At 47.4% G+C, this 72089-nt stretch overlaps 1 long non-coding RNA gene across 2 annotated transcripts; it reads right to left on the bottom strand.

Annotated features, from left to right (window-relative positions):
* Positions 1-39346: 39346 nt before the first annotated feature.
* Positions 39347-51981, bottom strand: LOC142069676 (uncharacterized). Of its 2 annotated transcripts, none has more exons than XR_012665620.1 (2): positions 50437-51981; positions 39347-42646 (listed from the first exon to the last, which is right to left on the bottom strand). It is a non-coding gene; the product is annotated as an uncharacterized LOC142069676 (long non-coding RNA). The 2 variants fall into 2 exon arrangements; XR_012665619.1 differs by lacking the exon at positions 50437-51981 and adding an exon at positions 42775-43945.
* Positions 51982-72089: the final 20108 nt, after the last annotated feature.

Raw genomic sequence — 72089 nt, forward strand, 5'->3', positions numbered from 1 at the left:
CACAAGATTAACTGCTGTTGCTAGTTCTGGCCTCCAGATCATGAGCGATCCAGCTGGAGGTGCAAGCTCTAACCTATGCCCCTGAGTGAAGTACCTTAAGGATGGGAATGAGTGGAAGATCAGGTCTAGTGGAGCTCTTCTCCACCCCACTTGCCATCCCGCCCCAGTGCTCTCTCCCCTTGCTCTGGGAGTGAGTTGGGCATTGGGCACAGCTGTACACCTGTGGAGGATTCCCCTCTTCAGGGTGAATCCCCCACTGGCTTTCAATGGCGGCTTTAAAGCCATTCTGCTCTGCTTACGCAGCGCCAATGGCCTCGGAACCCATAGCATCCTGCCCCACAGTGTTTCTACGTGTGTTGTAAGAAGGCAGAGAGCAGCTGATTGTCTGTCTTCCTTCTCTTCTGGCCTTTCTCTGCAGCACTTAAGTGTATCCCTTTTGTGGGAATGATCCTGAAGGACATGATCTCCATGTTGGCGTTAGTCAAGGACAGCAGGATGAGACAAGCATTTTGCGGTGGTAAGTGCCAGCACTTCCTGTAGGTGCCCCAAATGGATATTTAGGGGGTCTTGGTACAGATTTAAGTGACTGACCAAGTTTGCAAACAGGCCCTGAACTGTGCTCCCTTCCCTGGATTGCACCAGGTGCTGCATTCCTTGGCTCCCGTAGCACTCAGTGAAGTTGAGAGTGCTCCTTCCTTTGCAGGAGGTGCTGAGCATTTGTAAGTTCAGGCCCTTTATGACTCACGCATATCGTTTAAAATAAACAGACACAAAGGCTGAAGCTGCCCCTCTGCCAGGAGGCTCCTGGGGGAGGAGGTGAAGGGAGCAGATTTCATTACTGTACATTTAAAAATCCCCTGTTTCCCACTCCTCCACCCATTCTCTCTCCTCAGTTTCTTCATCATCATCATCATCATCATCTCCTTTCACCCTCTTTCTCTGTCTACTCCACTTCTCTCTTCCTTTGCTTTTCAGGTGATGCTCAGTAAGGGGTTAATCCTGCGCCCTTGAGGGAAATGGGAATTTTGCCATCCACTTCATAGAGAACAGGATTGGGCCCTAATTCGTCTTAGCAAGGACACTAGATGCACCTACTTCTAGGGCAAAGTGCTCCCCACTACCTTCAAATCCCACTAAAGCCAATGGCAGTGAGGAGCACTGAACATCTTTCAGACAAACTGTAACTCAGGATGAAATCATACAGTGTTCGGGTTCAATAAACAATAACTGCAGGGGACGAGAGTCTTCTAATGATGGTAATTGAAAAAAGATGGAGAGATGTACAAAGAAAAAAGCCTTTTAAGAAACAAGAAATGGAATGGGGAAAAGAGAAATAGCTCCCAACTGAGATGGGATTTCAGCATCTAGTCCTGATAGTAGCTGCCATGGTACTGGAGTAAACGATAGGCCTGGGTGTCTTCTCTGAGAAAGCAACTTCTCCTCATTATTACTATGTCCTTTTCACATGGCCTGTCTTCTCTCCTTCTGTGCAGTTCTGGAAAAATGCTCAAGGGCAGTGAATGTATATTTTATGAACTGGGAAAAGTGCCCATTCCCCAGAATGGGTGAATCACAATTCTGCAAGAACATTCTTCCCTTATATAGTCATGTGACCAGCAACTGGCTGAGCTGTGAGGAGCTGGAGGTGAGAATTGCTGGCTTTCTAAACCTTTAGCGGAAATTGTGATGTTACATTCTGTGTGTCTGGCACTCTTTGTGATGATGGCATTTAATGGTAGGTCCTTTTGGATGGAACAGATTGTCATGTAAAACATCGAAAACCCATACGTTTCTAATGTCACCACATCATGGAAATTCGGTCTGTACCCAGTGTACATGGAGTCTAGTTTTGTGCACCTAATGTGCAGATGAACCCGGGATAGTGGGCTAAATTAATTCCTGGTCTAAGTCCATTCAGCCCCAGTGGAGTTACAGCAGGGATGAGTTGGCCTAGAATGCATACTAATCTGGGGAAATATTTTACCTGGTCTAGTTGTGAGGTGCATTAGAATATAATCCTGACACCAACCCTACGAGTCCTGGTTCTTTACCAGGAAATATTGGGATAGGACCGTTCCGACAGTGGAACAAGGGAAACTGCACTCATTAGAAGTAGGAAAGGTGTGCCTATTGGAAGATATTGAATGAATTCATAGGAACATAAATTCTGTGTCTCATCTATGCAGCTCAAGAAGGCCGTCATCAAAGCCCTTGGTCCCATGATGGGCATCCTGCTACACAAAAAGGAGCCGCAAAATCCAATATTTAAAGAGATCTCATGGCTCCTTGAGCAATATAAGGAGGAAATTGATGTTTTTCACGTCACCAAGGTGAGGTACCACTCATGAAGGTAACTGTCTCTGTGTGTGCCTGTATGACCTGCAGGAGGAATTTGCTGCCAGTGGGGTTTCCTGGTCTAGATAGTGACTTGTTAGATAATAAATATGCACACAAGTTCTGGGTTTATACACATGGTGACCCAGGCAACAAGATTTGTAGGTAACTGCCTCTTCTGAAAAGCATCCTCTGTTTCCTGGGGAGGAGGAGAAGGAGATAAAAAACAAAACACCTGCACAACAAGATACTCCCTCCTTGTGATTTACCAAAACATCCTGTCAACTCTGTGTCTCTCTTTTAGATCATAAGCTCCTCAGAGCAGGGGCTACCATATGTTGTCTCTGGTCGATACCAAGCCAACTGTCAACGGTTGAAAATTAATAATAAGGAGGCTTGAGGGTCATTGCTTTGCATTGCATAACTCAATAGATATAAAATCATTGCCTGTCTGTTTCATCTACCATTCTATGCAGTGCTGTTGTAGCCATGTTGGTCCAAGATATTGGAGCGACAAGGTGGGTGTGATAATCTAATTGAAGATATTGTCTCACTCACCTTGTCTCTCTATTTCATCCCCCCTCAGTACCACATGAGCAAGAAGTAAGGGGCCATATTCTGTCTTCAGTGGGGCTACACAGTTGTAAATGAAGTCATGAGACAGCTCTAACTTCTTGGTAGTGATATTTACTCACCGTCTATGTTGGTTGAAGCTTTCTAGTACGAAGTATGTGGTCACTTTGGGGGTTGAAATACCCATGATTTGGAGGGAACCAATGCATCATGGACTTCTTTGATAGCATCAGGGCACTACACAACTGTGTAAACATAGTAAAATATGTAGATGGCATCCGAGACATTCTGGAAGCTTCAAGCAGCAAAGGAGAAAAGTGTGTTAGATGCAGGAAGGAATTCGATTTTCATCTTTTTTTTAATCAATAACCTGGCAGAGGACATAAAATCATCACTGATAAAGTTGGCAGATGAGATAAAAATGGGGGAGTGGTAAATAATGGAGAGGAGAGCTCATGGATTCAGAGTGATCTAGATCACTTAGCAAACTGGGCGCAAAGAAACAATATGCCTTTAAATACGGCTGAATGTAAATGTATGTGTCTAGGCACAAGGGATTTAGGCCACACATACCTGATGGGGGATGCTGTCCTGGGAAGCAGTGACTCTGAAAAAGATTTTGGGGGTCATGGGGCATAATCAGCTGAACATGAACTCATGCTGTGGCCAAAAAAGCTAAAGCTGGGGTGCATCAAAAGGGGAATCTCAAGGAGGAGCACAGTGGTTATTTTACCTCTAAATCTGGCACTTGTCTGACGACTGTTGGAATCCTGTGTCCAGTTCTAGTGGCCACAATTCAAAAAGGGTGTTGATAAATTGACAGAAGAGCCACAGTGACGAAAGGATTAGAAAATGTGCCTTACAGAGGGAGAATCAAGGAAGTCAATCTCTTTAGTTTAATACACAGAAAGTAAAAGGCTGTGTGATGGGGTTTACCTACCCCGCATTGGTTCAGCAGGGGTTAATCCTGCTTTGTGGGCCGAGGAGGCCATGCCCCCTCATCTCTGCTCGGCATGCTTCAGCTGGACCCAGGATACAAAAGAGAGCCGCTCAGCTCAGGCTGGGATGGCTGCCGAAGGGAGCAGAGGCGCATTGCAGGCTCCTGCAGAGAGACTGCCAGTGCTCCAGGATTCAGAGGCCAGCTGGACTGTGGCTGCAGCTGACCCCCAGCCACCCAATGCCAGAGATGGAGGAGAGACCCCAGAATCCCTGAGAGTCCCAGCTGCGGAAGAACGGGTGGGAAGCAGCCTAGGTGGACGAAGCATTGATCCAGTTGAGGTAGCGGGCTTGACTCAGCATGCTTTGGAAGGATCCCCGCTGAGTTGGTGGCAGATACCCCTGCGCCCTGGGCTGGGACCCTGTGGAATAGGTAGGACCCAATGGAAAAGGGCTCACCACTAGGTAACACTTCCCTGCCACAAAAGGTGGTTCTATCGACTCTGGCCACTAGGCCGCATTGCCCTGCAGCCAAGGGTGGGTCTACTGACTTTGGCCACTAGGCCGCACTGCCATCCCTAGAAGGGCAGCCCAAGTGACTCAGGCTGTTGGGCCGCGGTCCCTCACCCAAGGGCTGCTGCACTGATCCCGACCATTAGGCGATGCTGCCCTAGGAGCCTGGACTGCTGTGGTGGCTAGGGAGACTAGGCCAGTTGGGCCACTCCAGATCTACTTCAATTCCTCCTCAACCTGATACCACCCTGATGGGGTGGACCTATCCTGTGACAGGGTGACTTAATTACAGTCTATAATATCTTACATGAGGGACTCCTATTATCTAATGGGCTCTTCTGTCTAGCAGAGAAAGGTGTCACTTGATCCAATGGCTAGAAACTGAAGCTAGACACTTTCAGACTGGAAATACGGCGTACATTTTTAATGGTGAGATAATTAACCATTAGAGCCATTTATCAAGGGCCGAGGCGGATTCTGACGATTTTTCAATCAGGATTGGTATGTTTTTCTAAAAGCTCTGCTCTGGGAATGATTCTGGGCAAGGTCTATGGCCTGTGTCATACCGACCGGAGGTCAGACTAGATGATGGCAAGAATCCGGTCCGGCCTTGGAATCTAGGAATCCCCTGAATCTGCTTCAGTCACTACATATGGCTCCTTTGTGTGCCCACCATCTGACTTTCGCCCTCTGTTGCAGAGTCTGAGCCAGCTCTTGGAGGTCTCTGGTGAATATAAGATCCCTCTACCTAAAGCGAAGTTTCAAGCCATCTGCAGAGCTCTGCACAACCAGGTGAGGGGTGGTTTTGCTTGGATCCCTTGAGCTTAGGCACAGCAGATCTGAAGCATATTAACACTGAAAAATCGATGGAATGATCGTGGAGAGCCTGGGGACCTCCTCATGCCTTACTGATTTCTGCAGGCTCAAGAGTAAGCAGGGAGCGCTCTCATTTTCTTAGCTACTATCCAGCTCAGTTTGTAAAGCAATTTCACCATAAGCCGATTACCAGGGGGAGTCAGAGTTGTAAAGTAAAAACTGTGGCTGTGTCTTGATTAGGTCAGCTCTGCTGCTCAAAACACTTTAGCTTCTCTTATCTAATGTATTGGTCATTGTCTTTGAGTCTTGCTGTGCATGCAGGACCATCTCCCTGGGGTTCAGACTTCTAGTTGGACAAGCAGGAAGCGGAAGCTTAGAAATTCATTGAACATTTTTCTTTTCCATTGCTTGTGATTAGTTTTTCTTTGTCCATTTCCCTTCTTCCCACAGATCTGTTCTCCAGCTAAGCAGCTCAGCATAGAAAACCACAAAGAGCTGTTCCATTGTGTACTTCTGCTAGGTAAGGGGAAGAGACTCTGAGTGACACTGTGGTTTCTTTGTAACTTCCTTACCTTTGTGAGGTACGGTAAGAAGAAGAGTTCTGCAGGCAGTGAGGACGTGATTTCTTCCCTTGCAGCCCGTTCTTCTCCTGATGACATGCTAGCATTTCTACACAAGCAGCAGGAGATTGAGCATGAGGCCGTTCGTGTGATGTCTTTAGAGCTCCTGAGGGCTATTGTTGGGGCTGACTGTAAGTAACACAGGAGCAACTGTGCCAGCTGCCCTCTTGGCCGACATGCTGAGGGTTGAGCTGAGGACATCCAGAGCTAAAAGCTTGAGCTACTAGAGATTGAGCTAAAGAACCAAGGCTGTGTAGGCCCGGCAGGGCTGCAACAGACTCATCACCTCTGCAACTGGGGCACAGAGGCTCTAGAACACACAGTCACCAGTGGTTTGGAGATCCCCTAAGGGACCAAATGCTGCCCTAAGTTACCCCCATATGGCCCCATATGGAAATCAACAGGTTCAACTAAGTGCTGAATGTAGCCCAAGATATTTGTCAAGGTCTTTTTCAACTTCAAATACAGAAGTTAACTTGGGGCTAATGCACGTTAACAATAATCAGATAAAAATAGAATAATACTCCTGACTCGAGAATCCTAAGTATTATACACTCTAGACTAGATTCTGAGTCCTGTTATGCCGGTGTAAACACAGATTAACTTCAGGTTTCAGAGTAACAGCCGTGTTAGTCTGTATTTGCAAAAAGAAAAGGAGCACGAAAGCTCATGCTCAAATAAATTGGTTAGTCTCTAAGGTGCCACAAGTACTCCTTTTCTTTTTGCAGATTAACTTCAGTCACCTCAGTCTATCAAACTCCTTTATAATATTTCCATCATGGTAGTAGGATGGCACTATTTAGAGAAATGGAATTACTTTAGATTTACACTGGTGCAACTGAGACCAGAATCTGGTCCTATGTTTTCCCCACTGATTCTGTAGAGGAGAGAAGCTTGGTACTATTCTTAACTAGGGCCCTTTGAAATCCAGGATTAATTCCAGTGTGGAAAGTGAGTGTGTGTGGAACAAAGAAGTACTGTACACCTCTCCTTATCTTTCAGTGCCTGAGACAAGAGTTAAAAAGCTTCTGATTGTGAAATCCACTCTCAGTGATCAGAATGCTACGGTAAGATTGTGTGTGGAACAGTGAACTATTTCAATTTTTTCAGTGTTATGGGATGAATGGATATCTGGGTGGAGCTTTCATTCAGATCCAGATGGGAGACTGCAGAATAGAGAAGGCATGTCATTCTCCTGCCGGTGTTAAATGTATCCATGTTTCTAATCCAAGGAGACAAAATCAAAAGCATAATGGCCCAACTTGACTATCATACACATTGTAAGGAGAGTGATCCCTTTAGATAAGCTATTACCAGCAGGAGAGTGGGATGGGAGGAGGTATTGTTTCATGGTCTCTGTGTATATAATGTCTTCTGCAGTTTCCACAGTATGCATCTGATGAAGTGAGCTGTAGCTCACGAAAGCTTATGCTCAAATAAATTGGTTAGTCTCTAAGGTGCCACAAGTACTCCTTTTCTTTTTGTCTTGATACAGTGGAAGTGCCTCTCGTTAAGTTATTATGGGTCATACACAGGTTGCCTGGTCTGCCAGTGTCACAAATGCATTCTTGGTTCTTATGCTCCCAGGGTGGTAAAGGAAAATTTCTATTTAACCAGCTAAGAACATAAAACATAAGAATGGCTAACCTGCCTCCCGCAAAAGAATGGTTCATCTGGTCCAGTATCCTGGCTTCTGACTGCATTGTGTGAAGAAATGCTTCCTTTGGTTTGTTTTAAACCTGCTGCCTATTAATTTCATTGGGGGACCCCTTGGTCTTGTGTTAGGTGAAGGGCTAAATAACACTTCCTTATTGACTTTCTCTACACCAGTCATGATTTTATAGACCTCTAGCATATTCCCTCTTCGTCGTCTCTTTTCTAAGCTGAAACGTCGCTCTTTTTTTAATCTCCCTTGGGTGAGAAGTTATCCCATAGGCCTAATTTGTGTTGCACTTCTCCGTATTTCTTCCCGTTCTAACACATCTTTTTTGAGATGAGATGACCAAAACTGCATGCAGTATTCAAGGTGTGGGGGTCCTGTAGATTCATATCGTGGCATAATGATAGTTGCTGTCTTCTTATCGATCCTTTTCCTAAGGGTTCCTAACATGTTGTTAACTTTTTTGACTGCATGTTGAGCGGATGCTTTCAGAGAACTGTACACAATGACTCTGAGGTCTCTTTCTTGAGTGATAACAGCTAATTTAGACCCCATCCATTTGTATGTACAATTGGGATTATCTTTTCCAAAGTGCATTACCCAGTACAGTACAGGAATCAGGGGCACAATGTTACCAGATGTGCCTGTTACTTTGGGGTAGGCTCATTGATTAGGGTTACTCTTCTTGGGGGAGGGGGGGAGGGTCTGTAATTCTATTAATGTGCTGCTTATGTCACTTGTGTGGAGCTCTCCTCCTTCCTTCTGCAAGTCCCCTCCCAGTGGAGCTACCCTGCAGGACCTCGGTTCCCCAGGGCTGGGTCCCTCCAGCCTAGAACGAGATGAACACGCACGCATGCACGCTCACACTAGCAGAGCAAGTCTGAGCGGACCAGGTCCATCAGCCCTCTCCAGCTGATCCTCTCATATGGCCCTGTACTCAATGGGCTGGGTTAAGCAGCACTTTCAGCTGCTCCCCTCTGACGTGCCCCAAGTTTAACACATCCCTGTCCCACTTTCACGTTACAATTGTACTGGTCGTAACCCACTTCATGAGCAAACCCCACAGTATTTTTCGGCACTACCGGGATCTTTAGCTTAGGTAAAAGAAGGGTTGCTGCAGAGTAAATGGGGGAAGCGGAAAATACAGAGTAAAATTGGGAGGGAGGGAGGGAGGGAGGGAGGGAGGGAGAGAGAGAGAGAGAGAGAGAGAGAGAGAGAGAGAGAAGCAACCAGCTGAACCATAAAAGTTATTTGTTGAATAATAGTGATAACTACACAAGGAGGGCTAAACAAACATAATGGTTACATTTGAAAGGTTAATACCTGAGGAAGAAAAGAAAATGAAGGGGCGGGGGTGGGGGGGATATCTCACCCACTCCATGAGGCTTGAACTGGTTGGGGTTCCCAGGTGGTGGTGGTAGCTCAGGGTCCTGAGTGCTGGAGACAGGAAGAGCCCCCCGCACGGTCAGTCAGGAGATGGAATCCCAGTGGAACTGAAGCAGAGGTTGGGTCTATACATCAGAACCCTTACTTGGGCATAGGTAGGGGGTTTTGTAGAGAAAATACAATGGTTCAAGGGAGAACACTAGATTTGTTTAAGGGTAAACTGATGGGTTTTCAAGGGTTTTCTTTAGGCTAGACAATAGGAGCTGATCACTCTTGGCTATGGGTGGTGGTTTTTTCCAGGGAGCTCACAAGGTAACGAGGCTGCTTCAGTATTTTAGGATAATAAAGATTTATTACTAGAATTGGTCTGATAATTGCTGAGCTAGGTGTGTGCAGGCGTAGGTTCATTAGCATCTGGAGCAGGGATTCCCATGATGCAGTGCATCCCTGCTTTTCTGGTCCCAGAGTTCAGTGCGGTTCTCTGTTCCTCATTCTTCATGCTAATTCCTATCCCATCTTTCATGCAGATGAGGCTAGGGGAGTTGTCTCTGTTCTTCATTTTGTATGCAAATGGAGATGTCTTAATCTTGTCACCCTTCTCAGGAGGGGTCTAGGTGTGACTCCCAACACTCTTCATTGTTCTCTGCAAGCCTTTTCTCTGATGGGTTTTGGTTCAAACAGAGACTGGTGGGGGCGGGGGGTGTCTTTCATGAGTCAGACAGGCTAGATACTGCGCCCTGGTTCCCCAAAAACACAGAGCTGACTGGTCTCAACAATAAGGATGGCAAGTGAAGTCTAGTCCAACTGGAGACCATTCATTCTTCCTTCTTCCTTCTTTTTTCATTAGACTCAGGGAACATTTGATCGGTTTGGATCTCTGATTGGACGAATAGCACCATACAGCTGTGATTCGCTGGCCACGTCCCGTCAGTGGGTGGTTGACTGTATCAGCTGCCTTCTCTGTATACAAGGTGAGGAGACCATTAGCAGGTATAAGGAATTCTTCACCTTCTTTCACTGTTGTAATGTCCATTTGTCTGCCTATCTAGTTCTTTCTGTCCTGTCTGTTGTCGCTTAGATAACAGAATGGTGGGCATCTTGTAAATAGCTCATTAGAAGAGAAGATTCTGACGTGTAAAGAGCCTAGCACACTTTTGGGAACTGTACAACTAATAAATGGTCTGCATACAGGTAGATAAGCACTAAATTCCTTAGGGCTTGTCTACACAGGGACACTAAGGAAAGTTAATCCAAATGAACTAAAAGTGTACATTTAAAGTGCATGAGGTAAATGGCATTAAACACATGTGTGGATGCTCGGATTCTGAATTAAAATGGGCCTTATTAATTGTAGTGAATTCCATGGATGAAACTAACCTGAATGAAGGCCACTTTAATTCTAAATAAGTGTGTCCCCATAGGTGTTTAATGAAGTTTAACTCATGCTTTTTGAAAATGAATGGGGATTAGCTTTCTTGAATATCTCCATGGAGACAAGCCCTTGGTACTAAACATTTTCATTCTCTTTACCCTGCCACTGGCTGTATTGGAGGGGTTTCCTGGAATAATTCTGTAAACAAAAAGTTCTTCCAGCAGCCCTCTGGCATGAGCCTTCAGAGCTATTGGAGTAAGTAGAGGCCATTTTTCCCCTTTGTGAAAGAGTAGGATATTCTTTTCACCTAAGGGTTAGATGATAAGGGATAGAGCTTGGTTATCGTTTAAGGCCATTTCCAATGAGGGTGACCAGACAGCAAATGTGAAACCTCGGGACAGGGGGTGGCGGGGAGTAGGAGTCTATATAAGAAAAAGACCCCCAAATGGGGACTGTCCCTATAAAATTGGGACCCCTGGTCACCCTATTTCCAATTATTATTAATCAGTCCTAAAAACAGTGTGGGTGATTCAGAAACAGAATAAGGGACTCCAGCCTTTGAATGTACGACATAGTAATCCTAGCATTGTTTAGAAGTGACTGATGAGCCTGGGTTTCTTGCCGAAGTTTTTTGTCTATCCCAGTCTCTTTTACAAGGAGAGTTTGGTGGAGGGATTCACCTCTAAACTGGAACCTCTGATCTACCTGCATGAGTTGTACTTGAATAGGAGCTTAGATGTAAATAGTGAGAGCAGAGAGACTACTGAAACCGGACACACACAGAAAGACTAGGGACCGAATGGCTAGGCAGCAGTTCTGCGGAAAAGGACCTTGGGGTGACAGTGGACGAGAAGCTGGATATGACCCAGCAGTGTGCCCTTGTTGCCAAGAAGGCCAATGGCATTTTGGGATGTATAAGTAGGGGCATAGCGAGCAGATCGAGGGACGTGATCATCCCCCTCTATTCGACATTGGTGAGGCCTCATCTGGAATACTGTGTCCAGTTTTGGGCCCCACACTACAAGAAAGATGTGGATAAATTGGAGAGAGTCCAGCGAAGGGCAACAAAAATGATTAAGGGTCTGGAACACATGAGTTATGAGGAGAGGCTGAGGGAACTGGGATTGTTTAGTCTGCAGAAGAGAAGAATGAGGGGGGATTTGATAGCTGCTTTCAACTACCTGAGAGGTAGTTCCAGAGAGGATGGTTCTAGACAATTCTCAGTGGTGGAAGAGGACAGGACAAGGAGTAATGGTCTCAAGTTGCAGTGGGGGAGGTTTAGGTTGGATATTAGGAAAAACTTTTTCACTAGGAGGGTGGTGAAACACTGGAATGCGTTACCTAGGGAGGTGGTAGAATCTCCTTCCGTAGAAGTTTTTAAGGTCAGGCTTGACAAAGCCCTGGCTGGGATGATTTAGTTGGGGATTGGTCCTGCTTTGAGCAGGGGGTTGGACTAGATGACCTCCTGAGGTCCCTTCCAACCCTGAGATTCTATGATTCTATGATAGCACATGGATCCTCCCATATGAAGATCCATGCAGTAGGGGTTCAGTTTCCTTAATCCTTACAGTACTTTTTCTCCTTTTCTCCACTCCAGGCCAGTCCATAAACCTGGGCTCAGCAGAGGAGGAGCTGAGATGTCTCCGTGAAGCACTAAGAGCTCCAGACCCCGAGGCTCTGTTTCAGGCATCTTCCAAAATGGCCAGGGTAACTGACTCAAAAAGCTTGTGCGGATGTGCGAGTCACCGGGCACCGTTCATTTGACATTTGCTCTTTCATGATGCCTTTCTGTACTCGGAGGGAGCTGTGGGAGCGGGGCGTTGGTTGCTAGTAACCAGCAAGATGCTTTTCATAGATGTGTGCTCTGAATGCCACGTAAAAACCAGATTCCACAGAATGTTGCACGCCCATGAAAATGCGCACGCGGATGCACACACATGTACCTATCCAGCAGGGCCGGCTCTTGCTTTTTCACTGATCCGGAGCGGTGAAGCACAAAAAATAATGAAATAAAAGACCCCCATGCCGCCCTAAGCTTGGCTGAAACACCGCCCCTTGCAATCTGCCGCCCCAAGCATGAGCTTCCTCGGCGGGTGCCTGGAGCCGGCCCTGCCATCCAGCCATCCAGGAGAAAAACTGTGTAAGTGGAATATCAAGCTGAGAAACCACCCAGGATTCATTCTGTCACCTTGTGGGTTTGCCTTCGCCGATATTTGTGTGCACGCCTCTCTTGACTGACTTCTGTGTGCTGTAAAAAGATGCAGTGTATGTCAGAGACTACAAACGGGAAACTTACCTCCTGCATATCCAGTACAATGTTGTGCTAACTGTGCAACAGAGTCTTTGCCTCTAACCTGATATCATTAGTGTAGAAGACAAAAATGTAGTCTATAGACTAGAGAGAGAATTGTAATCCCAAATGGCGAGCTAGACAGGAGGCTAATTCACCATTTGCTGATGCAGGTATATCTTTTTTTCCATTTTGAAAAGTGCTGGAGCCAAACATCATTGCGGTCTCTCCTGTTTTTGATTTGTTCCCAGGTTGTTAGTCAGTACTTTCCCTCGGAACAGGCCACAGACTTTATTGAGGCCACATTGGGTGGTCTGCTGTCTGCTAGCTCCACCTGTGCCACGGCAGCTGGACTGTGGATGAAGATCATCCTGAAGGAGTGTGGAGGTGCCATGCTGGACGAGGTAAAACTGGGAACTGGAGAGCTTTTCTGCCTGAACTCTAGACTTTTTGATCTTTGCCCTCATGTGTAAGGAAGAAAAATCTTGCTGTTTCTCCCCCTCGGACATAGAGTCGATTCCATCTCTGTTTCTTCCCTAAGATAGGCAATGGCAGAATCAATAGCAGTAGACCGAGATAATCCAAGGGAAAAGGAAGATGGTTGGTTGTTTATTGGTCTAGCTTGTTGCCAAAGTATTCAGCCAAGAAAGGCTTGAGAAAACAGACTCTGGGGAAAAGACAAGAAGACAGAATGACTGGCACTTGGAGGCCTCCAGGTATTAGGAGGCCTATGGTTAAGGGCTACATGGATTAAAAAGAGCACTGGGCTATTGCCAGCCTCTTGCCAGGTTTCTGAGCCTGGGCTCCAGCCCGAGCAGGAACAGCTCCACTTTTAGCCCCATGGTGCAAGCCCCACAGGCCCAGGTTGACCTGAGCTCTGAAACTCAGTGCTGTGGGATTTTTTTCCTGTGTAGACCTACCCTTTAAGAAGAGAAGGAGGGAGGGAGAAAACGCTAGTGTCTTTGGGATCCACTATTTATATGCCTTATTCTGGCGCCCAGTGCATTAGGGCTAGATGAAAGGAGCACTCCACAAATCTTCTAACAAGGCTGGTGAAAGGCCTCAGGACAGGGAACCCTCGCAGCAGAACTGCCATGTTTGCACAGTGTTTTGAAGATGTGAAGGGCTAGGAATGAATATGAGAGGTAGTCCCCTGTTCATAGTCCCAGGCATTTGCACACTGTCTTTAAAGCACTTGCATATTTTGTGCTTGTGGTTGTTGATGAGCTCTGCGTTCTTCTAGGCAAATGGTCAGATTTGGCTGCTTAAATCACACCTGCAAAATCTGGGCAAGCAAAGCCGCCTTTTGTGCATGTGAACTGGTTTATGTAATGCATAGCTGGGCACCACCACATTAAATTACCTGGTGTGTCTATGTGTGTGTCAGGGTTAATTTTTATAGCCGTGTGTGGTTAATTTGTGTGGGTTCAAGTTACGCAGACGTATTTGAACATTTGCTTCTTGAAGTGAGGCATTTCTAAAAAAGCAGCAAATGGCTAAATAAAGGTTTTGATTCTGTAGAGTGAATGGAGAGAAAGAAAAAGGGACATTTCTTTCTGGTTTTGTTCCTTCCAGGTGCCAGATATCCTGGCTATACTATATCGCCACATGCCTACGATCCAGGAGGGCAGCTTGAGGCAGTTCCTGGTGGAGGCAGTGTCCATTCTAGCTCACCATCACCAAGAGGCAGTGATCTCCAGCCTCCTCAGCAAACGTCTGCCGATGGACAGGTATATACCGCTACCTATTGCATTCATCTTGGTAAAACATGGATCCCACAGCTTTACTAGGAGATGTAGGGCTTCATTTAAGCAGCAGACAGTTTGGGATCATTCCTGAGGGTTAAGAGCCTGGCTCTTTCTGCAGGAAGGTCCAAGAACACGTTAAGGTGGGGTGCGGAGAGAAATTAAGTGTCATTCTGTTTCCATTCATGAATAGCTGCTTTGACATCCTAAAGACCTATCTTTACTGGTATAACTGGAGTGTACTGTTGGAAACATCTACCTCTCTAGACGCCTGAATTGAGCTCACTCTGGAAATGAGCAGTGGCTGTTGGTTTCCTGGTAGCATGACAGCTTCAGGTGCAAATCCCTGGCTGATTGCAAAGACTAGGGCCAATATTATCATCAGACCTCTGCTTGGTATCAGTGAGGGTGGGGCTGCTAGAGCAGTGTTGCCATCCTTGGTACTTAAAAGTGGACTGGAAGCAGATCCATCATTTCGTTTAAAGATCCCTAACTGAGTTATCAGTGATCAGTGCTGGAATCTAAGACCATAAGAACAGCCATACTGGGTCAGACCAAAAGGCCATCTAGCCCAGTAGTCTGTCTTGCGACCGTGACCAGTGCCACATGCCCCAGAGGAAATGAACACAACAGGTCGTTCTCAAGTGATCCATCCCCTGTTGCCCAGTCCCAGCTTTTGGCAAACAGAGGGTAGGGACACCATTTGTGAAGGGGACATAGGATGGCCATGAATATTCATTCTCATAGTTGTATGTCCATCGAGTAGGAATCTGGCTGTTCTTTCATCCACTTGCCTTCCAAACCCTAGATCTTTGGGAGCCACATGCTCATGATTCCAAATTGACTGGGAAGTGGCGAAAACAGGAAGTGAGGTTGGCGCTCTGTGTCCTGTCCTTCTGAAGTCTAGTATTAATGGTTAGGCTGCAGGAAGACTAGGTCACTTAACTTAGTTCTGTACCTGGAAACTCCATATTTAAACACAAGGAGAGTTAAAGGAGGACAGGACTCCTAACTCTCTCATCATAGGCAAGGAGAACATTTGGTCTTTACTAAAATATGACGCATTCAGGGTGAGCCACAAAAGTGTCCAGGGCTCACCTGTAACTTCTGTTAAACTGCAGTGACACCGCTGAGCTGTGGAGATCTCTGGGGGGAGACCCCTTGCTGGCCACTCAAGTCCTACAAGCCCTAATAGAGAAGATAAAGACTCCAGCAAGAACAGAAGGCAGCATCACCTCAGAGACAGAAATTGACAGGCATTTGGCAGCTGCTGAACCTCTCTCAGTAAGTTAGATGACAGACACGTCTTTCAGGCTTTCCTGTGCCCTGTGACAATCCTGCTGATGGAAAGCGGGAAGTGTGGTATAATATTGCTGTGTGGGCACTTCTCCTCTGATGGACTGTTTCCCTGAGTCCGGCTCTGCTGTCTGTGGAACAAATACGGCAGTTTTAGCTACGTTACTGATTTCCTTAATACTGTCTGGCCATTAGAAAGTCTTTGGAGCAGGTTTCTCACAGTGCTTTGCAAATCTTCCTTTGGACTCACAGCATGCCTTGGGAGGTCATACACATTTATACAGATGTGGGAAAGTGAGCCACGAGTTAAGCAAGTTGCTCGCTGTCATTCAAGTTACTGGCCGAAGGGAGAATTTAGTACAGCAGATATCAGAAGGGGAGAGAGGGTGTGATGGTGTTGGGAAGAGATCTCCTTTTTTACCATGCTCTCCTTTCAGGCAACATGTGCCATCTTTGAGGTGGTGTCAGCCCTGCAGTCGAGCAAAGCTGTGCGGGAACTGCTCCCAGAGTTGTTTCCTGTTCTCCTGCAGCAGGTCAGCCAAACCCTCGGACAAAAGCTGCCTTTGCCAACAAGAAGCAGCCCGAGCGAAATCCGAAAAGGGCTACAACTTCCTGAGGGCAACCCTTGCCGGTAATTAGAAGGAAGGGAGAGAAACAAAGAGAATTCCAGGAGAGTTGTGTGACGCTCCCCAGGAGTTCCCAGGGTTACGAGGCACCTTACCACCACGTGCCCTTCGAGTGAGGAAGTCTTGTCTGTGCCTGCTGTGGGTCAGTTCCCTGAAACTACCAGGCTCTGGCAAAACAAACCCTGCCACCCAGGCCTCCTCAGACCTCAGTCTCTTTGTACAGCTTAATGACAGGCACCCACCCACCCCCGAGTCTTCTGACCATTCCGTATAGTGTCCAGCCCTTTATCCACTGAACTCCCACAGAATTGTCAGGCCTGCTGTTCCCAATGGAACAGTACACACCAGTTTATTACTTCTTCTTTAGACTCTGTACTCGATACTTATACTCTGTACTGCAAAACACACAGCACTTAGATGTATTTCTAGTGAAAAGAAGAACCGAGATTATCAAAGAACAGAGATTCCAGTGATCGTGAGTAAGAATGCAAGCAAAAAATGGTTACATTTCAAATGAAATCATAACCTGCTCCTAGAAACTAAACTTAACCAACAGGTTAACCTCCTGTCTCAAGATGTTTCTCACCCAAAGTTCTCAACCAAGCCTGATCGCGACCCCTCTTTCATGAAGCAAATTCACGGTCCATCTACTTCCTAAGTGAAAGATGTCCCCCAAATAGACTAGAGCAAACCTTTGATGTGTACCCCAAAATTGGGTCCCCACCCCCGTCTACTTCCTGCTACTTTTCTTTCTTTGAAGTTCTCACAGTCCTTCTCAACTGAATGTACATTAAGCATGTAGGGTTCACATGTAAACAAACAGATGGATAAACATTTCTTGCCTGAAAGAAAACCATTTTGTCACCTTTCCTGGTGACTAGTTCCGAGACACAGATCCTAAGAATGTAATTTTCAATGCATATCCATGACTCTTGACACAGCATCTGTACATGCGTTTCACAATGATATTGGTGACATGGGCTTTTATTTGAGACTCATGGGGCAATCTTTTAGTGAGCTAGAATGTATGTACCAGGCCCCTCGGCACCCACTCTGTGCCCCTCGCCAGTTAACACTAAGATTCCTGAGTCCTCAGTTGACTTCAGCTCTGGTAGCACATTAATGTACATTTCCCACCAATCTCGCAACATTATTAGTTTCTCTTCTTGTTTTGTTTCTTTATTCCATGCCAACAAGGTGCTCAAATTACAGACTTCATGGTTTTATAATGTCTCTGAATTTTCCTAGGAAACCAGGATCTCAGCTCTGTTCACGGATGGGCAGCAGGTATCAAATAAACATAAGGAAGTACTACTTCACACAACACACGGTCAACCTGTGGAACTCATTGCCAAGGGGTGTTGTGAAGGCCAAAAGTATAACTGGGTTTAAAAAAAAAAAGAATTAGATAAGTTCATGGAGAACAGGTCCATCAATGGCTATTAGGCAAGATGGTCAGGGATGCAACCCCAAGCTCTGGGTGTCCCTAGGCCTCTGACCGCCAGAAACTGAGACTGGACAACAGGGATTGGATCATTTCATGATTGCCCTGTTCTGTTCATTCCTGCTGAAGAAGCTGGCATTGACCACTGTTGGAAGACAGTGTACTGGACTAGATGGACCATTGGACTGAGCCAGTAAGGCTGATCTTATGTAGTGGCCACAGTGGGTCAGGTTTTCAAGATGGGTGCCTCAGTTCTGTCCACAAAACTTGAATTTGTTCAGATGGATGGGTACCTAGTTATGTGATTGCTGGCGCTGCAGACACGAGTATATATTCTGCTCATGCTGTTGGCCCATGTGCAGGCCCATTTTAGGTACCTATGTGACGGGGTGGTAGGCTGTGCCCCGGCCTCTTCCATGGACACAGACTGCTCTGAGTCCCTCCAAAGTGTTCTAGGGATGCCTGCTCCTGAGATCCTGGTGGTAAGGGCTCTGATGACTGTTTGACCCCACTGCATGATCTTAAGTCACCTTTACACTTGACCTTTGTTTTCTTTCTCCTCCCTCTTGTCTCTACTTTCGTGTCTAGGTTCCTCCAGCCCCTTTACATATATTTCCTCTTTACCTGGCCCTTCAGGTTTTATTTCCACCCTCCTGGGCCTCCATACCTGCCTTGGTGTCCCTGTTAGAAAGGGATTCCAGTCCATGCCCAGTAGAAGGCAGTGGGGCAATCCATCCACTACCCCTACATGTTTCTGCCTAAACTTCCCCTTAATTTTCAGAGTCACCTCTGCCATTGGGCAGAATTTATTGTCCCCATGGACCTGGTATTCAGTTTTGATCCTACCTCTGGGAAGTATCCAGTGGGGTTTCCCTAACTCCTGCCAGATTAGCAAACAGGATGAAGCTGTGTCCATTAGTCCCTTTGGTGGCTCCTCCCTACCCAGACCGATATGGTAGGTACTTTCTTTTTTCTTCCCTGCCTGGGAGTCTTGTCCCAACCACAAAACTGGGCAAACCCACAGTCCATTTTCGGACAGTCTCTTTTTAGATGTCCTTCAGGTCCATGTCGGAAGCACGCCGTAGGCCAAGCTCCCACTACAGTTCCTTGAGGCTCCTCCCTCTTCTTCTTGCTGCCCTTCCCAGCTGTAGGCACTCTGGTCCTTCTCAAATCTAGTCCCTTAAACCACTGACTCACTCTGGGAATGTCTGCCTCTGCAAATTCCTCTCACTTTAACTGTGGGGTCCAGATGAACTGGCTGGCGCCACAGAACCCATACTCGGGTATGCTCAGGGAGACTCTGAAGAAACTTCCAGAACCATGCAGTCCATGACCTCCCCCATGGTCTGAGTATCTGGCCTTACCAATGAGTGGCCCAATCTTTTAATTTCTGTCCAAATGCACAGAGGCATAATCCCTCAATCCATCTTTCAACTCTACATTTCTGGCAGTACTTTTCTGTGGACAGGCCCCACCTCGTCCAGCATGGCTGCCTTAATCATGTCATAATCTCTTGCCTGCTCATCACTAAAAGCCCTAGATGTGCTTCCCCGGTTAAATAGGGTGTCAGTTGAAGGGCCCACATTGTTCTGTCCCTAGGAGGTCTCACTGCTGCTCCTTGAAGAGTAACCAAAAACACATCGGGGTTGTTCACGGGTCCCATTTTACAGTCTGATCTCCTGTGCCTGGTTTCCATTTCCTGTCACGGGACTCACCAAACTTTGGGGGAGTTGTTGCTAGACCTGGGCTTGTTCCCATATAAATTCCTGCCGACTCTTTTGCTGTTAAACCTACCGGGCAAGGAAAGGCTGTTTTTCTGCCTGCTGGGATTGTTGGAAGGTCTGTCGGGTCTTCTACACCAGCGGTCTCCAAACTGGGGTGCACGGAATGATCCCTGCGAGGGCGTGGCAGGAGAAGCGCCACCGGACGGCACTGCGCCGTTTTTTTCCTTCGGCGGCAGCTCTGCACGTCCACGGCTGGTGCTCCCCTCTGGCGGCCCGCCTGCGGCAGGTCGGTGGCACGTCTGTGGCAGGTCACCCTGGGGGTGCGTGAGCCAAAATGTTTGGAGACCACTGTTCTACACCAGCCATTCTCAACCGGGCCGGTTTTAGGGGGTCTGCCAAGCAGGGTTGGCTTTAGACTAGCTGGGGCTCAGGGCAGAAAGCTGAAGCCTTGAGCCCAGCCCCTGCACTAAAGCCCCAAGCCCCTGCACCCTGTGGGGTTAAAATCTGGAGCCAGGAGCCCCAAACTCTGATGCCTGGCAGGGCAGAGGCCTGGAACTGGGCCATGGAGTATTTCTAGCATGTTGAGGGTGGGGGGAGGCTCAGAAACAGAAAGGTTGAGAACCCCTGTTCTACACTTCTCTTTGTTGCTTCATCACCCATTTCAGTGTTCCCTCCATCGCCTGGACTGCCAAACCTCTACACCGGCTTCTGCAACAGGCTCTCCATTTGCATAGATAACAGGGAAATCCCTGATGAGCTCCCGGCTGTGACAGAGAGGGGTGTTGCACCCCCACATCTTCCACAAACACAGACCGCGTTGAGACTTTTTTGCTTGTAAACACCAACGTATAGTCTATTTAATCCCCCTACCAATACATAGCACCTTTATATTGTATCTCAACTTTCTAAGCTCTTCTCCAAAAGTCAGGTGGGGGGTAAGGTGTTTCCACTCAGAGACCTCACTTTGTCAGGCTCTCCTAGCTTTTTGTCTTTCTGTTTCTCTTAGGGTGACCAGACAGCAAGTGTGAAAAATCAGGACGGGGGCGGGGGAGTGGGGATAGGCACCTGTATAAGATAAAGCCCCAAATATTGGGACATCTGGTCACCCAAGTTTCTTTCTCTGTCTGTTCCCCTCAAAGGGCTCCTGCCCATGTCCTTTTATACAGTTTCCCTGTTAATGGAATGATTGCTTCCTTGACTCACTAGCCCCAATCTGACCTCGTAATCAGGTACACCTCTATCCAATTAGGCCTTCTGTGAGGAACCGAATTAGTACGAATAGTGACCAGAGTGCTGACTCAAGTGCAAACCCTCAGCACTCTGTCACCTCATATCTGGAGATATGACCCCAAAATGTCCATTAGTGATCACCACACTCTATGCCCCCTGTTTCTGGGTCCTGATCACGTATCTTTTCCATATCACTGTACTCTGCTAGTGCCCATACTCCTTGCAGAAAGAGAAAAAGCCCTGTCTGGGATGATTTAATTGGGGATGGGTCCTGCTTTTGAGCAGGGGGTTGGACTAGATGACCTCCTGAGCTCCCTTCCAACCCTGATATTCTATGATTCTATGAAAAAGAACTGCAAAATTTTGTCCCTAGCAAAACTAGTCCTATGAGATGTATGAGACTGAAACTTACCTCCCAGCATCAAGTCCTTCCAGGGACACTGGTGTCCAGGACATTGCCAATGGGTGAACTGCCGACTGAACAGCAGACCTGAGAAGTAACCGGGGCTTCCTGACTCTCTGTTCAAGCTGCACCTTCCTCCTGATTGCTGCAGTTCTGTGCCTCTCTTTCCCCAGGCTTTCTATCAAAGCATTAGAATCTGTGCTTTTCAAGGGTGGGAATGAGAGACTGGTGAGAGCGCTCAGGAAGCAGAGGACTTGGACTCTTGTGGAAAACCCCAAGACACACCATGAGGGAGTGTGTCTGCTGGTGAGGTAAGAGATCTAGGAGGCATCATTTTATCCTTGGGAATGAGTAGCCAATAGAGTGGCTGAGAGAGAACCTCCCGTTTATAGCTTTGTGGGCGGGGGGTGCGGGGGTGTCCTGGGTGGAAACACACAGCTCCCACTCCTAGATATCAGAGCTGTATGCTCAGAGCAGCTGAGTTTTTGAAGTGTGCAATCTAGCCCATGAGCGGTTTCTTTTGTCTTCCAGGCCTCTGCTAAGATCTGGACTCATAACACCTGAGATCATACAGAGCCTCCTCCCCTGGGTGAATTCCCCCTCAGAAAACCACCGAGTCACAAGCACAGCTTTCCTTGCCCAGGTAAGACACAGGGCTCTGAAGAGCAGTTTCACCATTAGACTCTTGTCTGCCTTTCTTTCGGGAGTTGTACAGTTCAGTTCATAGGAGTAATTGTCATTTTAGACAGTAGAATAGGTCCTCCTTTATATGGAAACCTCACCAGGAACTTCACGATACCTTTCTGAGTCCTTCTCTCTCTCTCTGTGTTTTTTATTGCCGTCATTGCCTATACTAGCTACACAACCACAGGTGCTGGCTGAGAGAGATACGGACAGAGTTTGGATGACTGGACCTCTTCTGCCAAGTCCTAGTGCTGATCCTAACCAACAGCTCCTGATTTTGGTTTAGCTCAGCACATCTTCTGAATGAACCGAGTGTCCTAATACTACCCACCAAGCAACCTACAACTACATTAATGTCTATCTTAGGTTCTCATTACTCTAGTATCGGAGTACCTCTAAACTCTTTAATGTCTGTATCCCCACCACACTCCTGCGAGGTAGGGAAGCACTATGTTTCCTATTTTACAGGCAGGGAACTGATGCACAGAAGGGCTAAGTGACTTGCCCAAGGTCACACAGGAAGTCTTTGAGGGAGCAGGAAATGGAACCTGGGTCTCCTAAGTCCTAGGCTAGTGTGGGGATACCTGCTGGAGCATCCTCCCTTTCCACAGTCTTCCTCCAACATCTGCATCATATTTCCCACTTATGCTAAGCAACTATCTTCGGGGCTTATCTGGTTCTAAGAAAAACAACCTCTCTGTGCCTGTGATGGGCTGTACCTGGGTTTTAAGGCTCCTTACAAGAGGCCCCATGGTCCTACTACATCCTGCCCCAGGAAAAGAGCCCCCAGTCTGGGTCTGTCTAGAGAGGCCTCATGAAAGCAGCCAATCCGAGCTCATCAGTCTCGGCTAAAAGGAGCTGAAGGGCTTTAGCAGGTCAGTTCCTGGCAGGAACTGGAGGGGCAAGAAAGGGCGCTGCTCTCTGGCCACAGAAATTCAGGGGACAGCCAGAGTTTGATTCTGGCAGCCTTTACTTAAGCTGGGTTTTCAGGAAGAGAGTCCCGAAGAACTTTAACCCTGAGGTTAGGGTGAAGCTAAAAGTGGCCGGTAGGAAGAAGCGACAATGACCTGAAATCAAGCAGTGCCTAGCTCCTGTTTATAGGATCCATGGTTTGGAACCCAGAGTTAGGGGCAGGCCCAGGTTCCCCTACCACCAACAGTGGCATAAGCCCCATGGAGGGGACAATGCTAATGGAGAGCTTGAACAAAGGGCAGAATGTAAAGGACCCAGAGTTGGGGCTGGAGCCCCTAGTGAGGGCAATGGGACTGTTCTTGACTACCCCAGAAGGGGTTCATTTGGACTTTGGGACTCAGCCAGAGGCCTGAGCCACAGAAGACTCACTGAGGACGACTGGCAGGGTGCACCAGGGGTGAGAAAAGGACTGTGATACCATACCCAGCCACTAAGAGGCTCTCAAGAGGTGAGTGGATCCCTATTCTAGTGCCCAAAAGGAAAGCTCCATGTTTTGTAGACCTTTCTCATTTGTGTGGAATTTCTCATTTGTGTTACAGTGTATTATGTGCCAAGTATCAGAGGGGTAGCCATATTTGTCTGTATCCTCAAGACTGGGGCTGTAGGAGGACTCCTTGTTGTTTTTAGTGTATGACATGTCTGCTCAGATTCTATTCCCAATCTTAATGATCATATTGGGGCTAATGGACAGGTTGATTTTCTTTCAGCTAATGAGTGATCCCATGCTCAGGGAGAAGAAGTTCCTTAAGCCAGTCTTACACATCTTAGAAGAAAAGTCACATGATAGGAACAGCATTGTCCGGCAGATGGCTGTAAGAGGCCTGGGAAATTTAGTCTATGGGGCGCCTGAGAAGGTAAGAGAGAATACTGACTAGAATGCAGCATAACTAGAGAAACCAAGGAAAATAGTTGTTCGGAGTTTACAGAGGCTGCACACAATGCACTAGGCCAAATTCTGCTCTCTCACATACCCGAGTAACCTCTTTGCAGTCAATACAGAGCAAGCTAGATCCTTTGCTAAACTGGGCATAAGCAAACAATCTGTGCACTTTAATATGACCATGTGTAAATGTCTCCATCTAGGAACAAAAAAAAATGCAGGCCATACTTACAGGATGAGAGACTCTATCCCAAAAAGCAATGATGCTGAAAACCACTTGAGTCATGGCAGAGAATCAGTTGAACATAAGGTGTCCCAATGCGAAGTTGTGGCCAAAAGGGCTGAAATGATCCTTAGAGGCATAAAGAGAGGAAACTTGACTAAGAGTAAAGAAGTTCTTTTCCCTCTGAATATGACACTCATGTGAGCACTGCTGGAATGCTGTGTCCAGATCAGGTGTCCACAATTCAAGAAGGATGCTGATAAATTAGAGAGGATTCAGAGAAGAGTCCCAAGAATTCTCAAAGGATTGGCAAAGATACCGCTAGTGATAGACTCAAGGAGCTCAATCTATTTAGCTGTACAAAAAGAAGGTTAAGGAGTGACTTGAGGACAGTCTAGAACTACTCACATGGGGAACACATTTTGAGAATGGGTTCTTCCCATTAGCAAACAAAGGTATAAGAAGATTCAATGGGGGAAAATGAAGCTAGACTAATTCAGACTGGTAATAAGCCATTGATTTTTAATGGTAATTTTAATTAACCATTGGAACAATTTATCAAGGGTTGTAGTGGATTCTCTGTCACTAGCAATTTTAAAATCAAGATTGAACGTTTTTCTAAAAGATACACTCTAGTTCCAACAGAGACTATTTCGGGGAAGTTCAATGTTATGCAGGAGGTCAGACTGGATAATCACAAGGGTTTCTTTTGGCCTTGGAATCTAAGTAACTAGGAATCTAATAATAGGATGACACAGGTGTATTATGGCACCAAGTTTGGCTCATTGTAGCTCGAACCTGGTCTGAAATATAGCTATAGGTCTCCGGGGAGGGGGATCGGGGGGTGGGAGGGGGAGATGAAATTCCCACAGCTTCATAACTGCTTAAGAAAATGTATTAGAAGTGTGATCAGTGATCAGTGTTCTTTAATGTCGTATGTTTGTCCAGCTGAAAAAGCACAAGAAGTTTCTTATGGTCATCCTGATTAGGGCCTTAAGTGACCCTTTCAGTTCTGAAGTCATTGGCGAGAGCATGAAAGCAGTGGCCAAAGTCCTGAAGGAGCTGAAAGAGAAGGACATAGGTTCTTCCTTCAGAGACCTCACCCAAGAGATCCGGACCTACTTTGACAACGTATGTGACCCGAACTCTCCAGCCCCAGTTCAAGCGATCTTGATTAGACTCCATTTACTCCCTGGGCATTGCTCATGTCAGAGTGAAGAGATGTTTCGGCCCCAGGGAAGAGAGGTGTTTTACGGAGGAGGAGAACATAAGGAGGATGGGGATGACATCCCTGCTCCCACAGTCTCCCCCTTCTGTTCTTCTTTCTTGCCACTGAGAACCTCAAAGAAAGTCTGAATACTAGATTAGGTAGCTAGATAACCATGAAAAGGGGGTTCCAAGGTACAATAGAGAGCGTTGGGCCTGCTCTCTACCATTTTTACGTGAGAGGGTTGGAATGATTCCGTTTTGCAGAGAATTTTGAGATGTCAAATTTTGGTTTTGTTCCTATTTGTGGCAATTCCTCTCCCCAAACTTCAAAACTCTTTGTGAAACAGAATTCCTCTTCTTAGCCGAGCTCTATTGAAAGCCTTGGGTCCGGGCAGTCTGCTCTCAGACTATCCCGGTGCTGGGAACCCAGGAAACTGTGGGAGCTAGAAGTGCCAGGGAGTTGCAAATTTGAGAGCCAGGGTCCCAGACGCTGGGGGTTTGGAAGCCCACGATCCCAGTCAGCCTGCTAGATCAGCTTCCAGGGAGCTGAATGGGTGCACTGGCAAGACAGCAGGCAGGTTTCTAAGGACCCCTGCCTGGCTTCTGGAGGAATTTCATCAAAATGGAACTGTCGCTCAAATAGTTTAATGAATCAGCAAATTCGAAACAAAAATTAGTTCATGAAAGTGTTCCCGACTAGCTGTAGTTGGAATCCCTCGACTTTAGCGTAGAAGAGATGGCTGTGCGAGGTTCGTGATGTGATTGTCCCTTAGTTACTAACTTGTGGGGCTTTCTTGGCTGTAGGAGGATGATGCTCTTCGTTTATGGTCCTTTGTCCTATTTGGCATCCTGGCCCGCCTGACCAAAAGAAAATGGAAGGGCTATTTCGCTGAGCAGGTTCGACAGAGCTGGGTCACACTTCTGCTGCACCTGCAAGACCCGAACCCCAGGGTTTCAGTGGTAAGACCGAGAGTGACTTATTTACTAAGCCAAAGGAATCTTCCTCCCAATGACAGGGGAGCTCTGCTATTCCTGCCTGCTCTGGAGGCCCAAATTCCCCCCTCAGTTCATTGCCCTCCTGCTGAGTCAGTTCCCGCCAGGTTGGTCCATGGCTGCCTCACCAGAATCCAGGATAGGTCATGGGTCTGAGCCCGACAGCTCTCTATTCCTGTGTGTCTCTGCACCCCAGGCCCCTGCCTCCCCAGAACAGAAGAGAGACCTGGTGAAGCAGCTTTCGTAGGTAGATCTGTTCCAAAAAGACATTGATGCTACCTCCAGGTTGCAGTGGAAGCTCTCCCCTCTATTAGTCATTCCTGCATGTTTTCTGCCAATTACATCCAGATGAATCCCTTTTTATATTGGAATAGATGAGCAGTCAAGCAGATGAGTTCCCTTTGAATGACCAAAGCACTCAGTAGGGAACAATTAAATGGTGTGACACGCTTCCTTTTTTCAGGAATGCAGAACTACGTTTCACCTCTGTGTCCCGTTTTTGGGACTGAAGAGGCTCCAAACTGCCGTGAATGAACACCTTGATGGCACAGCCAAGCTGAAGCCTGAAGAGCTCCAGGTGGACATTTGCAGACACCTTGTGAGTGAGCTGTTGAAGTGTCTGAGATTCTTGACTGGAGTGGTATGTGGTGGTGTAGAGGTGTGGGGGGGATGTGTGATGGGTAATGGAAATAGCGGTCAGAGTGGGATATATGACTGAGGGTGATGGGAAATGTAAATCTGCCACAGATCCCCATTTTTCCCACGTCCACCCAGTCACCTGTTCTTTCTCTGATTTACCTGTGGCTCGTAAAAGCATGTGCTGGCAGTCAAAGGGCACTTCTAGCCAGAGAGAGCTCATGTGTCCCTGATTTCCTCTAGGCCAAAGAGAATGCCGAGCTGCTGGAGAACTTGTACAAAAGCACCATCATGTACTTCTTTAGCAGATGGGAAGAGATCCGGGCAGTTGCAGCCAAGTTAGCTGGTGAGAGATGATGCCCAGTGTCCCTTTTGGTATTCCCATTGAGGGAGAGAGAAAAAATCCCACTGTGCAGCACTGAGCTGCCATTAATCTCTCTATGCCTCAGCTTCCCATACATAAATGGGGATGTTAATATCCCTACCTCTCCAGTGTGGTGGTCGGAGGAAATCATGACTTGCTATAAAGTGCTTTGGGATTGTTGCAGGGAAAGCACGGTGCAGTCATTTAGTAGTAGAGGCTGGGACACTGTCTCATAGGGCATGTTTACACTTGGAGCTGGGGGGCTAATTCCCAGCTTGATGAAACATACCCGCACTAGCCCTGAGTGCTAAAAATAGAGAGTAGCTGCGATGGCAGGAGCAGGAGGAAGTTTAACCACCCCAAGTATGATCCCATCCAAACCCCAAAGTCGATTCTCAAGGTGGCTAGCTCCTCCCACTGCTCGTGCTGCTTTAGCTACATTCTAATTTTAGTATGCGAGCGCTGTCCGAGCTAGAGTGGGCCTGTCCCATTGAACTGGGAGTGATCCCCCTCGCTCAAAGTGCAGACCCACCCACAGTGTTGCTCAGTGCTCTTCACTACTACTTCATCATTGGGAGGCATGCAGCCCACCTGCCCTCAGCACCTGCTCTTTCAGGTTCCTGGCCACACCACCTTGTCAAGGAGGCAAAAGATTCCTCCGCTTTGGCCCTGTGCCCTCTTCTCCCAAGCATACCCAGGTGAGACAGGCAGGCATTGTGGCCTAAGTCCCACCTGTCAGTCACCTTGTGGGATCCCTGCTTAGAACTCACTTATTCCTGGCCCCAGTCCTTTGCTCAGACCACTAGACCAAGACACTAGCGTAGTATGTCTCCAATAACTGACAGCAGTGGCAAGAGGAACACAGACTCTTTAAAGCAAATGGGTTTTGTGTAAACATTCTTAAAAAAAAAGTCTTTCTCATTCTCTTCAGTGTGGACTCTAAACTGCACTAGCACCCTCTTGCCCACAGCTCACCCTTAGGTCCACAGTAGGAGAGGCCAAAGACCTGTCTAGGGACTGCTAATATCACTTTGCACTCAACAAGGGAAGGTTTTATTGTTGTTGTTTGTTTTCCATTGTGTATTTAGGCATCATCCTGGAACACACAGACAGGCAGCGTATGAAATGGCTGAACCTGGACCATCTGCTGATGTGTAAGTAATAAATACAGCTGAAGTTCTGCTCATCCGTGAGTTCTAAAGGAATTTAGCTGACAAGCAGCAGTAACCGATACCACTGGTGCAAAGTGCATCAGCCACACATCAAGGGACAAATTCAGTCTTGCCCAGTAGAAAGTCAGCTTTAATTTCCCCTGAAGGAGGCAGCTGCAGGGGGTGTGATATGAGTCCGTGCATCTCCTGGTTGTCCTGGCAAGGCCCCCTCCGCAGCCAGTGCTATCCACTCTTTGGGCTTTATTGGCTCTCTGTGGACTGCCCAGGTGAGGAGAAATTGGAGCCACTTTCTGCTCCCCCAAATTTCCCACCAGCAATTTTTCTTCCAGTAGGTGCCCTGCATCCTGCACAAACCAGCTTGGACCTGGTCTCTGTTCAATTCCAGGGTTATTGGAGCTCAGACCGTGGCTCCTGAATAGAGATGGAAAATAAACTTAAAAGTGGAAGCTATTAAAACAATGGACCTTCTTCCATTTACAGCAGAGTGGATGACTTTCTGATCAAGTCAGGGCCTCCCCACTTGTTGGGAGCATGGAAGGGGGCCAATGGAGGAACCTAAAGCTTTCTTTGTATTGGAGAGCTTCTGTAGCATGGTATTCAGAGATAGTAAGTCTCCAGCTATTTCAGGCACAGGTGACAATATGAAAAGTGAGGCATATTCATCTCTCGTGTATTTTCCATCCCAATAGAAGGACTGAGCCCAGTTTCACATTTTACAATGTGATCATTCAGCTCTGGTAGTTCAAGATTCTGTGATCACGCTTTGCTGTGATTTGACAGTCTGTACACTAACATGTTGTCCTCTGTCATTTCAGCTCTCCAGTTCCTCAAGAAAGACCCAAGTCCCTCTGTCCAGCTGGTGGCAACTGAGGTCCTAAATGACATCTGTCCTGGCCGAGTGCTTGGGGAATGAAGCGGGAGAGAAACAGAAGGCACTCCAGTAGTATAAGGGCCGTACCGTCAATCAAACGTTAACCCCACCCTTGGCCCTCGTAAGCCTTGCCCACCGGTCACTGGAAGTCCCAAGCCATGAGGTATTACTTCCAGGGTCAAGGCAGACAAATGACCGGAAGCAACGTGTGTCATGTGACCCCTCTAAGAACTCCTCCCATTGTCCTCTACCAATCGGGATGGGTTTTGCCCTGATAGGAACGCCCCAAGAGAAGATTTGACCAATCAGGGGGAGTTCCGGGGCAGGATGACCTGTCTGGAAGTGGTTCGTGTGACCCCTCTAAGAATACCTCCCACCACTGTCTACCAATCAGTAGGGGTTTGAGCCACTGGGGACCACCCCGAGAGGAGGTTTGACCAATCATGGGGAGTTCCGGGGCAGGATGACCTGTCTGGAAGTGGTTCGTGTGACCCCTCTAAGAATACCTCCCACCACCATCTACCAATCAGGAGGGGTTTGAGCCACTGGGAACCACCCCGAGAGGAGGTTTGACCAATCATGGGGAGTTCCGGGGTGGGGTGATCTGTCTGGAAGTGGTTTGTGTAACCCCTCTAAGAATTCCTCCCACCGCCCTCTACCAATCAGGAGGGGTTTCAGCCACTGGGGACCACCCTGAGAGGAGATTTGACCAACTGGGGGGAGTTCCAGGGTGGGGTGACCTGTCCGGAAGTGCTTCGTGTGACCCCTCTAAGAACTCCTCCCACCACCTTCTACCAATCGCGATGGGTTTCAGCTGCAGAGGACCACCCCGAGAAGAGATTTGACCAAAATGGGGCAGGTTCTCGGATTGGGTGAACCGTCCAGAAGAGGGTCATGTGACCCCTCTAAGAACTCCTCCCAACGCCCTCTGCCAATCAGAGTGCAGCACCATCACCCCATAAGTCCCAGCACTGGGCAGAGAAAGCCATCTCTCACCAAGAAGACATGTTTTAGAAATTGTGGAAAGGCTGAGAGGAAACATGGACTCCTTTACCACCCCCGTGAGACCTTCAGATTTTCTTTTAGCTCTGAGGACCTTTGGAGTTGTGTGGAGAAAGCGCTACGGCAGTGACAGTTCCGAGGAGGGCCCTTTGACTCGACCGTTGATGGAAACGTCGGAACCCGACCCCAAAATCCAAACCTTTGTGAGGCACCCCGATGAGTGTGACAGCCTCTCATTGTCCATGCCCTAAAGTTGGAAGGCGATTGTGGCTTGGGGGAGTCACAAGGTGAACGGGAAAGACGGCGCTCAGGTAAATGAATGATTAAGAAGTGACGGTCGATCATGGGGGTGTAATGGGGTTAGGAATCGACCTGGCATTGCATAAATGTAAATACAGGCAGTGGGGTGCTTACACTGTTTTTTGTCTGAAAATCTCTCAACAGCTCGACGATGCCTTTCTAGAGGCCTTTGAGAAGTTACACATCGGTAGCCCTGTGGGAGTAAATCCATCGCGCATCAGCTGTTTTTGCTCCTGTCTGAGACCCAGATCTCAAGAGGAAAATCCATAAAGGACAAAAATGGAAGAATGAACCAGCTCAGACTCCCTCATGGTAGGGATCATGGCCTCCTTTGTTTCAGGCGGCTGTAAAAGATGGTGTTAAACCAGGCGATTAATAAAACTTATTTAAATGTGCCAGAATGAACGTGTCCCCCTCCATACTTATGTTCGTAAAAGACGGTCCCAGGAACAGCCATGTCTCCACAGACGGCTCTGTTAAAGAAAATCTGTTAAACCCCCAGGAAAGCTGGGGGCTTTGACGGGGTCAATCTTCTTTTTCAAGTGGCCAAAAAGCATCCTAAAACTTTAAATAGAAGACAGGTAAGAGCTTGGCTTTCACACCAGGATGCTTACACTTTACACAAACCAGCTCAAATACGTTTTGAAAGAACCAGGACCGTTGTTTCAGATGTGGACGCGCAATGGCAGGCAGATTTGGTCCGTATGCACCGCTTCTCCAAACACAACAGCGGTTTTAAATACATCTTAACAGTGATAGACATTCTATCCAAATATGCCTGGGCCTTAGGCCTAAAAGACAAGATGAGCGGTGAGGAATCCAAGGCCTTGAAAGCTATTTTTAGCCAAGGTCGCGTGCCTCAAAAATGACAAACTAATCGGTGGAAAGAATTTTGAAACAAACCTTTTAGCAGATTGTTGAAACGGCACAGCGTTAACGCTTTTTGTCACTGATAATGAAGTCAAAGCAGGGGTTGTGGAGTGATTTTAACAGAACTTGAAAAAGATGTGGAGGATGTGGCGATATTTTACAGCCCATAACGCCTTTCGCCACATTGACCTGTTACCTGACTTTATGAAGAGTTACAACCAGAGCTTTTACAGAACTCTACGTACCAGACCTGCTGATGTTAACCCTTCCAATTCTCTGAAGATATGGAAACCGGTTGATAGAGACGGTTTTAAAATAAAACCGGTTGTTGCCCCTTTTAGAAAAGGCGACCACGTGAGACTATCTAAAACCAAAGGAGCTTTTGAAAAAGGTTGTGAACAGACGTTTACTAATGAGATATTTATAGTGGATGAAGCCTTAACCAGGAGCCCGAGACCTGTATACCGATTAAAAGATTACGAGGGTGAGACAGTTACTGGATCTTTTTACCCTGAAGATTTACAAAAAGTAAACCCCAAACAAGACAAGATTTTCAGGATTGAAAAAGTTCTAGCGGAGAAAGGAAAAGGGAGAAAAAAGCAGCTACTGGTGAAATGTTTGCGGGGGGCGGGGGATAAGTTTATCAGCTGGGTGGAAGCTTCTCAATTCTGACGTTTAGGCACAAACAAACAAAAAGATTCCTCCTGCAAAGACTGAGGGAGCGAAAAATGAGCGACGGCGGGTTTTACATGACTTTGCCCAGCAATGCCAGCTCTGCAGTTTTTCCTCAAAACACCAGCTCGAACTTTACAATACAGCTAATTAAGCCCTTGGATCTCCCGGGTGCCTGGGAGGTGGGGTTAGTGGAAATACAACACCCGCACAGCTGGAACGCTATCAACGAGGACACCCCTTTTGAAATCACCTTTGAAGATATGGCATAGAGTTTTATCCTACGACGAGGTTATTACTCGTCCATAGCCGAATGATTGGATCATATGAACAGTACCGTGGCTCGTCATCCCCCACCACCTGAGGTGGTCATGAACGATGACCCTGTGGGTAGAAAAGTTAGCCTTAAATCCGCTGATTTTACTTTTATGTTTTCTACCAGCAGGGAGCTAGCTTACATTCTAGGTTTGGGCCCCAAGCGCAGCGTCCAAAAATTCCCCTTCTGGGCAGATATCACAGGGGGAGTTAATTCCCTGTATCTGCAAACAGATATTGTAGAACACCAGTTTGTGAGGGACTTTTCTGTTCCCCTGTTACACTGTGTCCCTGTCTGAGGAAGGAACAATGAGTTTGTCACCATCACCTACGATAAACCTCATCACATTCCTGTCGGAAAACACCACATCGATACCATTACCATTGAAATAAAGACAGATCAGAACAGATACGTCTCATTTGTTGAACGGAGTGGATGTGAAAATTTAAACTGACGCGCAGATAAGACGCTTTCTGTTTAATGGGCAGTGCAGCCGAAGGCTTTAAATTGCACATTGTATCAGCATCGCTTTTTGTGAAGAAAGTACGGGTGGCCCTGAGCGTTCGTCTGGGGCACGCGGAGTCCCTGCTTACCACAAATGCTAAATATCCCGTGGACCGTGTGGGAATGAAAGTGTTTAGCATCCCCGTGGGCAGCAGGGTCAATAACCAGGAGAACCTGTTTTTTGGGACAGTTACCCAAAATGCTTGTCCTAGGGTTTGTCTTATGCCTTGAGTGGAAGTTACACTAAAAATCCCTTTCATTTTAAACATTATGATATTAATTTTGTGGCCTTGTATGTGGATGGTGAACAGATACCAACCAAGCCTCTGCAACCAGACTTCGAGGCAGGATGCTGCGTGAGAGAATACATGAATCTGGTAGAGACACTGGTAAACACATGACAGATCGTGAGGAGTTTCCACAGGGTTACACCTTGTTTGCCTTTGACCTGTCTCCCGACCAGGAATGCACCGATGACTATTCCCTGATTAAAACCGGGAACCTGAGAGCAGAAATACGTTTTGGGAAGGCTTTAACCATCACCATCAATCTGATCGTGCATGAGGTTTTTGACAACATCATAGAGAGAAATCAGAGGAGAGACGTTCTGCTTGACCGTATGTGAACATGGACACCGTGCAGCTCTCGTGTGTCTTATCAAGGTGCCTTACACAAAAAAGAATTTCTTAGATGCGTTCCCTTGTGATTTGGCTCCCTGGCGACAAGCTGTCTCAGAGACTCCTAGGTTTGTATCGCGCATCCACACAACCAACCTGGTGAACACTGGCTTGCCTTGTGTCTGGCGGAGCGTAACCGTGGAGAGTTTTTAGACTCATACGGGCACCCCCCGAAGAGCATGTTGTTTCCTAAAAGCATTATGAAATGTTTAAACAAAAATGCCACAGGCATTGTGTTTCACAGTAGACAATTACAAGACCCCCGCTCTGTCGCCTGCGGCTATCACTAAGTGTTTTTCTTACATCATCAGAGCAAGGGTTTATCTTTTGACCTGATTTTAAAATTGTATTCTAACGACTTAGTGCAAAACGACCGGATGGTGATGAATTTTCTAAAAAATACATTTAAATTCTTGGGCATGCCTAGCCTTCCTCAAAATGTGTTTCAACAAGCCCAGACATGTGTATCTTGCAATGCTTTTTATAGCCATGTTATCCAATATTCTCAGGCATAACAGACAATGTTTTGTTTGGCATTATCCAACACATTTTTTATAAAGTAACTTTTCCCACAGTTGCTAGGCCCCGCGAGAATTGCAGAAAAGGGGTGTTTCCACCTCGTATCCATTTTAAAATCCGTAGGGCAGGGTTTTAAAGCCTTCTCCTAGGACCCTCTTGTCGTAAATGACTTTCTGTGTTTTCTTAAGGGTTTTGGTCTCTATTTATCACTTTTTTTTTGCTCCTTACGATAGAGGGCTGCTGCACCTCTCTCTTTTTTGAGGCGTTTTCTCGCAGGCCCGTGCAATAGTCCAGGACTAGATCTTTCAAACTGTCAAAGTTGATCTTTTGACAGTTTGCCTAGTTCAGGGTAATACCTTTGACTTTCATACAGGCCTTTCCTCCCGACCTGTATACCGGTATGTTTTCGGGCCTGCCGACACAAACTCGGTGATGTGTTGATCTGGCGGGATCTCGCTCGTGAGGGAATTTAGAAAGAGTTTAGCGATTTGGCGTTTAGCGGGGTTAAACCTGATCTCGTGTTGGCACAAACGCACGCCTTCTTTCTGGTAGAAATCGTTCATGTACTTATTTTGTTTTTCTTCATCTGTGCACCAGCTGGGATACCCTGACGCCTCTTGTTTCTGGCGGAGGTGTCATTTGATGTACTCTGAAAAGAGTTCATCGGATTTTTCATTAAAAAGCCAGATTTCATATATTTTTGCCACCGCGTACCCCTTCGTTATGGCCGCGTTCAATTCCACCCTGCACCAAGTCCCCAGGATGGCCCTCTCCTTGTCAGTATGGATGCACATCTCCCGCTGCTCGGTTTCCGCACAGGTTTGGCATAGCGGGAACATAAGCTTGCCACCCACTCTGACAGGTAAGAATGGGAAAAAGAAGCCTTGTGTGGGGTACACTTTAAGTTTTGCAATTCCAAAATAATTTGCAAGGGGTCCCAATTTGTCATAAACTATATCGGGGTGTCCGATAGGGTATTCTTTGGTTTTCTTTACAAAAGGGTAGAAGCTGGTAAAATCATAATAGTGGATTTCTTCCCCGGAGTTAAGTTTGTAATATAGACAGATCGCGTTTGTCCTCCCCCCAAAAAGAGCATCCCTAGGCATGAGAGGCTAGGGCAACTGGGCTCATTTTAAATACCTGCAAGCTCCCTGTTTGTTTCTTTCATCACTTCCCACTCTTGCTCCCAAAGAGTCCTCACTACAAAACCAAGTTATTTCAGATAGTCGGTCTTGAGCTGCGTCTTGTAATAAGGAAATCCAAAAGTTGTCCCCATCATAGGGTTTTGTGCTTTTTCACAATGACAGGTAGCACAACTGTGGAAAAGAACACCCATTAAACTCTAAGGCTGTGTGTACCCTGTCAACACTGGCATAACCCTCTAAAGAGTAGGAGCCTACCTGTAGTTCCCCACCGTGTAAAGCATGCCCTATTTGTATAGTTTCTTGGTGAGAGGTATACAACAGCCACTGAATAGATGGGGTCGAATATCTTTTTCTGCCTGTGATCATTGTCTGGAGGGAGAAGAGCTACCGTGTTAGGCTCCAAAAACATAAACCTGTACATAGCCATGCAGGCAGATGCAGTGTTATGTACCAGAATGGATCTATACACAGTTTTATCTCAGTGAATTTACGAGGTTCTCTCTCTACTAGATCTCCCTTCTCCATCATTTTCATAATCTCTTTTCTGTATAGGATACAAAGCTGTCTCAAAATTTTGACATCCTGCTGACAGTAATACGCGAGCTCTTTCTGCAAGTCAAACGTCTCCTACCTGTGGGCCTGCTACCAGTCGAGAAACTCTGCTTTTTCCCTGGGCATCATGCTTTCTACACCATAGTGCTCCACACCGGGCATAGGCCCCACGTCATTTTGATTTTCTAAAGTGTTCAAAAAATGTGGAAAATACCCTTTGCACCCTTCAAACCCCATCACCTGCGGGAGCTAACCAAGCTTCATGGGCAAAAAGTTTAAAGAGTCTATAAAACAAATGCCCAGGGCCTTAACTTCCACACACATTAGTTTACTACCCTGAGTGATCAGTTCTAGGCACATCTTTTCCTTCAGTAACTGTCTAATGATGAAGTATGCATCGTAACCTTTGGAATTGTGCGCCTGGAACGTGTAGACCCGGAACTCTTTGCCAATAAAGGTCTGAACAAACATAGAAAGACACTCATCACCCTTAAATTCCCAGGACTTTTCCGGCTTGAGGGACATAGCAAAAATGTAATTGGGAGTGTGCAAGCCAGTCTCCTGTGTGTATTCGGAATCATAACAAATACACTTTTCTGAGGATTCGGGCTTTCTAAGGCTGTCCATAAAACCGAGGTGACCGTCTACATCACCAGCGATCAAACCCTGACCCTGCTTACAGCGCCTCCCTTTACGTCTGTGCCGCTTGTCCACGTAAGACTGACCCTTATCGCACAACGTTTTAGACAGGCATTCAGCTTGTTCTGTCGATGCCCAGTCGATGTGTCTGTCTAAACGCTCTCTGGACTGACAATACAGTCTACAGCGAGGACACCTCAGCTGCACGTCCACGCTGTCTGAGCAGGTTACGCTCAAGCAGAGGCAGCAGCTGTACCTGCGAGAGTGGCCGTGACTGTGCACCGTGGGGCAAAACTCACCATAATTTTTGCTCCGAACAACTTTTTCACAACCCCATAGTAATGCTCATCGTGCAACAGGATGAAATAAGTCTTGGGGTAAACTGCCCCCCCGCCTGTTTAAAAAAAGCCCCTTTCGCCGCATACAGCACCACCTGTGTGTTGACTCCTAAATGCTGTTCAGACATTGCTACGTCACTGAGCATAATCTTTTTTTCATCTGACCAGCCCAGTTTCTCATGCAACTTTCTCGCCCCCGCTAACGATTCCGTGTCCGTAGGTTTATGGTCGGACATGACGGCCAAGAGCCCACGCGCAAAACACAGATTGGTAGCCGTGTAAGTCAGGTCTACTAAACATTGTCTCTTTTTTATGGATGATTTGACTACTGAGGATAGAATTTAAAACTCTACGAGCGGCCCCCACCCCTGTTTTTTTAAAACTGTCCCAACGAGGTGCAATGTCCCATTGACATGCAACTCTATTGCTCTGTGGCAGCTTTGAGGTCTGATTGAAGAAATCCTCATCAGACAGCTCATCCCTAGTTCTTCAGACCGAAAACAACGGGTTAGTTCAATTAAGGCTCTCTAAATGTAACTGAACATAATCATCAGGGCCTACCCTACCATTAACGTCATCGAGAACTAACTGTATCCCCCTGTGTATGGCTTCAACAACCTGCTGAGCTGAATTTATTCGCTCAAGATTGACAAAATGAAATTCCTCACAATACACCAACCCCCCAAATCTAGGTAATTCACGTTGCCAACTTCTCACTCTCTCCATACACACCTCTGCATTTTCAGGGTTACTTGGGGATTCTTCTACGGGACCATCTACATCAGATGCTATTTGAGAGTCAGACTCTGAGGCGCCTCCGTGAGGGTCATCGGGAGGAAATGGGGACCCATCATTCTAGAGAGCCCTCTGGGGAATTTTCTAAACCAGACTCTGTGTGAGAGTCTGATTCCACCTCCCCATTTTCAGACATTCCAGTTTGAGAGCCTCCAGTCGAGGGCATCTCTTTTTGTCCCCCCTCCCCATTACCTCTTTAGCCCTTTTTAAAATTTTTACAGCGACCCTGGCCTGGAACTTTTTGGCAGCCATTTGTTTCTCCACCAAGCGCTGTCCCCCCTTTTGTTTACACCTGAGCTGATGTGTATCCTTGAGGGTGCCCCTTTTACCCAGGCCCCTTTCCACAACTAGTCACGCCTGCGCAGAGCCAAAAATTGAAGTATTTTTCAAAAAGTCACCCACCAAAGCTTTTGCTTTCTTGATGTGCTTTCCAGCCCTCCTTTCTTTTAGACCCCCTGAAGATACACCGTTCACCGGTATTCTGAACGAAGCATCATATTTTCCCCAAACCTTTTTAGAATGCCGTTCTTTTAGAACCCCCAAGGATACAGCCTCCCTCAGTCTTCTGAACGAAGCATCGTAGGTGGGCGTTTTCACTCACGGTTTTCTCAGGCCTTGGTGTGGAGGTGGCCGCTGAGGAACTGGAGTTGTGTCTGCGTGGTTGGTTTTTACCAGAGTCTTTTGTTTTGTCCTTGGCTTTGACGTATTTGAGGTTTGGACTGCCCTGATGCTTCATCTGCACTCTTGTGCTGTTTTGAGTTGTTAAAGGTCTCAAAGCAGATTTCTGGTTCTTTGGCTGGTCTGGTGGAGGTGTCCCTGTAGCTCTGACTACAGCATTGTCAGGAGAACTGCACATTCCCGATTAGGGGGGAAGGAACATATTACAAAACTTAACTTTACCATCTTTCTCACCCACACCGATGTATTTACTTAAAATACAAAACCTCATAACCTCCCAAACACAGTATATTTACTGGGCTTCATCCATCCATCTGGTGAATTTTTCTTTTCAGCTGTCTTTCACCATTATTATAAATCACATGAAACTGTCTTGTAAACTTAAAAATAAAATATTCATTAGGGTGTTTTTCTATTTAAAAAGTCAGAGCTTTAAAATAAAATAATCCATTTCAGGCTGTACAACAAACAGGAGTGTTGAGTTTATTTCTACCACTTTAAAACAAAAAACAACAAACCCGCAAACATTTTTTTAAATGCACCTCAGTTTGCAAAATAAAAACCAAACTGCTTTTAAAATCAACTTTTAAAATCCAGTTTAAAACACATTTTGCACATTAAAAAAGCACCCTGTTAATTTGAAACACACCATTACCATCAGTTTGCAGCCATATACTTAAAAAAAAAACCACCTATGTTTTTTTACACAGAGAGAGAGAGAGAGAGAGTGAGAATTTAAAACACAGTTTGCAACAAAATACTTTTCAATAAACCCACATGCATTTAAAAGCCAATTGCAGAAAGTTACGCCCCCCACCCCCACCCCACCCCCATATGTGTTTGGGCCTTTGGATTAAAGAACAAGCAAAAATGTTAGTTAGTATTACCCCCAAATCCCTATCCAACCTGTGTAATACCTGAAGTTATTAAGCAAAACTACAGTTAAACTGGTTTTTACCTTGGCCCGGTGATGAAATGCAGTTTAAAGTGACTGGTTCCATGCTAAACAGATCACACTGCAAGAAACATAGGCACCATTATTTACTAAGACAGCATGGCCAACGAGTGATATAATAGAATATATATTTTCAGAGTTAAAAACAGGGAGCATGGCTCCTTTTGCAGTCCAGCAGCCATTCAAGAGAGTTTCTGTTGAAAGAGTCTCCAAAATACATGAGGTTTTTACACCATCCTAAGCCTTTGTTTCAAACAGACTTCAAAATAGGAGCTAGCAGGTTGATTTGATCGCTACAACTCTCAAATAATAGCTACTTAAGGACGTTAGGCACCCCTCCCTAACATTCCCTTTTGTGATCTGGGGTGGGGGAATTTGTTATACCAATAAAATAAAAACCAGCAGGATCTTATTAAAAGGGAAAAGGCAAAATGCCACATTTATTGTGCATACAGAAAGAATCATAGTAAGCAGTTAGTTATAGCTATAACATTCCATTCAATTTCATATTTATTCACACATTCATTCATACACACACACACACACACACACACAGAGGTTCTGCAAGGTTGTTATCATAGTTACCAGCCTTAGAGTTGCTCATGCCAAGCCCCTGGCCAGGTGGCCTGGACACGGGGAGGGAGCAGGGCCTTGTCAGATGCACATCTGATGAGCCTGGAAGTTGGTTTGCAGAATCAGACCCCAAAGTTTTCCATTTCTAGAGTCCATTTTTATAGGAATTTATTCCTATGCCAGCCTATGGGAATTGCTTCATCATGCTGTTGCTGAATCAATCAGCAGATGACACATTCCTGACGGCTCCGTCTTGTTCTTCGGTTCTCCCATCCTTGAGGCTGTTGGGTGGATTCCAGTCTGCCCTCCGGGGGTCCTCTGGTTGACGCCTTCTTTGGCCGACGGACACTGGATTCTTAGGCTGCACCTCCCTGATCATTCAGTTATTATCCACACCAAGCATCCATCCACATACATCCTCTATTTCTATTTTAAAGCACAATTGTTAACAAAGCCAGATAAATACAACAAAAGGGCGGGGAGTCTCTGTGTGCTGTTTCTGTTGTTACAAAGTGTTGCTTTGAGAACAGACTCCGTCTAGGACGTACTAACACAATTAGCAGCTTGCAACTTTCACACGGAGAGGGAGAGAAACAGTACCAAAACCCAAGAGACCTCTTAATTAGTAATACCCTGGAATTTAAACTATGGGGAATCAAACTCATTTGTGATTTTAATACAGACCTTCTTTAGTATGATCCAACAAATTAAGCTGTCTGCACAACCGAGCTGCTTTTGGCCACATTTTTTTCCTTTTAGTTAAAATACATTTTTCTGTAGGGCCTTCTTAAAGTATTAAACAGTAAATCACCAATCCGTAATGTAACTGTACCCATTTCCAAGTGGGGACCCTTTGCAGATCTCAGTAAATGTCTTTGGGGCTTGTTTTTTAAACATGTTTCTTTCATGCTTAAAGTTTGGGGTGGGGGGTTGAAATAAAATGGTTGTATCACAACCATAATAAGCACCCACAGCTTTTAAAAATTTGTCTTTTGAGCAAATGATTGTTCTAAAGCATGGTGAAGATTTGTGAACCCTTCAAACATTTCAGTTTTGGGTTAGACCCGTGTGTGTGTGTGTGTGTGTGTGGTGGGATTTTTTGGTTGGTTGTTTTGGTTTTTTTGGGTAAATATAGTATTTTAAACTTTTAATGGCTTTGAATTGCTAGAAAGAGTGACCCATAGCATTCAAACAACTCCTGGGTCATATTTAAACTGTCCAGTAGAGTTCTGCCAGTTCCTGGGTCATTTTCACTGTCCAATAGTGCTCTACCAACTCCAGGGATTATATTTAAACTGCCCAATCGCATCTGCGAATTCCTGAGGTTTTATTTCATTTCATATTAATCCGAACTCACCCACCCACCTCCCTTACTATGGGTGCACACCCATCAAATTTATCCCTCTAGCAACAAGGGTAAGTAATCACAGTTACCTTCGCTAGTCAGTGGGGGTGTGGTTAAAACCATTCAGTTCAACAGGATGAGTCAACTCTATTGTACTCAAACACATGTCTGAACCATCCCTGTTTTGTTTTCGTGTTGTAAGCAGAGGCAGGATGAGCTCTACCCTGACATCTGGTGGTGAGTTGTGGAAAAGGACTTCAGGAGCTGATCTCGTTTGCACAGGACACTCACCCCACCTAGCCTGAGCCCACAGGAGCCCAAATGGTCACTTTGGAGGCTGTGGGATCCCCAGTTTCTCTGTTATTGGGGCAGGAAGAATAAAGTGCTGTTATCCTGATTATGTGAATCAAGGACAGTGGAACTGTCCTTGGCCTTTTATGACGGAGGGACTCGCCATCAACTAAGTAGCACTCGCTAGGCAAGGGACAAGGATTCCAAAACCCAGTGAATTGAGAGAGTTTGGAGGTTTGTGCCTAGTGGTGTGAGCTCCCTTCTGAGGGCCCCAAACACCAATTGCACTTTCTCTCCATGGTGTAATGTCAGAGGTAATTTTGATTCTATTAGGAGTTTGGTTACAGACTGCAGAGCTGACGTCACTTTGGGTTCATGGTGTCCCAGCTCTGAGGCCCCACTACTACTTAACACAGTATTCAGTGATTTCAACTTGTCATAGGGGAGCTTCAGTGCCCTGCTGGTGGGGGCTTGACCTGGTTTTGCATTGTGTTACTGGGAGGGAACTCCTAGATACTGAATCCAGCCCCTGTTGTGGCCAACTCTGATGGGCAGAAGGGTTACACTGTAAACACATTTTTAGGATTTGTTCCCCTCCCACTTCACAGCTTTTTGCTGTAAATGGGTCTCTTTTACACAAAGACACAAGACCTAGGTTCTCACAAACCATTTTTTTTCATTTCAAGTCATACAGCTTCTTGAAAACAAACCCAGATGCTCCATTCAAACTTTTAGCTCACTTAAGGGCCAGAGACCTTCTAACAGAAACACAGATAATCACAAAGCCCTTTTCATTCGATTTTTTTAAATGTACAGCGACCAAGTTTTATATTGCATGTTTGTCCCTTCATCATTCTCTCAATTAATCCTTTTAGATTTCTTACAAATAGACTTTTTCTTAAGCAGGGTTCTGTCACTTTTTGTGTGGACCAGACGGTCAATGTAACGCTGTAAGCAGGCATCTTCCAGTTTGGACATTTTCTTTAAAACATGGTCAGGGTCTCCACTGAATTGCACAGCATTTCTCAAGGTCACCCCTTGCGCTAAATGTTCTTGGGTTAGGCACAGACGTTGCATAACATAACCTATGGCAATAATAGTGTTCAATAAGCTTTCCAAACATAGCTCAGCACACAGGTCCCAGAGCTTGCAGTTTCTATCCATTGAAGTCCAATTCACACAGTCATGGTGCCATTGGGCTGGGGCATCTATCACACAGCCCTCACCATTTTCAAAAAGCTTTTCCCTAAGACAGTGATGAAGAACAGCATAAACAGCAACGTGTACAATAGTCCGCATAACATTTTTACGCTCGTGATGTGGCACTGGCTCAGCGAGTTCCATGCCAAGCCTCCTCCTAAACTCCTTGTAGCCGTCCTCCTCGGAGTCATCTTCAACAATTTCTAGCGGCGTTGAGCAAAAACAAGGCCGGCCTGGTTCACCTTCGCTGCTTGATGCAACGCCGTCCAGGGCCTCCGGGTCCTCTGGAAAGGCATCGTCAAGCTGTCGAGAGATTTTCAGACAAGAATCCAGCGTAAGTTCCCACTCCTTGTTTTTAGATTTACACAACCCCTGGTTCCTAACCTCATTACACCCAATCATCGACCGTCGCTTCTTAATCATTCATGTACCTGAGCTATGTCTTTTCCATTCACCTTGTCTGCCAGTGCCTCCCCCAAGCCATGATCGCCTTCCTCCTCCAGGGTGGCGGATGACGAGAGGCCACCATGCTCATCGGGGTGTCTCATGAGCTGTTGGGCTTCAGGTTCGGATACTGGCATATCCATCAATGGCTGGGCCAAAGGAATCCCCTTGGCTTCTCTCTCATCCTCTTCAGAACTGTCGCTGCTGTAGCGCTTTCTCCACACAACTCCAAAGGTCCTCGGGGCTAAAACAAAGTCTGAAGTTCTCACAGGGGTGGTAAAGGAGTCCACGTTTCCTCTCAGCCTTTCCACAATTTCTAAAACACGTCTTCTTGGTAAGAGATGGCCTCCTCTTCCCAGCGCTGGGACTTATGAGGTGATGGTTCTGCACTCTGATTGGCAGAGGACATTGGAAGGAGTCCTTAGAGGGGTCACATGACCCTCTTCTGGGTGGTTGAGCCCATCCCAGAACCCACCCTATTTTGGTCGAATCTCCTTTTGGGGCTGTCCTCTGTGGCCAAAACCCATCGCGATTGGTAGAGGGTGGTGGGAGGAGTTCTTAGAGGGGTCACACGAGCCACTTCCTGACGGGTCACCCTGCCCCAGAATTCCCCCCAATTGGGCAAATCTCCTCTCGGGGTGGTCCCCAGCGGCTGAAACCCCTGCTGATTGGTAGAGGGCAGTGGGATGAGTTCTTAGAGGGGTCACACAAACCCCGGAACTCCCCCTGATTGGTCAAATCTTCTCTCGAAGCGTTCCTGTGGGGGCAGAATCCATCCTGATCAGCAGAGGACAGTGGGAGGAGTTCTTACAGGGGTCACATGACACACCTTGCTTCCGGACATGTGTCCACCTTGACCCTGGAAGTAATACTCCCAAGAGGTGGGACTTCCAGTGACCTGTGTGCAGGGCTTACGGGATCAAGGGATGGGGTTAACGTTTGATTGATGGTAGGGCCCTTATACTACTCGCTCCCGCTACCCAAAATTGGAACAAAAGAGACGATAATACTGGAGAGACAGAAAGGAATGTTTGAAATGTTTTAAATTCTTGTATTGTGCTGTAAATTCTTTTCCCCAAATTAATTCAAAACATTAATTTGTATTTTTGATTTTTCTATGTTTTGTTCTTGTTTTATAACACAATACAGCAACTATAAAACTGGCCAGTATTATGCTTTTATAAATAGAATACAACAGCCATAACAGTGGCCCGTATGAGCCATTCTCCTACTGCTCAGATGCTGTAAGGGAGAGAAGGCTCAGGCCCTGTAAAGTAGGCTGGGTTGATTTTTTATGACTCCAAGTGTTTTTATTACACATCAGGACATCTAGTCATTCTGATGGACGTGCAGCCTCTGGACAAGCTCAGTGATAAGCATGTACATTACACTGCTTGCTCAGGGGTCATTACTATAGAAACAGCCAAGTACTGGCCCAGATCCTCAAATACACCTGAGCTTTAGACTCTGGGTTGTTCTAACTTATGCTGTCTTGTAACAGCCATTGCTGTACGGGAGATTGCTGTAGCACCGGGGTCGGCAACGTTTGGCATGCAGCCCCCCAGGGTAAGCCCCCTGGCGGGCCAGGCCAGTTTGTTTACCTGTCGCGTCCACAGCTTTGGCCGATCGCGGATCCCACTGGCCGCAGTTCCCCACTGCAGGCCAACGGGGGCTGCAGGAAGCCGTGGCCAGCACATCCCTCACCCCGCGCTGCTTCCCGCAGTAAAACAGAAGGTTTATTAGACGACAGGAACATGGTCTAATACAGAGCTTGTAGGTGTCGAGAACCGGACCCTTCAGCTGGGTCCATTTTGGGGGGCAGTGAGCCAGACAACCACGTCTACCCTTCACTCCATGTCCCAGCCAGCCCCAAACTGAAACTCCCTCCAGCCCCTCCTCCTCTGGGCTTTGTCCCTTTCCCCGGCCAGGAGGGCACCTGATTTCTTTGTTCTCCAACCCTTAGGTCTCACCTTGCAGGGGGGAAGGGCCCAGGCCACCAGTTGCCAGGAAACAGGGTGTCGGCCATTCTCTGTGTCCAGACCCCTGCACACACCTGCCCTCTAGGGATCTGCAACGATCATACATCCTTACCCCACCACCTAGATACTTAAGAACTGCCTAGGGGAAACCGAGGCACCCCCACACTATTCAGAGGAAACATTAAGAACAGTCCCACTTCGTCACACTGGGTATGAGATTTTGCTGTTTGTGCAGGGAGCTGGGAGCCCCAGGGCGCCCTGTTTAACCCTGGGACTTGGTGCCTCACCAAGAGGCCCTGCAATGAGTGTTGGGCTGAAACCCAGCCAGCTTGGTTTACATCCGGCCCACAACAGCGTCGGATGGAGCGAATAGGCCAAAGTGAAAGCAGAGCCTCTCCCCAAGCCTCTGGGAAAGACTGACCTGCCTTGCGGGGCGGGTGCGCAATTCCTAGCTTCTCCCTCCCTCCCGCCTGCTGTTAACGGAGGCAAACAGAGACGGCAATAAACCCCTCTGGTAGGAACGAGCCTGTGCCGCTGGGGAACGGAGCCACCTGGAGCGGATTAAAAGACCTAGTCCCAGAGCCAGGGCAAGCGCTCTCCTCTGGACAGCGGTTGGGGACGTCATACAGGGCGGCTTTAGGGCCCAGGGTTCTCATCCTGGCGCTTCAGCTGCTCGTTACCTGGGGCCTCCTGTTCTGCAGCACTGAGTCTCACAGCTGCACTGAAGTCACTGGGGCAGATCCACTGCTCGTGTCAGTGACCACGGCTCCAGGAACGGGGCTGGAGAATGTGCTGTGCCCCTGGACAGGGCTGGGACAAACTACCCCAGCTGAGGTCTGCCCCGATGGGAGCTATGGGGAGCCCAGCGTACTGGAAGCTGCTGCCGTCCCTGGGTTTGTGATGGAGAATGTGGGGTGATGGGGGGGGCAATTCAGCACAAACAGCTCCTTTCGATTTCCTCCCAGCCACCCCAGCATGCCTGGGGACTCCCCTCCCCAATCAATCAAAGCCCAAGACGGGGATCTGAAGCTCAATATGAAGTTAATCCTCCGCCAGCTGATGTAACCCACGCACCTTCTGGGTGTGGTGCTGTGTCCCATCGAGTGGCACCAGGACCATTCGAGAGAGAGAGATAAGATGAGTCTGCTCTGCAGCCGTCGCTAACAGCCAGGGGGCTTTTAGCTCATGCAATAGAGGCTCACTAAGCTCCAGAGGCCCCAGGTTTGATCTCCACCCGCCGACGACCAGGGTCTGTGGGAGTGACGCTGGCGTGGCTGGCAAGGGGCAGCAGGAAGGGTTTCCACTGAGCGTTAAGGGAAAGGAACTTGCTGGCTGTGGCACGGTGCAGCCGGCTGGTTGGCACACCGGGAAAGGAACAGGGAGAAGAGCTCCGGCCCTGGCTGGTTCCCAGCTCTTGTCTTGGCCTTGTAAAAGGCTGACAGACGTAGTGCGAGCTTTGAAAGCGAACACACCGTGTTCTGGGCCTGGAGCAGCGGCTGGGAAGCGTTCCCAATCAACAACCGCGCCGGGATCCCTGTAATCCGCACCAGAGTGCAGGGGGAGGGGAGGGAGCTGGAGGGCCTTTGAAAACACAGACAGCTTGATGCCAGCCTTCCCTGGCTGCATGAAGCTATCCTCCAGAACCATGCCACCAAGGACCCAGTCCTGCAGCAGGACAGCCGGAGGGTTGGTGTCGCTATCCTCCTGTTCTACAGAGGGGGAAACTGAGGCACAGAGCTGGGCCACGTCAGGGCGCGGCTGGGGATGGAGCCCGTCAGATCCTCACGAGCTGCTGTGCGGCACTAGCCCTTGTGTCTGCGCCAGGTATGAACCCAGGCCCCTTGTGCAGGCCCAGCTGTCCGTCCCCTGGCGGGCAGCAGGGCCCATGCGGGAGCCCCCACGCAGTCCCCCACCGCCCTCGGCTGCAAAGCAGCCCCAGCCCCACGGCAGGGTTACGTTCTCCTCCCCTGCCCTGTGTTCTGGCTCCTCCAGGACCCTTCACGAGGCTGGCAGGGGAGAGCTGAGCTTGCAGCCTGGCCAGGCTGGAGCTGGCCCAAAGGAAACACCTCCACGGTCTTTCCAGGTGCCACCCAGTCCCCCGGCGCCTGCAGGAAGGTTTGGGGTAATCACACACACCCTGGGTCTCCCAGCCACCAACGCTTTGCCCGGAGCCTGGCTCGGAGGGAAGCGCAGACGCAGTCCAGCCAGCCTTGACGTCCCTCTCCGCGGAGCTGGGAACGCGCCTGGAGCTGCCAGCCCAGTCCTGTCTACTCAGCGAACGGCTTGCTGCTGCTCTTTCCCGGGTCTCCTCCTCCCTCCCCAGCCCTGGAGCCAGACGAACACCCACACACAGGCCTACTGTGCCCATGGCTGTACAGCGGCTGCAGGGCTGCAGCCATTGCGTCCTGGACATATTCAAGGGGAGCCCGATGGGATTGGCCAGGCAAGGAGGGCATGAGCCCTGCCCAGCTAGGATGGGGCACCATCCCCACGCTGCTGCATCAAAGCCAGCCCTGGCTCGGAGCGATTCTGCAACCATCCGCCCGCTGGAGAAAGACATCAAGGTGAACTTGTCCCAGCTTGGAACTCCCTGAAGCCAATGGGATACATTTGGGTTAGGAAAAAGAAAAGGAGGACTTGTGGCACCTTAGAGACTAACCAATTTAGTTGAGCATAAGCTAAAGCTCACTTCATCGGATGCTTATGCTCAAATAAATTGGTTAGTTTCTAAGGTGCCACAAGTACGCTTTTTCTTTTTGCGAATACAGACTAACACGGCTGCTCCTCTGAAACCTGTCATGATTTGGGTTAGGGTGAATATATGTCAAGAAGACAAAACCACTCCTTGAGAGGGGCATGGCAGTGAGCTAGGCCCAGCCTGAGGGCCTCAGAGACCCCCTTGTCCCACCCTCTCTGCCTAGCTTCGGAACAGTCTAGGGGGTTCTCTGTGTGTGAAATTCCTCTCACTCTGCCTTCAGTACCGGGGCTGGAGGGGGGCTGGACTATTTAGCTGCATGCAGCACATTGGCTTCTTGGGGTGAAGTCCCATCACAGAGAGGTGCACACAGGGCTAGGGAATGGGCAGCTCCCTCAGACAGTCACAGTAGTCTACAAAACACGCCTAATACAAATCCGGGGAAGCGTGCTTTATGGGTCAGGTCCCAGGCAGGAGAGGGGAGAGCCGCACTGAGAAGGCCAGAGGTTGCCGTTCTCTGCAGCAGAATCACAGGGCACAGCAGGGGCTTAGCGCTCTCCTCGGCCTACAGGACTCAGACCGGGGGTCATGCTGGCGTGTCTGAGAGCTGACGATGATCAGGAGCCACATGGCTCAGAGAAGCACAGCGATCTCATGGACCAGTTTCCAACTGGCCAGGCTGCGCCTTCACTCTCAGAGCCATGAGCCAGGCCCACTGTGTCACTAAGGCAGGGTGGGCAAACTTTTTGGCCCGAGGGCCACATGGGGTTGTAAAACGGTATGGAGGGCCGGGTAGGGAAGACTGGGCCTCCCCAAATAGCATGGCTCCCACCCCATCCACCCCCTCCCACTTCCCGCCCCCCAACTGCCCCCCTCAGAATCCCCGACCCATCCAACCCCCTGCTCCCTGTCCCCTGACCGCCCCCTCCGGAGACCTCCGCACCCTAACTGCCCCCAGGACCCCAACCCCCCCCCCACTCCCTGTCCCGTATCCACACCCCGGGGGAGGGGAGGCAGCGGGGGAGGGGCTGGGGATTGGACAGGACGGTCCTGCGGGCCAGATGTCGTTTGCCCACGTCCTGTCCGGCCGCCTGAGCTCCCGGCCGGGGAGCGAACCCCGGTCCCTCCCCCGCAGCCGCTCGCCCTCTGCCCGCTGCTCCTGCCATGGAGCGTTGCAGCGGCGGGACCGGCTCCGGCGAGCGGGGGGCAGGATTGGATGAGGGGCAGGGGTTTGCGGAGAGAGTCAGGGAGCCAGGGGCGTTGGATGGGGCGGAGACGGGGGAGAGGGCGGTCGGGGGAGGGGCCGGGGCTCGCCTCCTTGGCCGGGAGATCAGGCGGGCCGGACAGGCCGGTCCCGCGGGCCCTAGTTTGCGCGTGTTGGTCGCAGGCCGGGACTCAGAAGTGAGGGTTCTGGGTGCAGGGGGAATGGGACTGTGCAGGGGGTCCAGATGAAGGTGGTTGGAGGTCAGCAGGGGAGGCTGGGTGCTGAGGACTCAGCATGGGGGTCCAGGTGCTGGGGGGTTCAGTGGGATGGGGGGCTCATTTGGGATAGTCCAGGTGCAGGGGGCTAGTCAGGGCACGGGTCTGGATGCAGGGAGGAGGAGCTCAGCACAGATCCAGACGCAGGGGGGGCTCTGTGGGGGTAGGTCTGGATGCAGGGGGTCTCCATCCCTGCTGAAGGCAGCACAGAAGTGAGGGTGTCAATCCTGCAATGCCCCTAGAGCAGCCTTGGAACACTCCCCCATCCCCTTTTGGGTTGGGGCCCCCACTATTACAACAGCCTGAAATTTCAGGGGTAAACTTCCGAAAATGTGAAATTGTCTTATTTTCAAATCCTAGGGCTGTGAAATTGACCAGAATGAACTGTGAATTTGGTAGGGCCCTAGTAATAACAGAAAGTTTATCACTGCTGTACTCAGTCTCATAGCGTGCTCCATCGCAAACGTGACAAAACCCAATACAAGAATACACCACCAATTATGGGTTTTGCTCACAAGAGTGAAACAAGCCTAATCGAGGAAAGCATACACTCATGCCCACACAGCAGTCTCAAATAGATAGATTACTCTGCGCTTCATCCCACATGTAGGGAAGGTTGACGGACATGTTCCATCCAAGGGCTGGCTGCAATTCAGCAAAGGATAAAATAATACCATGTGTAAAGCACTGAAATCCGTCTGGATAAAAGGCACCAGAGGATCATAAAGTGTTATCAATAGTCACAACCACACATCTAATAACCAGAGGACTAAACCTACTAACCAGAGTTTGCTTCAAATAATTCCTTTCCTACTCAGTGGAGTCCAAGGGCTGTGTTATGGTGGGAACGCCAAATCCCACCCCCTTTACTTCACTACTGATGGAGGAGAAGGGCTTCCTGCTCAGGAATTGTCCCTGAATGTTATTTGAGACTCATGCATTTTTCTGTTAGACTTGGCTACAAAGTGCCTCTTTAATTTGATGGTTTCCCAGTCTGCTGAGAAGAATGGAAACCGTCTTCTCTCCAAGACACAAACCCATCCCTGCTGTCTAGTTAGAGGGAACCAATACCATTCTCTCCATCCGTCCATCCCCATTCTCTCCCATCCCTGTCAGCTGCTTCTTCCCTTCTCTCTGAGTTTTCTTTTTCAGGCTATAGATACATTACAGCTTAGTGCAGATGGGCAGAGTCCCTGCGTGTTTCTGGAGAGGCTCAGCCCTGGCACTGTGTCAGGGTCGGGTGCAGCCTCACCTCTGAGTCCATGTCTCAGGGGAGGCGGGGGGCTTCAGGGTGATCTCCCACCTCCATACAGCCAGTGCGCGACTCTTGGCCCTGTTGCTGCACCCGCACTGCAAAAATGTGGGAATGACACAAGCAGCTGTGGGGAAGCCGTGGGAGCCTTGGCCAGGACTGCCATTTAGGGAGGGTGGAGGGGCACCCCCATCTCGAGTTCCATACCAGAGGTCTGTTCGTGGCACATAGTCAGAGCTCTTACCTGCTGCGCCATGCAGGTGCCCTCCTCCAGCTCCTGCGGTCTATTTCCTCCACTGCACTAGGGTGTCTGGGGGTGGGCAGGCAAGGAAGAGGTCAGATGCTGAAGGAGTGGGGATCAGTGAGTTTGATACAATTGTTGTTATTGGGTCTCTGCATGAGAATAAAATATATGCATAGACTGTAACCCAGTTCTTCCTCTCCTTGAACTTGAGCCTGCTATGGTGTCATTATCCTGCGTTTGTGGCATCACACTATGGTCATGGAAAAGCAAATGGAGTAAATTCAGCATTATTGTGTAATGGCAGCTTCTAGCAGGACTCCTGAGAGTTTTCTCAGTATTAAGTGACTTGCCTGAAATGTGTCAGGCTGTGTGTGCCCGCCTTTTCCCCCACGAGTACGACGGGATGACTTGTCTCACACCGGTGCTCTTGGGAATGCTTCTAAAGCACTCTGGAGACTGAAGCAGCTGTACTAGTGTTCCTAAAAAGGGTAAAGGAAATGGGATTTAATTCTAATCCTGCTGAGATCACTTTCCAGTGCACAAAGGGGGCCTTGTCAGAGAGCCGCTTTTCAATGAGACCTTTTCTGCGGTCGGGTAGTGGTAGAGGTACCGTGAACAGAGCTTAGCTGAATATTGGGGATAGAAGGCCTGTTTCTTGGTTGAGAAACTGTACCCTCTGCTATACGACAGACTACCCCTTGACTTCACCACACCTTTGTCGGGATCTCCTCTCAGACGAATTCTCCCAGGGCCTGTATTTCAGGCTTTGCTGAAGTTTCAAGGGAAGGCTGATAAGAACCAGTCTTCAGCAATTTTTGCTGGCAGAGTGGTGATTTGAAGAGAGCACTTTCCTTCTTTACAGGCAGAGGCGTAGCTAGGGCAGGGAAACTGGGCAGGCAATGATGGGGCGGTTGGGGATAGGGAGACCTGCCTCCCCCGCCATCTCTAGCCGTCCTTCACTGCTCAGCAGGCACCTGACCATGAGGCTCCCTGGGGGAGGGCGGGGGTGTACCTTGCAGGGGCAGGGCTGGAGACCAGGGCAGCAGCATGTGGCGCTGGCAGGAGCGGGACAGGGATGGACACCGACCCAGTGTTGGGAGTCCCAGCCTGTGGATTCGGGGGGCTCCAGCCCCGATCTGGGTGGGCCTGGATGCTAAGTGGGTGGGCCACAGCCCACTCAGGCCCACCCATGGCTACAGCCCTGTCAGGTGCTTGCTGACTCCTAATCTAACGCACAGATTAATGGTAAAGCTGCCCTGCATTAGGGTTTCATTGTGGGGGAATCTGCCAAGTTCTTCGAGTGCTTGCTCATGTCGATTCCAAGTAGGTGTGCGTATGCCGCGTGCACAGTCGTCGGAAGGTTTTTCCCCAAGCAGTACCCGTCGGGTCAGCTGTGGAGCCCCCGGAGCTGCGCCTTCATGGAGGTGTATATAGGTCCCTGCCGACCCGCCACCTCTTCAATTCGTTCTTACTGCCTCTGACGGTCGTTGGAGCTGTGTGTCTCTCTTGCCTCCGCAAGCAGTTTCCCCAGTGATTGGACTTTCTGTTAACCTGTAAATAGTTAATTAGTTAGGGTTAGTTTTCAGTAATTAGTTTGATAGAAGTGGGGGGTTCCCCCAAGCCCAGTTCCCTCCCCTCTTGGGGTTCGGCACATGCCTCCATCCCAAGAGTTTAAGCCGTGCGGGACCTGCTACAAGCTCATGTCAATGGGCGACCCCCATGACTCCTGCCTAAAGTGTCTGGGGGAGGCACATCAAACAGCTCGCTTCAAGATCTGCAAAGTTCTCCGCCCGAGAACAAAGAAAGAAAGGGACTTCAGGCTCAAAGAACTCCTTATGGAGGCAGCCCTCCGTCCCCTGCCGGCTCTGGCCTCTGTTAGAGAAACTACGGCTCGCACTCATCAATGCCACCTAAGCAGCACAAGAAGACGAATAGAGGGCGCTCACCCATGTTCAGAGCACTGAGTCTGACAGCATAAGCGGTCTGCGTCCTGCGCAGGGATCAGCACTGTCGACTTTGGGCCTGCAGAGGGATCCGTCAAGTCTGGTGCCACTGGACCCTCCTGCTAGAGATTGCCAGGTGGAGCAGCAGGAGCTTCCTTCCATCCTGGACACGTTTGAGGTGGCCAGGGACTTGATTGCCATGATGGCACCGCAGTTTCCCACCAGGCAAGATAGACCTCCGGCACCACAAGGCACGGCGCCGTCCAGAAGCAAGCCCATGATGATGAAGCTCTGCTCGCCTTCCCCACGGCACCATCCTCCGACACTGTCCTGCTTGGACCACCCTGCCAGATTGGCTGAAGAAGTTAGCTGTCTGGTTCTTAAACTCAGCAGCAGCAGTCGCTCGCTGGGTGCTCAGTGATTCTCTGCCTCCCTGGGCTCAGCTCTTGCCAAGCCCTGCTTCTGCTCTGTTCCTCCACAGCTTCAGCCCAGATCCTGTCCTACACCCAGCCTTGCTCCTGCCTCAGAACCAGCCCTGCTCCCTTCTTCCCTGCCCCCGGTGATCCGGTTCTGACCCTTGGCTCTGATTCCTGACTCCGACTCTCTCTTGATTCTAGAGTGACCAGATATCCCGATTTGATAGGAACAGTCCTGATCTGGGGGTCTTTTTCTTATATAGGTTCCTATTACCCCACCCCCATCCCAATTGTTCACATTTGCTGTCTGGTCACCCTACTTGATTCTTGGCTCTGGCATTTGGATTCTGACTCTAGTTCTAATCTTTGGACCTGCTTCTTGGTTTTGGCCCTGTCTCAATCCCTGCTTTTGGCATTTGGACACTCACCACTAGGCATGACTCCCAGTCTGACCACTATGCCTGACCACCTACAACCCCGTCTCCTGACATGTGCTCAGTCTGGTTTGTGGTTTAACCATCTGATGAGTTCCATGTAACCTTGTGCATGTCTTTGTGAGGAAACCAAGTATCACCAATAATCAGTGCATGTTACTGCACAGCGATTCTCAAACTGTGGGTCGGGATCCCTTTTTAATAGGGTCACCAGGGCTGGAGTTAGACTTGCCTGGGCCCAGGGCTGAAGCCCAAGCCTGAGCGCTGAGACTTGGGCTTCAGCCCTGGGATCAGGTTACAGCTCCCCCCACCCCCTGCCTGGGCCTGAAGCCCTTGGGTTTTGACTTTGGCCCCTTCTGGCCCGGGGGAGCTAGGGCTTGGGCGGGCTCAGGGTTTGGTTCTCCCTCCTGGGGTCGCGTAGTATTTTTTGTTGTCAGAAGGGGGTCGTGGTGCAATGAAGTTTGAGAACCCCTGTTACAGCAAGTTCTCATCTTTCTCTATTAGCGTTTGCCATCCTAATGCCATGTGGGGAGTGGTTTTGTTTTGCTGTATGGGGTGGCTTGCTGCATCAGGGCCTCTAGTGGTGGAGCAGGTACGGGCTCTGGCTGGGAGTTCAGATGTGGGAGTTCAGTGGGGACACTGGGGCATGGCCACTAGGTATCTCGAGGGGATGGAAGACCACGAGTGTCGATGAAGCCCCCTCGCACTAGGCCCAGGTGTCCTTGCCCCCCCCACTCCGGCCTGGAGGCACTCGCAGCAGCTCTGTGTACTAGGCCCAAGTGTCCTTGCCCCCCCCCGCCTGGAGGCACTCGCAGCAGTTATGCTGAGGATCTGCAACAATATGTTGCAGAGTCAGACTGCCTGAAACTAAACAAGGCCAAACAGGGCAGATATGGAAGACCAATGCTGAATAAAGCAGCTTTATGTATGGTTTAACAAATGATACAGAGAACAAGGGAACTAGCTGGGAACTGGATTGGCTGGCTATATGGATACTTAGGGCAGCTTGCTATTGGATAGGTATGCTGGGAAAAAGGATGTATAAAAGCCTGTGTAACTTCCTGCTCTGGGTGCAGGACTGGAGATTTTATTCTCCCTGTACCTTTTTGCAGCTGCAAATAAACTTTTCTGCTTCTTCACCCCTTTGTGATTATTGGGTGTAGCACACCGGGTAACGAACCAACCTCTCGGCACTCGGTGCCGGCAACAATGCAACAATGCCGGCAAAAAGTGTCATGTTTTCTCTAGTGACGTGCTAACATATTTTGTCACCAGGATAAATAATTCTAATGAATTACCACAGATTTACATTGGTGTAACTGAAATTATGCATTCAATATCCTGTTTCAGGTTAGTAAAAATAAAAGAATGCTGTGGTTTTTGTGGACATGTACAAGATACAGATTTATAAAAACAAGATGAAAACAGGGAAAGGGGAAGCCAAATTGAAGCTGTTGGGCATACCAGTTGTCCTTTATTCAGGATCAATGTAAAAACAATCAAGCTCTTTTGTGGAATAGATGGCTGACTTAATAGAAGTCACCATCAAGTAAAGCTGGAATAGGAGTTGAGCCATACAGTGGAAGGGGCTTTCACTGGGGTCTGAATGCAAATGCAGGGGGATGGGGTTCGGTGCGGGGGGGGGGAGGAAGAGAGGGAGTGTGACACCGCAGAAGCACAAAGGAGCCCCAGGGAAGTATTTGTAGTGTGATCTCAGAAAAAGTTGAGAGAGAGAGAGAGAGAGAGAGCGTGCGCGCTTTATGGTAGACTGCTGGATAGAAAGAGGCTTGAAATTGTGAGCCAAGAAACTATTCCTGCTGTCGTTAGGGAAATAGAACTTCGTGTACATTCTTTGTAAATAAGCAGGATTGTGTCAAAAAAATACCTGACTCCATCATCCATTTCTCCCCCTAATGGAAACAACTCACAAGACCCAAAATATTCACTAATTGCTGAGGTCAAAAGGGATAACAATATTGTGAATTCTTTTGTTTTCCTGTTCTTAGATAAAGAATAGACCTGCTTCAGTAAAGAACCATAAACACTGAAAATACTGTTTTGTTCTCTCAGAGCTAGCTCTCAGTAGATCTAGAAAATAAGAGTGTTTGTTGTTACACAATCCTTAGAATTCAATTACTTGCACAAATCATTTTAATTTTTCTCTGATTAGGATTCAAAAATAAGCAATTAGATATTCTGTATAGTGTTTAGGAAATTTGTAGGATTAAAATCAGCATGTATTCTGTATACATGGCTTTACCATATATGCAACCTCACATCTACACTTGTAAGAGGACCACATTTCCTGAAGCAGTTTCAAACCACTTCAAGCTAGGACAGTTTTAAGCTACTTTATGTTTCAAATGTGAATGGTGTCCGCTGTGTCAATTAATCTTTTTAAATTATGACCATGATCTAAGATCCACATTTTCAGAATTTTCTTCCATCATTCATATGCTTGGATGCATAAGACTGCTTTCCTGAACTGCGGTCCATATTTGGAACTGTCTTTATAGTTTAGACTCAACCACCCTCCTTATACAGTTTGGAAGTTGTTCGATACTCCCTCGGGACCAGATTTACTCTTCTTTACACAGATTTGGGCCCTAGTCGGGGAGCGACGTACTCATGTAACCGAGGAGCAGAATTTGGCCCTCCTATGGGTTCAGTCTCTCAGTTAGGCCTGTCTTTTTATCTTATCTATTGATATAGCATCCATCCCGAGAGCAGAAGAGCAGCTGTCCCATTTCAGACAAGATACATCAATACCTATATTGATTATTCACAATGGAGTTTTTATCTTTGTTGTACTGTTCCTTTTGAGAAATAAGAAAACAGAGTAAAAGTAAAATGTACTTTTTCTCCCAAATCTATGTGCCATTCCTGATCTTGATTGAACAGGGGAGAGCGTCTTTCCTCTGGATTAAGAATCCAGCTGAGACAACTACCCCAGCCCCACACATTCTACAAGGGAATCCAAAGTCAGAGCAGTGGCATTCAGTGAAGGGTAGCTGCTCTCTTTGAACATCCTGATAGATGAAATAAAGGACTGGGGGTCATCATTAAAAGTACCTTAAATGGGAGCTCAATCCCCAGAGCTAGGATTGCCGAATCAGGAAAAAACAAGAAAGTACGTCCTCTCAGGGATTGGCATATTCAAGTTTACAAGAGAGACGATAAAGACTGGCCATGACGTAGAAAAATCAAAATTCAAGTTCGCCAGTAAGAAAAGAGCCTGAGTAATAGTCAGCTAAAGAATGGAAGGGACCAGTTGACCCAGGAAGTTACAAGAGCCTTTATTAAAATGGAGAGCTACTTTTGTCCTTCTGTCTGCTTGCTTCTGGCCATGGTTGGCTCAGGAATAGAGGGGGAATTTCTTGGGGTCCAGCAACTCTGCTGGCTTGGGAAAGTGTGCACTGCATCACCCACTCCTCCCTGTGTGAGACAATCTCTGTGCCTCTGTTTCGACAGTTCAAAACCCTTAAAAATACCTTTCTTTACAGCTCAATACAGAAATTGCCAGAACCTAGTCCTGTACTTTTTTCTTTAAAAAAAAAACAATGAAAAGGGGATATTTGCACGACAATGATATGAATCGATGTCTGTATTTTTATATCTTTAGACGCTCAACAAATATATAAAAATCTGCATTAAAATAACAATTAGTAAGTTTGCAAAACTGAGCAATGGAAAGTTTGGAAATGCCAGGATTCAGGGAGTCTGAGTACTGTGCACGTGCATTTTGACACAGTCTTTAATTGCACAATTGTACTATTTTTTTCCACAGGCCCCTCATTCAGTGACCATTGAAGTGTTGTTTGTTGCTTGCCTTCAGATGCTGTGTACATACTTCTGCAACGTGAACACATCAAGTCAGGTTCCAGGTCGCAGTCCTTCTCTTCCAGGGGCTCAGTGGCCAGGGCCCAGTATATCTAAAATATCAGGTAAATCCCTGGGATTAGGGGTGTGGCTGACAGGGCCTATTTCTCAGGCACCATGAAGTTTTCTACTCTAAGGATGAGGCTTGTCTGTGCAGTAGACAGAGCTTTCTCAGGGGACAGTCTGTGACAGGAGAACAAACTCCCATGTCATTCCGAGGCTATTAGAGAGACAAGGTGGGTGAGGGAGAGGGTGACCAGATAGTAAGTATGAAAAATTGTGATGGGGGTGGGGTGGGATTGATAGGCGCCTAAACCCCGAATATCTGGACTGTCCCTATACACTTAGGACATCTGGTCACCCTAGCTGAGGTAATATCTTCTGTTGGACCAACTTCTGTTGGTGAAAGAAATAACCTTTCAAGGACCTGAAGGAGAACTCTGTGCAGTCCTTTCACCAACAGAAGTTAGTCCAATAAAAGATATTACCATGACAGATGTGAGTCATATTATTAATGTACTAGAGGAAGCTGCTCAGATACTTCATTGATGAGAACAGTAGAAAAACCTAGATAGAATAAAGTGAAGGAGAAAGAGAGAGCCTCTTTCTGAGATTATCCTTTTCCTTCTCCCTAATGATCCTATTTGCTAACAAAGATATACATTCTTAGTGCTGTTGTGGCTTTGTGCAGAAGTGTGAATTGTCTCAGTAGATTCGGATGTATTTTATCTTTTAGGCAAAGATATCGAAACCAGGGAATACAAACAACACATGTTACGCAAACCCGCACCACTAGGTGGAAGCAGATATTTTGAGTTGTCATTAACTGAGAAACCATTTCAAAAAGTGAAGTAATGTTCTTGGAATTCTGCTTTAAGCCACAAGGCACACAGCTAAGCAGAGTCATCTTCTGAGTGCTGGATCTTTAATTTTTTTTCCATACGAGAACCTGCTTAAAATCCCATTAATGAACTGTGTTCTCTTCACTCTCCTATTTGTCTGTGCTGTGACGGAAAAATATAATTGTCTGTCAATAACGGCTTTTATTTGAAGCAGAGAGTGAGAAAACATGTGTGTAAAATGCTTTGAAGAAGAAAATCTCTCTAGAAATGCAAATTATTATGATTATTCTTGTTGTTATTGGGTCAAATTCTACAGTAGGTCTTTAGGCTCCTAGCTTCCACTGATTTCAGTGGAAGTTAGGAGTCTAAAGACCTTTGAGGAGCTGGGCCTCATACCCTACTCAGACAAAACTTTGACTGACTTTAATTCAGCCTAGCCCTGCGTTGGGTTAAGCCCAATATCTTACTGTACATTGTACAGAAGCTTCTTGCTAGCAGGAGTCAATCTGCAGCTGTTTTTTCAGTAATGCTGTCAAGGTTCCTTCCCCACTCTGAACTCTAGGGTACAGATGTGGGGACCTGCATGAAAATCTCCTAAGCTTACTTTTACCAGCTTAGGTTAAAACTTCCCCAAGGTACAAATTAATTTGACCCTTTGCCCTTGGAATTTCCACTGCCACCACCAAACTTTAACTGGGTTTACTGGGAAACGTAGTTTGGACACGTCTTTCCCCCCAAAATCCTCCCAACTCTTGCACCCCACTTCCTGGGGAAGGTTTGGTCACAGACCCTTTGTTTTTTCTCCCTCCTCCCAGGTTCTGAAAGGATCTTGTCTCCTCATTGGTCATTTTGGTCAGGTGCCAACGAGGTTACCTTTAGCTTCTTAACCCATTACGGGTGAGAGGATTTTTCCTCTGGCCAGGAGGGATTTTAAAGGGGTTTACCCTTCCCTTTATATTTATGACAAATGCATTTTCTGTATTTACCAGCTTTGTTTTCTTGCACCCTCAGTCATTTTGGGCCTTGTACATAATGTGTATAAATGGAATATTTATCATCCTCTCTGACTGTAATGTGTTTTAAGTGATGGTATATTGTCAAGCTGCATTCAGTATGGATTGATCTGTTGATCCTCATTAGTGAGAGAAGTGTATGAATTACGAGCCCAAGCAGGATCCCGCTGCTCATTGCTGCAGCTCACCTTGCACTGCTGCAGAACACTATTTGTGTGCGTGCACAAGGCTTGTGTTGTGAAAACCTTGCCCCCTGTAAATACACTCAAAGTCAACCTCTGATCCAGCTCTTGTCAAATGCAGCCAGTTAACATCACAGTGACCACGGGTGTAAAGCTGTGGCCTCCTCCTTTTGAGGGTCTACTGTTGCCCAAGCTCTAAGTCAAGCTGAGGCAGTGTTGGGGTGATGAGGTGCTAATTTATGAGCTCCTTGATGCCTGCACAGTGTTTGTCATGGCTTTGCCACACATACTCTTGTTCTGTTCTTGATTTTAATTTATTCTGTGGCAAAACATAGTTCATGGTGTTACTTGTCACATGCATGAACACTCTTCCCATCACTGGTCCATCCGTAGTGGACTTATATGTGGATGCCTTGCCCGGATGGTAACAGCTGCAATGAGCAAGCATTCTTACAATCACCTGTGCTCCTACCTGATGCTGCATTTTTGAAAGGCCCGACTTTATGGAGCCAGGTGTAGACAGTGAGGGGTGCAGAACACCAGCACAGAGACAGGCAAACTCTCTGTGCTGACCATGCCCTTAGCTTCTTGCAGAGTGGCCTGCTGTTTATGTACTAAAAATGGAGTAGGCCTCAACGGTGTGCCACTGGATACTTTCCATCTTGTGCAAATGTACGAGTCCCCAGTTTACACAATGGCATGGAACAGGGGCTGAGTCACATCAAACCCTGAATCAGGAAGAAAGTTCCCGAAATAGGTAGCTCTATATTAGTTATCTGCTGGTACCTGGTCAAAGGGGGCTTTTTTGCTTGCTTTATTATCCTCTTGTCTGTTTGTTGTGCTGTTAAGATGTGTTAATTAATTAATGACAGTTAAGGACCATCTTGTTCTCTGTTTCTACAGGTCCGAGCGCAATGGGATCCTACTCTGTGACTGGGACTGTGAGGCAGTACTGCAATACAAATAATCACATGCTGATCTCCAGAAATATTTTTATACCGTGGCCATCCTCACTAGCTTAAGAGATTAGTCACGGAAAATGGAAGTTTGTGAACCTGACATCTGCAGTTTAACTCAGTCCCCTTGTCTCCTGCACTGAGTGTTCTTTCTGCTCAATACACACTCGATGGTAGGCATGCCCACAGAATAGGGTTATGAAGATGGGTCTCTGGGAGGCTTTGACTTCCTCTACCATGGGATGCTATTGCAGGAAGGAGGTTTGCTGGGAAGAGATGGGGTCCGTCTGACCAAGAAGGAGAAGAACATCTTCGTGCACTGACTCACCAACCTTAGGAGAAGAGCTTAAAACTAAGTTCAGAGGGGGCAGGTGAAAAAAGCCACCAGGTAAAAAAAGGTGGCCTTAATAGAGGACTAGCTGTGTGGGGAGAAGTAGATGTGGAAAATTGCAGTAGAATTATAGGAGAAACAAGAGGGAAATCCATGGGGGCATCTGCTTAACGTCTTAGATGTCTGTACACACAAGCAAGGAGGAATACTAATGGGGAATAAACAGTAAGAACTGGGAGTTTTAGAACATAAATCTTAACTGAGCTTAACTGCATCACAGATACTTGATGGGATAAATCTCATGACTGGACTATTGGTATAGAGGGCTATAGCTTGTTGAGGAAGGACAGGCAGAAAAAAAAAGAGAGGACATATTGCATTGTAAACCTGTTCTGAGGTCCAGAAGGAGGTGAGAAGCAGACCAGTTGAAAGTCTCTGAGTAAAGATAAAAGAGGGAATAAACAGGGGTGAGGTCCTGGTAGGGGTCTATTACAGACCACCAAATCAGGAAGAGGAGGGAGAGGAGGCATTTCTAGAACAAACAACAGAAATATGCAAAACACAAATCCTGATTGTATTGGGGGACTTTACCTACCCAGACATCTGCTGAAAAAGGAATATGGTAAAACCCCAAATTACCCAATAAGTTTCTGGAATGTACTGGGGACAATGCTTTGTTTCAGAAAATGGAGGAAGAAACCGGGGGGACAGCCACTGTAGACTTGATTCTGACCAGCAGGGAGGAGCTGGTTGTGAATGTGAAGGTGGAAGGTAATTTGGGTGAAAGGGATCATGAAGGATAGATTTCATGATTCTAAGGAAAGGAAGGAATGAGAATGACAGGAGAAGGACTGCCAAAAGCAGACTTTAACATCCTCAGAGAATTGGTAGGTAGCGACCCATGGGGAAAACGTCTAAGGCATAAAGGAGTTCAGGAAAGCTGGCAGTTTCTCCAGGAGACAATATTAAAGGCACAACTGCCAATGCAAAGGAAAGAGAGGAAGAATAGTAAGAGGCCAATGGCTCCATCAGAAGTTTTGTAATGACCTGAAAATCAAAAAGAAATCCTACAAAATGAGGAAACATGGACGAATTACTAAGGAGGAGTACAAAAGAATAGTGTGTCCGTGTAAGGGCAAAATCAGAAAGGGTAAGGCACCAAATCAGTTATACATAGCAAAGGACACATGTCATTGTAATTCTTTTTCCATATGGTTTACTGCAAAGAGTGTCATCACTCTGAATGCTTTAAAGGCAACATCATCTCCAAAATCAAGTGTGGGCTCTACATATGGCCATACAGATGACACCACACTGTATTAAACACAACAAAAAATAATTTAGTTGATTTGTTTGGCAGGACATGGAAATGAAGAATAAATTTCAATTCATTTTAAAACAATATAAAAATCAAGATTTGTAATACAGTCCAATAAGATTTCATCAAGCTTTTTAATCAACCAAATTAAAAAGCAAAAGAAACCAACCACCCACACTCAAGTGTCACTGTGCATTCCAACCAGCCACCCACACTCAAGTGTCACTGTGCATTCTCCAAGGCAGTTTCTTCTCTTTCTTTGTTCGGTGCTTTTATTTTCTATCCATTCAACCAGGAGCAGATTTTCCAGTAAAACCAATATTGGAAAGTGTGGCAAACTGAGAGAGGGACGGAACCAAAATTCAAAACGATTTCGAGCGAATGAGAAATTCTACACTGGAGCAAATTTAGCCACCTATTGGACTGCGTACATGGATGGGCCCAGATATTGAAATGTATTTAGGTTCCTCACACCTATTGATTTCAGTGCGAGTTAGGAGCCTAAATACCTTTGAGACTCTTGTCCATGTCATCACAGCACCTACCTGGTCAGCAGCAGTTTATGTGCTATGTCACAGTCACAGCGATGTCATAATAGTGCTTGCATAATCTTAACTGGCTATTCCGGACAGGACAGCCTGAGAGGCCAGCTGCCTATCAGTACTGGAGCTCTTTGGAGAAAGGACTGGAGGAAGTGTTGAGGAAAGATTAAAACATGAATAAATTTGTGAGTGATCAGGAGGTAACCGACAGAGGTAAGGGTCAGCATTGTATTCTCTATATCCATTCTATATTCACACACACATTTAGAAAGCATAGGCATACAGATGAGCTGTAATGTTCTCCATTTGTGTGAGCAGAACCTCAGCTGCTGTAAACCAGTGTCCCTCCTTTGACTTCCTTGTAGCTGTGTTGATTTACACCAGTTGAGGAGTTGGCCTACAGCCTCTGGACCTGGAAACTTTCCTGAGAATCTGAGTTTCTAGGGAATGTTATGGGGGAGGTCTTCCTTCTTTTCTCCCGGTTGTTTTATGTTTGTTATGGGTCCTCATTTTGTGTCTTCTGCATCCATAGAGCCAACTCCATCAGCGATAGGGGAAATGAGAACAAAAAAGGCAGAAGGACTTCTCCTCTAGCTGTCTAAATGAAGCTCTGCTACTATCTTAAATGCAAGAGAACAAAGCATGGGGTCACATTTCTTAGCAACACTAGTGCTCCTCATCCCACACAGATGGGCAGAGTAGGTTACAGTCATGATTCCGTTTGCATCTGGGTGTTACAACTGAAGGATGCAATTTGCATAACGGATGGGCAATCACCTAACCTCAAGTAGTCTTTCCTGGGAAGGGGAAATCTTGTTAGTTCCTCCTTCATGCTTGGAATGCTGTTACAATGGAGACTTATAAATACGGCATTTCAGATTTCTTGTGAAATATTAAGTCTCCTGGAGAATTTCTGCCCTGAGGGAAGAGATACATGGGAGATCAAATCCTGGTTTTTTTCATACACCAGCTATTTCATTGTTTCCTAGAGTTTAAGGCCAGAAGGGACCATTAGATCATCTAGTCTGACTTCCTGTATTTCACAGGCCACTAAATTTCACCTAGCAACCCTACACTGAACCCCAAAACTTGTCTTGGACAAAAACATTTCAGTCTGTAGGAGACAAAACTGTTGTGTGCCGTCGGCAGAGGACAGGAGAGACTGAGGTTCCACCAATGCCTGAGGCCCTTGCAATGGCCGAGAATTGATTGGGTCAGATATACTCAGATTATCCTAGCAGGTGATCAGTGCCCCATCCTGCCACTCAAAGGTCCCTGCCAATCCGACCAGGGGGAAATTCCTTCCCACCCACAACTCTGGAGATCAGTTGGACCCTGAGCATGTGAGCAGGACAGCTAAGGAAACAGATTCTCTGAACCATTTTAGAGCACTAGTCCACCCTACCAGGTGTCCCATCTCCTGCTATGGTCAATCCCTGATGCTTCAGATGAAGGTTGGAAGGATCCACCCCACCCCACCCCACCCCACTCACAGCGTACACCTCGCCAATTGTGCATGGGGGTGGGGGTGGGGGCCGGGGGAATTCCTTTATGACCTCTACAGGCAACTGTACAGGGAGGAGGGATAGCTCAGTGGTTTGAGCTGTGAGTTCAATCCTTGAGGGGGCCATTTAGGGATCTGGGGCAAAAGTTGGGGATTGGTCCTGCTTTCAGCAGGGGGTCGGACTAGATGACCTCCTGAGGTCCCTTCCAACCCTGATATTCTATGAACTGGATGAACTCCGTTCCATGAGTCTTCTCTGCAAGTATTTAAATGACCATAAAAGAAGATTAAAGGCTTTCTTCAAAACAAGGGGCCTAAAGTTAAGCTTCTAAATTCATACTGAGGTCTCCAACAGTGGCCTGATTTTCAAGAGATACCGAGCCCCAAAAGTTCCCAGCATAGCTAATAGGTACATCTGGGTGCTCAAGATTTTTGAAAATGAGGCCCTGACTAAGCAAAACTCCTCAGCATGTGCTTAACTTTAGCTCTATTTCTTGGCTTAGAGTTAAATTATTATTCTGTATGCTATCAAAACTCATCAATTGACAGTAAAGAGGGAAAGGAAGATTATTTTACGTGGGGACCTACTTGAAAGGAGCAAATTTGCTTCGTTATGATTTCCCCCCAAGCACACTGGGGAGTTCAGCAAACAAACCTGGTCATGAGGAGGAAGGAAGAGGATTTCCAGGATTCCCAGGTCTACATCTCACAGTGTTTGGGCTCCTGCAGAATCTTGACTGGATAGTGAATTAAAGAGGCCAGCACCAATTTCTGCTGTCAGTGGTAACCAGCCGAATCCTTTTATTTAATTTCAGGTGTTTATAATGAGGTTGTTTCCCTCCTGGCACATATGGATGACCAAGATAAGGGCAAAATTGCCCTCAGGATTGCCTTTATAGCCGAGACCAAGCTGGCTATCGTTCTGACAGTTCTGCTCGAGAAACTGCAAAAGGATGAGGTAGGGCAGTTTCATGAAATTGCATCCGCTTTCCAGGTGTCCACACCAAATTCTGCCTGACTTCATGGGGGTACAAGGGACTGCACGGGGGTAATTCAGTGTAGAACTTGGCCTGGTGCACCATCAGGAGAATCAGTATTCGCCCTTCTGTCCTCAGGCGTAAACTCATCATGCAAAATGCTGTTCTTACAGATCAGGATGATACAATGCTCTATAAAGAGAGCATTGCCCTTTTACACACAGTGGAGTACATGGGCTGTAGACAGTAAAAGTACACCATCGGACTAGCAGTAATCTCTTCTAATAATACTTTGCCCTTCTTTAGCATCTTCGTCCAAAAATCTCAAAGCACTTCCCTAATACTAATGAATTAAGACTCACAGCACCCTTGTGAGAATGGGAAGCATTATCCCCATTTACGGATGACTTGTGTCACAGGGAATTAAGTAACTTGCTCAACACCACTTAGCAAGTTAGTCAAAGAATGTGAATAAAACCCAAGTGAACTGACTCCCTGCTCTAAAGCCTAGCCAACACTCCTTTGTTATGATGACATATTATTGAGATTATAGCATTGAAGGGACCCTTATCTATATATTTTCTACTGGGGGAATTCTGCAAGAAAAAAATAAAAATGATGCGTACAATATTTTAGAGGTTCTGCAAAATTCTGCATATTTTGTTTGTCAAAATAATACAATATAATTACACCCGTTAAAATGATTTTTGGTTATTTATTTCAAAATACCTGTCAGCAAGTATGTCTGTATGAATACAGACAACAAAAAGGATTCAGGAAATGTTTTTTGACAAACCAATTCCTTACTCTGCATGTTAATACAGAACTCTGAGTAATAATTCATTTAAACTCAATACAGAACCATATTTCTTGCACCCCTTAGGCGCAGTGCAAAGGCTTGGTAGAGTCAAGGGTAATGGAGGGAAGTAAATTGCTGGGAAGGAGCCTGGGTGTGAACTTGGAGCGTTGCTGGGTATGGGTGGGAAAAGTATGGAACAGTTTTTTTGGGAGGGGCAGGGAGGAATTGTTAGGCAGCTCCCCCCATGCAGACCCTGTCTGACCCCTGACCTCTCCCATTCAGTAAGGCACATCTGCCCCTGTCTCCATGTGTTCCTGCACACCCATGGGTCCTTGCACCCCCGTCCACATGTGTCCCTCCACCCCCACTCAGAAACCCACTCCCCCCATCCCCATGTGTGTTAGGGGGCTTATTCATTCACCCACTCACTTCCCTGGTCCTTCTCAGATGAACAGAGAGCAACAATACCCGAAGTCCAAAGGTGCAAACAATTCCATGTTTATTGGGTGAACTTCCAGCAAGCATGATTTCAGTTTCCTTCCTTAGTGTCCCCCTTCCCAGCTCTGACACCACAGAGCCTTACAGCTGTGTCCCTGTTCCCATTCCTGCCCTTAGCCAAACATGATTCCAATTTCCCCAGCCCCATTCCCTGTTCCCATTTCCCCCTTTAGCAAAACATGATTCCAATTTCCCCACCCCCATTCCCTGTTCCCATTTCCCCCACCCACACACCCACCCCCTCACTTCCTGATTGACTGCAGACTATATAGTAAAACTTGACTTCTGCTTAGCTGTACCTTAACCAATCCTTTTCCTGAAATTTAACTAACCAATCCTAACATATTGTAACATGATTATGTAACCAATTATATCCCACCACCTTAATTAGTTTACAGCCAGCAAAATTAATTATACAGCAGAGAGAAACAATCACAGAACCAGACAGAGATTATACAGACAAACAATGGGGAAATGGGGACTACAGTGATAGAACAAACCCAGAAATGAGGATTTCACATCCCTGCTAGTGATAAGTGAGTTCTTGCCAGACAGGATGCTTTCAAACTAAGTTTCCTTTTACATCTTCTAGGCCCTTCCCTTTCTCTGGAGGCAATAGGCATTATCAGGACAGGATTGTGTTCCAAACAGCCCAATAGCACCTTATTTCAATGTGACTAGTTGGGAATGTGAAGAGGTGACTGGTCGCTTCCCAGCTTATGGCTGCCTCTGCTGCTTAGCCAGAGGCCTTAGCCTAAGAACAGGGCCTCAGACTCACAGTAAGAGAAGGACCTTACACTGGCAGACAGTGATTTTCATTCTTTCTTTTATACCTCTAGAACTAGCCAAGTGATAAGAATACACCTAAATTCTTAGATGATAGGCCTTTACAGACAGGCCTGAACATCTATATCCTAACAATGTGTCCCTGTCCCCCCTCCCCCTGTCCCCATGTGTCTCTGTGCCCCCAGCCAACCGGCCCCTGTCCTTATGTAGCTCTGCACCTCCTCCCCCATCACTATGGAGCCCTGAACCTCCCTCCTCCTCTAACTCTGTGCCTCCACTCCCATTCAGCCCCTGCCCCAGTCTGTCCTCCCCCACTAGCCCTTATGAGCCCCTGATTGACCCCACCCCAGCATCCCACACTGTCTGTCTCCCCATAGCCCCTGTCTCCTGACCTGGCCTGCTGTGAAGAAGACAGGCTCTCTCTCTTCCTTCGCTGATAGGGAGTTGCTGCTTTGTTCTATTGCCACAGCACCCTTTGGTGGGCAAGAGATGGAACGGCAGCAGCATTTCAGCAGAAGCTTTTTACTGTGCAAAAAAATAAAAATATGCGGGGCTCATTAATTATGCACGTGTGCAGTAGTGCAGAATTGCCCCAGGAGGAATATTCAGACCCCTTTTTTTCCATTGATTAATACTTGCATCCAACAAAGTCCATTTCCCTATTAAGGGCCAACACAGAAGGCATTTTAGTTTCCATTAAAGTACTAGGAGGCCAACTGAACCGCTTGTCTTGGCCTCCGACTCCTTTAATTATTTGAATTACTTGATTAATTATAAAAAGAAAAGGAGTACTTGTGGCACCTTAGAGACTAACCGATTTATTTGAGCGTAAGCTTTCATGAGCTACAGCTCACTTCATCGGATTCATTCAGTGGAAAATACAGTGAGGAGATTTAGATACACACAGAACATGAAAAAATGGGTGTTATCACACTCACTGTAAGGAGAGTGATTAATTATGTTAATTCATGTGATTAATTACTTGAATTACTTGAATTATGTAGTGCTTATGTATTGATAAGTTGTCAGTGACAATTTTCAATTAAAAAAATCCTCCTTACATTTAAAAATGAATGGAAGGGGCTTCTCCCCAGTGGAGCTGTCTGTTATGATTGCAGTTTGCAGAAGCATGCCTTTTAAAGCAGAACCACTGGAACGTATAGCCAATCAAGAGATCTGATGCAGACCCTGTCTGACCCCTAAGCTCTCCCATTCAGAGATCTGATTGGCTTTGAACCTTCCAAAGTGGGTTATGACCTTGGCATGCAGGTCACACAGATGTCTAGACTCACAGGAGACCGAGACGGAAAAGACCTATTGGATCATCCAGTCCATTTCCCTGCTAATGCAGGAGCATTCCCGGCAGCCATTTTCCACTGTTTTGGCCAAACTAATTTGAAAAGCCCCTAAGGACCGAACTTCCGCCTCTTTCCTAGGAAGACTATGTCATAACCTAATAGCCCTGTCTTACAGTTGGGGCATTTTTCCTGTTATCAAAGTCTAAATTGAATGTCCTTTTTTAGCTTAATCCCATTACTCCTACTTTTACCAAAATGTATTATCCTAAAAAATTCCTCTCCCTCCTTGGTGTTCACACCCTCCAGGTAGTTGTATGGTATTATCCTCTCTCCTTCAGAGTCATCCCTTGGCCGCATCAGACACAGACAGCTCTTTCCGTCTGTCTGCAGAAGCAGGGGTCTGCTCGGGCCCAATTTTTAAGCCCGACCTGAACTGGCCCCCGGCCCACTCACCTCACCCTGAGAGGGCTGAATCATTTTCCATCCTGGTCCCAACCTTTCCCCCCAAACCGGATCCTGCCGCTGCATCCTGCTCATGGGGCTGGTGCAGCGGCCACTGTGTGCAGCAATGGCTCCATCCTCTGACACGGCCCCTGCTGCGCTGGGTCTGTGCTGCAGAGAGAGGGAGATGCTGTGACTCCTCGGCATCCTTGCTCCACAGCGCGTGCAGCGCAGGAAGGAGGTGGTGGCTGGCAGGAACACGCAGTCCCGGTTGTGCCGATCCCAGGGGCTAAAGGAGGAGAGCCGACCTGACCCCACCCCAAGAGGGTCCAGTTGTTTTCTCACCCAACCTGACCCGGACGCCTGTGGTCAGCTCCCCTAGGATTTGGGTCAGGTTGCAGGGCTCTATCCAGAAGTCACTTCTGCCAGGCCCCTGCATTCTTTTTTGCTCTCCCAGGAATGACTTCCATTTGTTGATCTCTCTGGGAATGTGGTGCTAGAAAAGGCACTCATCCAGATGCAGTCACAGCTCAGCTGAACAGAGAGGAACTGTTATCTTCCTGCTTTGTGCCATGATCCCTGTGTGTAAAAGACCCGACCCACATGGCTCTTTGTGGTAGCCATCACACCTTGCATATACCTCTTGACTTTGTTTTCCACTGTCACCCCCAGGGCACTTGTTGCTTCCCACTTTTCTCCCTCCCATTCTGTCAGTTACTTCTACCTCCTTTCCAGGGGTGCTAGTTTGCAGTTTTCTGAAATGAATCTTGGTCTCTCCTCAGGCTTTTAATTTCTCAGTGTCCCGCTTTATTTTTTCTCGGTCCCAACTGATCCTACAACTCCTCCATAGTTAGTCTCATCTGTGAAGTTCTACACTGATGGGCCACATAAAAGACACCTTCACGCGTGCTACTGTCCGTGTAGATCTAAGGGCTGAGCTCATTGCCCCCGGGAGCGGTTGAGGACTCACTGCAGGAGTTGGGTATTTTATATTCCACATTTACAAATTCTGCCTGGAGTGGCTAGAGCAAGGGCAAGGTGCTCATTTTTATTGTTTGTTCTGAATAAATGAAACTAGAGAAGGGGGCAGTGAAGGGCGCTTCCTCTGGCTCTTTTCTCTCCAGGAAGATTAAACAATGTCAGTTGCTCGGCTGCTTCTGAAGCGCTGCTGAATGCGGTGCTTGTGGAGGGCAGGGCATGTTTTACGCCAATTAAGCCACCAATTAGGGCAGGGGCTTATTAGCTACAGTACTGTCTGGTCGGCAAGAAAAACTTTTCCCAATTCTTCTCCTTTATGTTTTGTCCCCAGCAAAACAGAATAGACATTTACTATGTCCTGGAGAAACTCTTACAGCAGGACACCCAGGGCCTAGAGAGACGGCTTCTGAAGAAAATAATAACCCTAGCCTCAAACCACATGACAGAGACTCAGGTAAGTTAGTTCTCCCGAGATACCAATCAAAGGATCCAAAGCTTTAACTCATTCAAACTCTCTTTTGGGGGGATAAACTATATACTGAAATGAAAATGTATTCTTCTGTTAGAGGTCCACACCTTCCTCCAGACCAAAGCCCAGGTCCTAGACAGCACTTGTGCACATGCATAAGATGGGACAACTCACATGCTGAAAGTTACACATGTGCTGACGAAGCAGCTTGCAAGCAACTCAAAGGCTGAAAACTGTTTAGCCAAGTGACTCAAGTGACTCAAGGAATATTTATGACGAATGACTCTACCCTCAGAAAGTTGGGTTGGTTCATTCACAACTCATGCACAGAAATAAGGACAGAAATAACAACTCTGGCTAGTGCAACCGGCTTCAGTCACCTCAGTCTCTCTCTTTTGGTTTTTGGTTTTAGGAAGCAAGAAATGAAGTAAAAGTGGCAGCTAGCAACACCTTAGTGACTCTGGCACGCTGCTATTTCAGTGATGTCATGTTAGAGCTGGTGTATCATCTGGAGCTGCCTGAAGAGTTTATTTTCATGACATTGGGCAACCTGTCATCCGCCTATGGTATGGTCACTTCCCTCTTTTCTTTCAAAGTGATTGTTTTTCATTTAAGGACAGGGGATTATCTCTCGACCTAAAAATGTTACCGCTAAACAGAGCTCTGTTTGAGTGTGTGTGTGTAGAAACACAAGATTAACTGCTGTTGCTAGTTCTGGCCTCCAGATCATGAGCGATCCAGCTGGAGGTGCAAGCTCTAACCTATGCCCCTGAGTGAAGTACCTTAAGGATGGGAATGAGTGGAAGATCAGGTCTAGTGGAGCTCTTCTCCACCCCACTTGCCATCCCGCCCCAGTGCTCTCTCCCCTTGCTTGGGAGTGAGTTGGGCATTGGGCACAGCTGTACACCTGTGGAGGATTCCCCTCTTCAGGGTGAATCCCCCACTGGCTTTCAATGGCTGCTTTAAAGCCATTCTGCTCTGCTTACGCAGCGCCAATGGCCTCGGAACCCAGAGCATCCTGCCCCACAGTGTTTCTACGTGTGTTGTAAGAAGGCAGAGAGCAGCTGATTGTCTGTCTTCCTTCTCTTCTGGCCTTTCTCTGCAGCACTTAAGTGTATCCCTTTTGTGGGAATGATCCTGAAGGACATGATCTCCATGTTGGCGTTAGTCAAGGACAGCAGGATGAGACAAGCATTTTGCGGTGGTAAGTGCCAGCACTTCCTGTAGGTGCCCCAAATGGATATTTAGGGGGTCTTGGTACAGATTTAAGTGACTGACCAAGTTTGCAAACAGGCCCTGAACTGTGCTCCCTTCCCTGGATTGCACCAGGTGCTGCATTCCTTGGCTCCCGTAGCACTCAGTGAAGTTGAGAGTGCTCCTTCCTTTGCAGGAGGTGCTGAGCATTTGTAAGTTCAGGCCCTTTATGACTCATGCATATCGTTTAAAATAAACAGACACAAAGGCTGAAGCTGCCCCTCTGCCAGGAGGCTCCTGGGGGAGGAGGTGAAGGGAGCAGATTTCATTACTGTACATTTAAAAATCCCCTGTTTCCCACTCCTCCACCCATTCTCTCTCCTCAGTTTCTTCATCATCATCATCATCATCATCTCCTTTCACCCTCTTTCTCTGTCTACTCCACTTCTCTCTTCCTTTGCTTTTCAGGTGATGCTCAGTAAGGGGTTAATCCTGCGCCCTTGAGGGAAATGGGAATTTTGCCATCCACTTCATAGAGAACAGGATTGGGCCCTAATTCGTCTTAGCAAGGACACTAGATGCACCTACTTTTAGGGCAAAGTGCTCCCCACTACCTTCAAATCCCACTAAAGCCAATGGCAGTGAGGAGCACTGAACATCTTTCAGACAAACTGTAACTCAGGATGAAATCATACAGTGTTCGGGTTCAATAAACAATAACTGCAGGGGACGAGAGTCTTCAAATGATGGTAATTGAAAAAAGATGGAGAGATGTACAAAGAAAAAAGCCTTTTAAGAAACAAGAAATGGAATGGGGAAAAGAGAAATAGCTCCCAATTGAGATGGGATTTCA

This window comes from Caretta caretta, chromosome 20 (assembly GCF_965140235.1).
Source record: "Caretta caretta isolate rCarCar2 chromosome 20, rCarCar1.hap1, whole genome shotgun sequence".
In the NCBI taxonomy this organism is placed as follows: Eukaryota; Metazoa; Chordata; order Testudines; family Cheloniidae; genus Caretta; species Caretta caretta.